At 42.5% G+C, this 72,089-nt stretch overlaps 4 long non-coding RNA genes across 7 annotated transcripts; 2 read left to right on the top strand and 2 right to left on the bottom strand.

The window, feature by feature from the left end:
* Positions 1–20,131: 20,131 nt before the first annotated feature.
* LOC111095947 lies at positions 20,132–71,419 on the bottom strand. The gene is made up of 4 exons (XR_005359717.1): positions 71,246–71,419; positions 33,498–33,602; positions 32,303–32,364; positions 20,132–20,329 (listed from the first exon to the last, which is right to left on the bottom strand). It is a non-coding gene; the product is annotated as an uncharacterized LOC111095947 (long non-coding RNA).
* Positions 47,485–59,056, top strand: LOC111095944. 2 transcript variants are annotated; one of them, XR_005359714.1, is made up of 3 exons: positions 47,485–47,623; positions 51,347–51,569; positions 58,998–59,056. It is a non-coding gene; the product is annotated as an uncharacterized LOC111095944 (long non-coding RNA). The 2 variants fall into 2 exon arrangements; XR_005359715.1 differs by having other exon boundaries at positions 51,347–51,503; positions 58,998–59,055.
* LOC111095946 lies at positions 59,068–65,839 on the top strand. Of its 3 annotated transcripts, XR_005359711.1 has the most exons (5): positions 59,068–59,129; positions 61,418–61,793; positions 62,386–62,476; positions 63,624–63,745; positions 65,545–65,839. It is a non-coding gene; the product is annotated as an uncharacterized LOC111095946 (long non-coding RNA). The 3 variants fall into 3 exon arrangements; XR_005359713.1 differs by lacking the exons at positions 61,418–61,793; positions 62,386–62,476 and having other exon boundaries at positions 59,073–59,129; XR_005359712.1 differs by lacking the exons at positions 59,068–59,129; positions 62,386–62,476 and having other exon boundaries at positions 59,363–61,793.
* LOC119876301 lies at positions 67,054–69,398 on the bottom strand. The gene is made up of 2 exons (XR_005359716.1): positions 69,185–69,398; positions 67,054–67,736 (listed from the first exon to the last, which is right to left on the bottom strand). It is a non-coding gene; the product is annotated as an uncharacterized LOC119876301 (long non-coding RNA).
* Positions 71,420–72,089: the final 670 nt, after the last annotated feature.

Genomic DNA, 72,089 nt, shown 5'->3' with positions numbered 1-72,089 from the left:
TGGCCCTTATATACCTCTCTAGATTCATCCATCAATCATCTCCCATTTGCTTTTATGTTCCAGCTCTGACTCTTACCCTTTTTCCAGAGGTCTGGTGAACTGAAATACCAGGTGGTTTTCTGTTGCATCTGCCACTGGAGTTTTTTCTACTATTGGGATACTGGACCCTCTTGTTCAAATGCTTCTAGAACTCTTAAGTTTTTCTTTACTTTTATTTTGTTTTGATAAAATCTTTGAAATTTGTTACACAACAAAAATAGACTTTTTTCAGGCTTACATATTTAGTTTAGGCAGTTCTATTCGTATCTCTGTTTTTAGTGTTTCAAAAATAAAAAGGGGAAAGATATTTATGTATCTGTGTACCAATATGCTTTGGTTTGTTCCCATAAACATTTATTGATTATTGATTATCTATCAAGATACTGGTAGCACTGAGTCAAGCATTAGTCAAAAGAAGCAAAAAATATTCTGCATCCTCTAAGAGTTCATAGTGAAGGGAAGATGCAGAGAAGTAAGTGAGTACTTCCCTAGAAGAAGTACACTGGGGAGAAGACAAAATGGAGGGGGTAGAGTTAGCACTCCTGACTTCAAGTTCAACTAGGTCACCTGTTCCACTACCCTTCAAGAGAAGAGTTATTATGCAAGGCTTAAGAGCTGGAGTGCTCAAATCAGATGGCCTAGGTCTGAATCCAGCTCCACCACTTACTGTCTGTGGGACTGGGGCAAATTACTTAACCACCCTGTACTTTGGGTCCCTTGTCTCTTTAATATTTAGGTAATAATAACAATACATACCTCATAGGGTTGTTGGGAGAATTAAAGCTGTTGTGTTTAAAGCACTTAGAATAATTCCTGGCATAACATAACTATTAAATAAATGTTAACATTATTGTTTTGCTTATTTTTCACTTTAGCTTTTATGTCACTTTAAAATTTTATCATTACTAATTTGTGTGTGAGACAGAAAGACAAAGAGAGAGAGAGAGAACACTAAGTTGCACTGGAAAAATAATTTATGCATGTTTCCTCAAGTTAGTATGGAGTTAAACTTAGAACCCAGGGTTCCAGATTCCTTTTCCAGGGTTCATCCCTTTATTTTTTTGTATATTTTATTGGGGTTTGATTTGCCAACACATAGCATAACACCTAGTGTTCATGCCGTCAAGTGCCCCCCTCAATGCCCGTCACCCAGTCACCCCATCCCCCCGCCCACCTCCCCTTCCACTACCCCTTGTTCGTTTCCCAGATTTAGGAGTCTCTCATGTTCTGTCTCCCTCTCTGATATTTCCCACTCATTTTCTCTCCTTTCCCCTTTATTCCCTTTCATTATTTCTTATATTCATTCCTTTATATCACATCATGTTATCTCTGCTATTACCATCCCTGGTAATCATGAGAAAGGCCCCTGAATACACTTTTCTTTCATCATCTTTTCAATAAAATGAGATTGGGTAAACAAGGATCCTTGCATGTTTTCCTTTGTTAAGAATATTGAGAGAGCCAAGTGGATCTTAATTGGATGAGTTGATAGTGCAAGTGGGCAGAAAATTGTCTATTCCCTCTAACAGATTATTCCCCTAGATCTTTAAAGAGCTGGTTGTAGTTCAAACGTCCCTTAGCCCAAAGGTCTTCCTTGAGCACTCGAACTAAAGCATCATCCTGCAATCACTCTCTATGTCACTATTTTATTTTATTTTTTCATTACAATTACCACTATCTAAAATTCTTACTTATTTTCTTACATTCTCTCTGCCCTACTATATTTGTAGGAATAGAAAACTTGTATGTCTCGGTATCTGCTTTGTTTTCAGGACTTAGAACAGCTCCTGAGACACAGTAAATGTTCAGTATATATTTGTTGAGTAGGTGAATATATAGGTAGTAGTGAGGAAAGAAAGAAGGATGAAATAGGAGACGGTAGATGGATAAATGCACATACATACAATAAATTAGTAGATATATATATGTATGTATATATCAAAGGATGGATGAATGGATAGTTGAGATCATGAATGGTTATACAGATGGGGAAAGAGATAGATAAAGATAAGAATGAGGGAGAACTTTGTGCATTATAGTACCTGCTCTAGTCCCTTAGACTTACACCTGGAAATGAAGCAGAAATGTTTTCAGGGGTCACTCAAGTGAAACAAAATCTAAAGGAGAAAAGTGGGGCACATAAGGAATCACAGGTCTGAAGAGTATGAATATAGACAGGCTGATTTAGATTGATGAAGAACAAGATGTTAGTTTATAGCTAAACGAAAATTATAGAGAAAGTTTCACCAGAGGTAAAAGAGCCAGGTTTTGCTGTGGAAAAGTTGGGAGAAGAAAAGACAAAAAAGAATCCATTTTGTGCTGCGTGGAAAGCAATAGGCAAGAAGTCAGACTGCCCTACCAGCTGTGTGGCCTTACACACTGCACCCAACCTCTAGGAGCCTGTTTACTCTATTTCCTATATTGTTTTCTATATGGGGAGAGAGGGATGGAAATTATGTGCTTCCAAGGGTTATTGTATAGATATACTAAGATAATGAATAGGATACACTTTGTGAACTGTCAAGTGCTGTGGACACAAGCACTCTCTCCATTATTAAGGGCAGAAGAAGAATGGGAACATTGCTGTTTAACCTCTGTTCTTCCTTTTATGGTTTCAGGATGAATCTCTCATCTTTGTTGCAAGTCTCCAGGGCTTGTCACTGTCCTTGACATGTAGTGGGCACTCAAAAATGTTTGCTTAATAACAAAATGGCATAAAAACAGGAAGAGAGCCCTTTTTCATTAAGGAGGCTCTGCAATGAGACTCCTACTGTTTGAATCCTACTGTGCTGTTTCCTTGTAGTGTGACCTTAGACAAGTAAGTTAACCACTGTGAGACCCAGTATGCTCAGCTGACAAAATATCGTTTTGTTATAAGACTGTTGTGAGGATTAGACTAAATGATTTTATACAAGGGAGCTCCTGAGCACATAGTAGGTGATTTTTAAAAAGTGCCTCTTGTGATAACAATTAAGGAAAATCATTGTGCATCAGAGGTAAAAGGGATGAGAGATGAAATTCGTGTCCCAGTGAGAAGAGGGGGGAATGTGATGGGATTCTTGACAATTCTTTTTTTTTTATTATTCATGAGAGACACAGAAAGGGAGAGAAAGAGACAGAGACAGAGACACAGGCAGAGGGAGACACAGGCTCCATGCAGGGAGCCTGATATGGGACTTGATCCTGGGTCTCCAGGATGGTGTCCTGGGCTGAAGGCAGGCGCCAAACCGCTGAGCCACCTGGGCTGCCCGATAATTCTTGACTTTATCTCCAGCTGCTCCAGGAACATAACTGCTGTAAGTCAATCTCCTGTCTGTTGGGAGTGTGATGTGAGCTTCAGATGAGAAGAGGGCTTGTACTGACAACTGAAAATAAGGAGCCACTTGACCGAATAGAGAGCACAGACCTGAGCTGTCTCTGTTTCTACTACCTGCCTCAGTCTTTTCTTATATATGATATATAATATAAAATATATATTAAAAATATATATTTATATATTCAAATATATTTATATATTTAAATATATTATAATAATATAATAAGTGGGACTAGATAATCTAAAAAGCCCCCCTCTGGATATAAAACCCTATGTCTCAAGAGGAAAAATAATGGCAGGCTGAGGTTAGTGGACTAGAGAGAAAGATGTTTTATTCTCAGGGCAGATGAAACTGTCCTGGTTAACATCATGTTGAGGGGTTAGTTAACATCAGTGAGCTTGCTTTCTCATCTGTAACTGGGAATATTAATGCCTATCTTGTAGGATGGTGCAACGGTCAAATTAGATATGTAAACTATATGTATATATGTATGGGCATGAGTTAGTCTCTTAATAAATACTAAAAATATTTTAATTCCATACGACCCTCTCACTCTCCTTTCCCAGTTGAGCGAGGTCTCTCAGTCTTTCCCTTATGCTACTACCATGACCTACCATGACTAGCTTCTCATGGCCTACTTGCCTGGATATTAGTTGCATTTGTTCATCAATGAAGTGAACAGGGGGGAAAGCCCCTTTCAGCCCCTTCAGCCCACCTGCCACTAGTCTGTCGGAATTATCCTCAAAAGCCTGATCCTCTCATCCCCCTGTTCAAAAGATGTTCATGGCTCTCCATCACCCTGAAATAAGGACAAGCTAGCCTACACTATCTCAGTCATTTTATTTCACCACTACTTGAAACAACCTGTTTCCTGGCTCAACCAAACTCAACTGCAGGCTCCTGTTTTTCCCACCATCCCCATGTCACCTATAACATCCTGCACAGGAAAAGAATTATGTCTGCTTTTGGATACTGAGAGGCACACAGGGATATTTCATCCCAGGGCAGTCCAAGTCAGAATTTGCTGCATCAAAGTGGGGGAATTTCTGCATTATTTGTTTTTCTCATGAAAACAGTACTCCCTCAGTAATGAATTCAGCAGGGTCTCGTCCATCCCCTAGTCTCAGGGGTTCCCCTAACAGAACAATGCTTAATTTCCTCCATTTCTCCTCCTCTAATGGGGGCTGTCAAGTACCCTCCTCCCGGCATCCTGGCAAAGGATGCATAAATCCAACTGGAAGCTTTGCATGACTGTCACATTTTCATTCTAATCAGCAGCCCCTTCCCCCACCTCCTCTTCACCCAAGGGATGAGAGATACTCCAATCCTCCTCGCAAGCTTTCCCCATGCTTAAGAGGACCTCTGGCCTCCCCTCCTTGTCCTTCCCCCATCCCAGGAGGTTGCAGCCCCTCATTATCCAAGAAGGCTCCTGCTCAGAGGTTCATTTCATCTATCAGTTCTGAGCCTCACCTCTGACCTCAGCTTTCCTTGGGATCACAATCTGCCCTTCCTCCCTCCCTTTTCCAGGTCAATTCCATAGATTTTTGCTGCTGCCAAGAGTAGCTTCCAGAGAGCTGACAGGGGTGGGGACAGGAGAGATTGCCTGTCTCAGCTTTGAGTGAGACACTGAGGAGAAATGGGACTTTTAACAACTGCACTCCAGTGATGAGAAAGCGATGGGAACCCACTGCCATCACTCAGACCCTCCTCTGAGCCCTTTGCACTTACCAGGTGAAACGGAAAACATTTTGATTAGGCCTAACTGGATGATAAATATGGGAGTCCAGCCCATACAGACTCTAAATCCATTTCCTGCTACAGATGAATGGGCAGACAGCCTGCAGCCTGATCAAAATTTTCTTGGCTAGTAGCAGAAATGAAGGTTCCTGTGCCATCACCCACTGAACTTGGAATGGCTGTTTATTCAGCTTTTATTAGAGGATTCATCCCTCTGCATAGGTCCCCCATATTGCAGTTCCAACAACAATGTGTATTGGTGTCTGTTAATTCATGGTATTGTAGAATTAGAGCTGAAAAAGGGACTTTGAAGGTCATTTACTGGTAGACTCAACCTGCTCTTGCTTTAAAGCATTGGAATCCTTTGTTTTTGGCAAATAACATCTTACATAGCAGCTCAATACAGGAAATAGATGGAAATGAACTCCTCTGAACAAATAATCTTCTTCAGAAACTTGGAGCTCCAGAGAGTCCTCTGAAATGCAATGATTCATTCTAATCATCAAGCACACACAGGCATCCTTGCTCCCATTTTCAGGCACTAGCTTGATTAGTTACAACAATGAGAAGCTCATTGGTTTACAAAAATGTATTATTCCCTTCCTAGAATCCCTTCCTAATGAGTTATGTGACAGTGGGCAGTCATTTAACCTTGCCAGACCTCAGCATTTTCATGAAGAAGTGAGAAAAAAATAATAGGACTGCCTGTTGGAAGGAAGAGATGAAATACTTATATAACAAGAACTCAGTAGGTACACTCTTAGAACAGACAACAATCTTCAAGTCAAAAGAACCAAATTTAGAGTCAAACAGCAATCCGAACTTGAGTCTGCCACCTATTAACTGACTTTGGGCACTTGCCTAACTTCTCCGTGCTTCAATTTCATTGTCTATTTCATCAAATGATTCACTGGGTTGTTTCAAAAATTAGATATGTGATAGAAAGGCACTTTTTAAAGCATAGGGGATGGTAACGATGTGAAGCTAGCCCCAGCCTCCATGATCTTGGTGGGGGGTCAGAAGTTACCGCACTCAAGCCAAAACATTATTAAACAGCTGGTAAGGATAACCCTCTGAGGTTTAATCAGGTGTCCTGGAGCACAGTAGTTGCATCATTAGGGGGAAGAAAACCACACTAAATGCACAATTTTAGGTGCTTTATGTACAGGACATTATTTAACTCCTGTTTGCTCACAGATCCAGGGAGGCTAACCCCTGACAACTGCAGAGCCACGGCTCCCTTGCCAGAAGGCAAGGTCTAGCCAGTTGGAGGCAATGGAGGGAGACCAAAGGAAGGGAGGAAAAGAGAAGTTACAGCATCTCTCACCCCAGTTCTTAACTCTGGCCAGAGTCTCCAGCAGTAGCTGCATATTCCCTCCAGGCTCCAGTTCCTAACAGTCAGCCCTTCAAACCAGGACCAGAATTCCTGACAGATGACTACCCCAGGCACTCCAAGTCCTGACTGACCATCCCTAGGAATGGGGCAGACTGCAAGGTCCCAGTTCCCAGTGGGCTCCATCTCCAGGGCTCTGGTTATACTGCCTCCAGTCTAGTGGTGTCCCACCCTTTTGAATCCTGGGATTGCCTCATCTTCTCCAGGTTGCTCTGTTGGTTGTTCCAGCCCTTTGCAACCAATTCATATTGCATTCCATTTATTGAGACACCCAATAGGAGTTCTGTTGCATAAAAATTTTGACAAGCACATCCTTAACAACTCTGTGAGCTTATTATTTTTCCCTATTTACCTTTGAATGAACTGAGCCTCAGAGAAGTTAAATAATGCACTCAAGATTAAAAAACAGATTTCAGTTCAGTGGTTGAACTGAATCCAAACTTAGTCTATGAGACTCCCAAGGATGTATATGTTCTTTTTACGAAACCACAATATTAGTTAAGTCATAGGAGGCTAGAAGTCTCTAAATGCTGATAAAATCCATGTCTACAGCTGTAAAAAAAAAAAAAATCTAAGGATGCTCTATTATTTGAGACTTAAGTTTGCTTTTAAAAAAATAGTGATATAGAAAAAAAATTAAAGATTATGTGGGCTCTGGTTTGGGTCTGCCCCTAATTTAGCTATGGGATCTCAGGTAACAGCCCTATCTTCTTGGAGTCCCAGTTTTCCTACCTTTAAAACTAGATCTTTGGACTCAATAATCCAACATTCTGATTCTGTGATTCCACTGATGTGATTTTATAGTGATTTTTGCTTCACCCTTCGGTGAGACTTTATACGTATAGGAATGTTCTTTTGGCCCAGGAACACCTAAATTAAAGTGAATAAATGAAGTATTTGGCATGCCACTCCTGAAAGGTTTTTAGATCCCGAATTAGAATGAACAAAGGAAGACTTGGCAGGATACTTCAGAAATTCAGATTCCATTTTTGACTATCAAAAATGTCATTAGGGAGACTAGAAGATGAGGCTAGTACAGCTCATCTGGAGAAGTTTCATGAAAAAGGTGAGCTAAGAACAAGGCTCCAAGTGAGGGGACTATCACCCTACAGACTTCTCACTTCAAAGGAAGCAACTATACTCCACTTTCAGTCCTAGCCCTACCTAAGTCCTTGGAAATTTACAACATCTCTACTCCAGAGAAATTCGTAAGCCCAGTTTAGTGGAGCATGATATTAGGATGCTGACTGTGCTAGGACCTTGGTATTGTTTGATTATGTGAACTCTGTGGTTGCTCTTTAGCCTAAGTCCCTGCATTTCCCTTAGTTCCATGAAATAGTACCCAGTCTGGTTTCTTTAGTGCCTGAATCACTATTTTGGTGACTGCATCCAAATCACGTTTCCACATCCTATGATACAGGCCAATGGGTCTGAGCCAGGGCCCATTAAGGAAAGTGTTGTTAGTAGCAATTGTTGGTAGTAGCTATTCAAGCCCTGTTCAAAGAGAAATTCTCTAGTTCAATATTTTTTGGACATGACTGCTTCAAGGGAATAGGTATCCTTTTAAGGAAATCAACAATTTAGGCGTAAGCAGCATTCTTGCACAAGCCCTTATGTAATCATGGTTCCTACCTTCATAGAATAAAACACACACACACACACACCAGCTCAGGAAGTTCAAAGAGGGGGTTATAGGCTAAAATAGCTCTTGGAACCTCACTTTCATCTATATCTCTGAGGTCAGGGTCCACACTAGGCAATAGAGACCCCACTAGAAGCAAGAGAATTTTAGATTAACCAGAATACTTGTAACATCAATCACTGTACAAGGCAGGAAGGTCAATTTTGATCTTCTTATGAAGGAGTGGGGGCAGTTGAGATCCTTAAAGGGACTGCTTGAGTCTTCCTGGATGAATATTCTTCTAAAGAGGGTGAGTCTGGATAACTACAGGACTGCTCCTGCAGGTGGGGAAAATGCATAAGGAAGTCAGTAGGGTGAGCATTCAAGCTGAGGGCCAGAGGGAAACTGCCAAATTGCTCTGGACAAATGAGGAGCAAGTCAAAGGACTGGCTCTCCACTCCTCCACTTTGAGGTGCCAGCCTCTCCTTTAAATCCATTAGTGTGAAGGGATGCCACATTGTTGGCCTGCCTAGGGCACCCACTTTTCCCAGACACGTCTGTCTGGCCTGATTCACAGAGTTATTGTAATAGCACATGGAAGGCATAGCCTCTAGTCAACACTCACAGGAAGCACTGATCTCCTCTGTAGAAACCCCCACTTTTCTTCTTCTGCCTAGATACCTCCACTGCCTTCTCTAAATTCACCTGTGCTGAGTCCACAACATAGGGAAATGGCAATACGAGTGTACATGCTGCTGTCTTCCTCAAAGTGCTATACCTGAAATTAAGTCTGTAATCCACCCTTCCAATTAGCAATAACAAGAAATGTTTATTGAAGATTGAAAAATGCCAATAAAGAAACAGAATTAGTCACCAGTTGATGTGCTCTGACCTCTGATATAAACAGACCTCAGGTATGATTCTAACATTTGCAGAGAAATGAACTGCCTCTTAGGGATGAATGAACTTAGACTCAAGAGTTTAAAGATTTGATCAAGGGCAATAGCAATTGGATGCCAGTTCTAATTCTCCACACTCTGCTCTTCTTCCCTCATCCCAGTAGAGTAACAGGAGACTAGCAAGGGGAAAAATGAGCCTAGCCAAGCCCAACACATTTGCACAATTCCAGGAGGTGCCATTCATATTGTAGTCTGCATAAGCCCCATTATACACAATGCTGCAGAACTAGATCTATACCAGGAAACATTTTTCTAAAAGCTTCTTTCTTTATTCATGCCCATTTCACAAATTCTATGTTTTGAAATATACAATGTATCAAATAAACTTAATTTTTAAGGTACAAATCAATTATATTCCCATTGTTTTAGTGATTCAAACACAATAAAACACCTATTGAGGTTTTGATCACCAGGAGATGAAGGAAGTCGCAATTTTGAGTTGATTTCATTCCAGCCAACCACACATAGACTTGACGTTTGAATTAGCACGTGAAACCTTAAAACAGGTAAACATCTGATATAGTAAAAAAAACTAGAGAACTCCACTACTATCTTGTCATTAGTGCCTTCATAGAAGATTCTGCTTTAGAAATCCCCAGACTGCATTATGCCCAAATAACAGGGCCAACCAATTGTTCATTGAGTCTGAAATTAGTGGAGGGGGAACAAAAGAAAACCAGAAGGTAAAGCCTTCGCAGAAAATACCACAAAACACACACGAAAATATTTGCCATATTTAGTTATATTTGTTAATACAGCAGAATAGAATAGTCAGCAAGAAAATGCCAACAATTATACTTTCTTGTTAGTCAAAATGAAGAAGTGAAGGGAACTGGATTTGCAATGCATTTTATCTAAGTGCCAGGGACTGTAAAAGGATAATCACCTTAAGTATTTCTTTCATTTAATGAAAAGGAAATTGAATTTCATTTTGATAAATAAATTGCCACATATCTTGTAAATGATAAAAAAAAAATCAGGATTTGAATTCAGGATCTCCTGGCTTGAAGTCTTTTTGTATTTTCCTTTATTATGCCATTTCATCTCCTTTTCTTCAACAGATTATTACCAAGTTCTTGCTTTGTGTCAGGCATTCATTTTCACTCATTTGGTAAATATTTATTGAGCCTCTAGTATGTCAGACACCCTACCTGTTATCTAGTATTCGGTCTAATGGGAGAGACAAGCAAGCAACTCATTGGAGAATGACAGAAGTGCAGTGGGGACAAACTAATGTAGGGGTACAGAAAAGAAAGCTTTCTTAGGTTTTTTTTCTTTTCTCAATATTGTTATCTCAGTGCTTCCAGGTATATAAGAAAGGACGGTCAAGGCATCAGACCTATTCAAGTTCAGCCAAAGGATAACACTTGAGACACATCAACACAGGCAAAGGTCCTTCTCCTTGTAATATGAGAAAACATGGAGCATGTAAACTTGCCCCATCAAGGGAACGAGTGTAATTGGTGCACTTTCCCTATAGCATTTAAGGTGTTATCTCTATAAATACAGTGCATTTTGCTTTAATAAAAAATGAATTTTCCAGAACAGTGACAGTATTGACCTTACATATTATCCAAATAGAAATTGTAATGAAACAAGTCGAACAGTGAGTAGTTATAATAGATATGCAAATATTGGTCTTTTCTTAAAGGTCTTTCGGCCTACTCACACGTGTCTCTTATGTGTCTGAAAGGGTGAATTCAGTCTGCATTCATAATCTAGGAGGACATAGAGGAGGAGGAAGAAAGAGGGAGGGGGGAACGTTTGTCAAACAATTGTGGAGGGGTAGAGTCCAGAAAGATTGCTCTCCAGTCTGCAGCTTCAAAAACGCATTTTGGGATAACTGTTGTGTGCTCAGTCCACTCATAGGTACTGCCTTATCTGATCCAGATAACAACCTGTGACACCGATATAGTTGTCACTATTTTATGGGTGAGAAGACCAAAGCTAAGAAAAAGTGGGTGACTTGCCAAAATTCATACAACTAGCAAATAGCGTCATTGCAATCTGAGTCCTAATTTTCCCACCCTAAAATAGTTGATTTTTCGACTAACTAGCTATAACAATAAGCTGAATCTAAAAATTCACTTCCTGATTAACTCAATAGATAGTTATTGAGGGTCTCTTGTGTGCCAAGTACTGTCCTAGGTGTTATAAGAAATCACAAAATAACTGAGAAATTATTTCTGATCTAAAGCATTCACAGGTTGATGGAGAGTTGTTCTACAGATCTTAAAGAGACATAAAAATGAAACCAAGGGAAGCAAATGTAAAATGCAACCCTCCCTAATACCAAAAGCCTTTTGCCAAATTCACCAGCTAGCCTCCATCTAGGAAGTGGAACGATTCTGGCTCTGAGTTCCCACACAATGGAAAATGTGAATGAGAAGGGCTCTATGTTTAGTCCTTGATTATTTCTGGATAGAGCATACACCTTGCGGTCTGTCATTGCAAATTTATACCTGGTTTATTGACCAGATTGAAGTCGATGGGATGCAGCCATGGAAGAGTTTATGTTTCTCCTACTCTCCTTTTTTCTCAAGCTCTGGTAAGTCTATCCCTTAACAACAACTCTGACAGATCTCTAGGCTTTCTGATCACTCACATGAATTAAAATGCCCAGTAACCACATTCCAATCCGTTGCTCACTTCTTCTTCTCACTCTCTCCCTAAGTAGGCTTGTGCATGAGGGACTTATGGGTGAAGAGAAGGCTGGTATGTTCCTTGGACACTTCCCTTCCTCACATTCCCTTCCTCCTCTGTAATGGTGGGGTACAGGGAAAGAAGCTATGGTGTAAGTATCTCTTATCAAGGGCCACTTTTCTCTATTCTTGAAAAACTCTGGTTGCCATTAATACTGCATGTGTTGTAAGAAACCAAGTGATGCTTCTATCATAGACCATGCAGTCTTAAGGGCACCGTGCTTAGACAAGTAAGGGTCAGATCATCCATTCCACTATAATAATGAATAGCACATCCTAAAGTGAAATACCAATCTTCCCTTCTTGAAAGTACCCCAGTCTCTGTAATTCCTTTGGAAATCCCCTCACTTGCCTGGAGGGAACATCCATTTAAGAGAGAAGGAAAAAGCCACAGCATCTTCCTAAGTCAGTAACTTCTGACCATGGCCATACTCCTTCTCAGTCTTTTATATATGCAAGTTTTATATAAATAGATGGAGATGGGGAAGAACTGAGATGATGGCTGAGGTTTCCAGAGTCCTCAAATTAGCATCTGCTCTCATTCATTTAGAACTTGATTTCCCTTTGGCCTCAGGTTTGAGTTCTAGTTGCCACTTCTAGGCAACTGGAAAAGTTCTATGCAATAATCTATATGTAAAATAATAGTATTGTCCCACATATTGCCTAAAATCAGCAGGCATCTGCCTGTTTGTATGCAACACTATAGCTGTTATAAGACAGGCAAGTCCTTCTCAAAAGGAGCTACTGACATTCTAGGAGGTATTTCTAGGTATTTTCTAGAAGAGAAATACAAAACATAACCAATAATACAAAAATCAATGACAAGTATGTAGATTATTATCATAGAAAGTAACTGAAACAAATTAGGTTATATGATCAGGAAAGATTGTTCTAAGAAGGTGATATTTTGTGCTGTGCTTTGGGAGAAAGGTAAGTAGGGAAGGTGGCTCAGGACTGGGACCTTTGAAACTCAACAAAGTGCAAAGATAGGTAAAGAAGGAGCCAGAAAAAGAGATGTCCTCCTTCCCCTCCCTCAATCCTTTCCAGTCTCCCTCCTTTCCTTCTACCCATAAACTTTTATGAGACCAATTAGATGTCAGGGACTGTGTTGAACAGTATCTTATGTTCCTCCTTGACTAAAAGTTGCCAAACCTTAATTCAGTCTTTTATTCTGCAGGTAAATTTCCCACTCCCTGCTGCTAAGACCTTTCAGCTGAACTCAAAGCCTCTGTTTACTTGTTTCCAGAAATATCCAGATTAGAAATTTAAGAATATAAACACCTGTTTGAAAAGATCCCCTCAGGAGCCTTAACTATCTCTGTGCAGATGAGGCAGAGGGAGCATGAAAATGTGAGAATAGAAGCTTTGGCTATGCTTGACCTTGGGGATGAGAACAGTTGGAAATTTAGAAGTTGAGCCATCAACCAAATGCAGCCAAGTGTGGAGTACCTCCTACTAATTTCAGAAAAGAGAAGAAAGACTGTTTCCTTCAAAGCCAGGCCTACTCCATCAGAACCAATAATGATTTTGTTTGACAAGGACAAAAAAGAGAAAGAAACACAATAAGAAGGGGGAAAAAAAGTACGACTAACATTTAGTTAAGGGAAAACAACTCAGATTGAACATAACTCCTCCAAAAGCAAACAAGTCTATTAAACCAATGATGTCTCTGAAGCAACTCGGTCCCCCTCTAGCCCAGCTACTAAATTGCATTTTGCTTACTTCTCAACTCAAAGACAGAAAGGAAACAGAAGGTGGGGACACAGCCTCGATTTATGCATGAAGAAAACAGTGATAAAAGAAAGGGCTTTGAAAAGCAATCAGAGCTGCCAGCCTCCCAACTGAGAACTGTTTAAAATAGCACCATCAAACAAGAGCTGCATATATAGGAGTCAAATCCTAAGCTCCCCTTTGGACATGCTTTCCAGAATTCTAGAATAATATGGCTCTGTCTCCTTGTCTTTTTCATTCTTAATCTTTTTTTTTTTAATTTTTTATTTATTTATGATAGCGAGAGAGAGGCAGAGACACAGGCAGAGGGAGAAGCAGGCTCCATGCACCAGGAGCCCGATGTGGGACTCGATCCCGGGTCTCCGGGATCGCGCCCTGGGCCAAAGGCAGGCGCCAAACTGCTGCGCCACCCAGGGATCCCTCCTTGTCTTTTTCTTTGTCTCTCTGTCTCTCCCTCTCTCGCTCTGTTTCTTTCTCTCTTTCTCTGACACACATACACACAAAGACACACATATATGATACTGGAATCTAGGATGGCTCTAAAAGAGGAAAGTGAGCTTAAGATCTATGATTTAGCAAAATGCCAGGTCGAGTAAGGAGAAGACAGGTTGTTTCATTAGCCCATGACTCTGTTCTCTATGTTTAATAATATGAATGCCTTGCCCATGTGAAGGACTTCTCAGAGAGAAAATCGACTTCACACACATGATCCTATGTAAGTCTTCACACCACACCCGTGAAGGAAGTCAGAAATATTACCTGTCCTGTTTTCATACCTAAAGAAACTAAGAGATTCACAAATATAATGAGATATATCTAAATTTACTTTGCAAGTCAGTGAAAAAGGGCATAAGGCAAGAGCTTTGACTTTCAAGTTCAGGGTTCTTTCCACTATACCATACTAACTTTTAGCATTCAGTTGTAGATGTAGAAAGAGACAGCTTCATCCTTAGGACAAGCTGTGCACCCACTTCCCTGATGTTCACTGAATTCTCAGCTGGGGGACATTTCTGCATTCTAGAACATGAAGGACAACAAGTCAATACGTCCATTAATGAGTGTTGATATGTCAGAATTGTTCTAGCTGCCACAAGAGATACAAAGGAATTTAAAATGTGCTGGAATGCTTTAGTAGTCACCGGTGCTCATGTCCAGAGGTATGAGAGAGGAATTCTGTCACATAGGAAGAGGAGGAGAGTAATGATAATATAAATGATAGGAGTACATTTATTTTTTTTTAAGATTTTATTTATTTATTCATGAGAGATACGCATAGAGAAAGAGAGAGAGAGAGAGAAAGGCAGAGACATAGGCAGAGGAGAAGCAGGCTCCATGCTGGGAACCCGACGTGGGACTCAATCCCAGGTCTCCAGGATCATGCCCTGGACCGAAGGTGGTGCTAAACCACGCCACCTAGGCTGCCCTATTAATTCAACTATAGTATTTCTTATGTTCTTGGCCCAACGCTATCACTGAAAAGATGATGATGATGATGATGATGATGATGATGATGATGATGATATGATGATGATGAGGAGGAGGAGGATGATGATGATGATAATGGAAATGATTGTTAATCATGCTGCTATAAGAGCACAGATTTGGGAGTCAAACCAATCTAGGTTCAAATCCCAACTTCATCATTTACTAGTGGAGAGATTTTTGGCAAGGTGACTCATCCATCTTTGACTTTCATTTATACCTATCTTGAATGGAAGTGATATTAACCACTTTGCTTGTCTTTGCATCATGTCAACCAAGTTAGCCACCTACTCTGTGCCAGACTTGATGCAAAATGCTGAGTACACAGACATGAGTAAGACTCTGCTCCCACCATAGAGAAGGTCACGTTCTAGTGAGGAAAACAGAGCATTATCTAATACCTACTATAAACTACCTATGAAAATGGCAGGTATGTACAATGTGCTTGGGGATCACAGAAGATGTGATTAGTTCTTCCTAGATTTGAGGAAAAGCTTTTATTTTTTTTTAATTTTTATTTATTTATGATAGTTACACAGAGAGAGAGAGAGAGAGGCACAGAGACACAGGCAGAGGGAGAAGCAGGCTCCATGCACCGGGAGCCCGATGTGGGATTCGATCCCGGGTCTCCAGGATCGCGCCCTGGGCCAAAGGCAGGCGCCAAACCGCTGCGCCACCCAGGGATCCCGAGGAAAAGCTTTTAGAAGGAGACATTTCAGATGGACCTTGTAAAATTTTTACAGTTGGAAAAGAGAGAATGTGAATGCAAAGGCAGAGGACCTTGAAATAGTGTCTTATTGTTGCAACAGCAAGCTGTGGTTAGGACTACAAAATAATTTTGTGAATGTGATGGCCATAAAGCCATAAAGCACCATCTCTGCACACATAGGAGCACATTACATTCATGTGGATCCACAATCAGCATGAAGCACTGAGGCTACATCTGGTCTTGCAGCTTTTTCATCTTTATAGATGCCTTACTCTGCTTTCCACTACAGTTTCTAGAAAAACATAGCCTCCCTTCCACAGCCATAGGGCTGGACTCCTTCAAGCAAAGAAGACAGAGAACACGGATTTTGTGAAAGGAGTTAGAGGAATTTTGTGAAAGGATGCAGAGACACGCTGCAAGAAGGTGGACTGCTCAAATAGCCCACAGGAGCAATCGAGTACATTGTGGAAAGTCAAACACTATACTGAGAGGACTTCAAACTTAGGAGTAATCACATTAGGAACTATCATGATTTATTTTCTAATTATAAAAATAATACATATTCCTTACAGGAAATTTAAAATATAGCAAAATACAAAGAATACTTAAATCTTATCACTTAAGCAATAACTTTGATATTTTTACTTTTTTTTTTCCTAAAACTGGAATTATTCTAAATAAATTGCTTTGTAATCAGACTTATTTTAACTAGAACTTTTTTGGGAGTGTTCTCCTCTGTCATGAAATTCTTCTGCAGCATGATTTTTTTTTTAATTTTGAAATATTTCAGGTATAAAAAATGATTTAGAACACATAATAAATGCCCATGTACCTATCACCCAACCTAAAAAGTGATATGGTGTAGACACTGTTAAAGCCCTAGTGTCCATCATGATTGCCATGGCAACTAATCTGCAAGGCGGCAGGCCATGCCCCTCTGACAGACTGCAGCCTCGGCCCTCCTGCCTGCATCTTTAATACCAAGACTCTCTTCTTGGGAAGCCCAAGATCAAGATCCACTGAGGTTTAATTTCATGTGAGGGCTCTCTTCTTTACTTGTTTACCTTCTTGCTCTGTCCTCACATGGCAGAGAAAGAGAGTTCTCTGATGTCTGTCTCTTCCTACAAAGACTAATCCCATCAGACTAGAGCACCACCTTTATGATTTCATCTAACCCTATTAACTCTTACAGCCTCATCTCTAAAGACGATAACATGGGGGTTAGAGATTCAACATATGAATTTTGAGGGGACACAAAATTTGGTTCATAACATACAACTTGAAAACTTATGGGGCTGGAAATGTCTTTAAAGATCACTTGGGGGCAGCCCCAGTGGCTCAGTGGTTTAGTGCTGCCGACGGCCCAAGGTGTGATCCTGGAGACCCAAGATCGAGTCCCACATCGGGCTCCCTTCATGGAGCCTGCTTCTCCCTCTGCTAGTGTCTCTGGCCTCTCTCTCTGTATGTGTCTCTCATGAATAAATAAATAAAATCTTAAAAAAAAAAAAAAGATCACTTGGTCCAAATTCCTTATTCACCAATGGAGAAATTAAGGTCCAAGCAATACAAAGATTTTCCAAGGGCCTATCATGACTTATCATGAATACATATAGGTTATTAAGCTAGTGCCTTAATCCAGTAGATTATTCTCTGATAGGCTAAGAAAAGGGGTAACAAGGAGTACGTGAAGCCACAGGGAGACTGTTGGTATGGCCCGGTAATGGGGTCAGAGTAATGATAAAAATTAGACAAGTTTTTTCAGTCAATTTTGGAAACCTCACAGTTTTGTTAGGGGGAAGTTGGTCATCACAGGTTAGCACACAGGCAAGAGGATTTTGGAAGTCTTCCCCTTTTTTTTCATTCTTCTGCAGCCAACCACCAGATAGCAGTTATTTGTTCGCTCCACCGCCCTGAGTATTTGGATATGCAAATCAACTGTGTCCATGCATAATTAAGAAGACACTGTGGAAAGTTTCATTTTCCAGGGGAGAGCCTGCCAGGAAGCTGGAAAGAAAGGTCAGCATAGACCACCACCTCACCTTCTTGTTTCAGACTGCGTGTGGGTTGAGGGTAATAGCATCTGGCTTCCTCCTGCCCTTTTATTCTCTTCTGCTGCTTCACTGGAGAGCCTCAGGGCTAGACCTTGTCTCCTTCATAGGTCTGGGAGGACTCTGGGGCTTCCCACTGAACTGTGCTGGGACAGAGTGTTCTCTGCCTCCAATAAGAGCAGAGGTAGATAGCTATTTTCCTAGAGGCAGAAGTCTGCCCTCTTTCTGGAATCACTTTATGACCCTGGAGGAAGGAGTCATTTCTGAAGTACAAACATGTGGGGCATGTTTTCAAAAGTAGGATCCCTAGGTTATTAAGGTAGTGCCTCCGACCTCCAAACATAACTTTAATACTGTATGATTTTGGCACAGAGATTCAAACCCCTGAGGAGGGAAGCATGGCCTTTCTGGGCCTGGTACCTCTGGGAAGGGATGAAGAGGCTGGGTCTAAGAGCTTGAAACAGGGTTGAAAGCTGAAACCAACTGCTATGGGAACCAACTACTGCTTCCAGGGTAATAAGCTATCACTAGGCTGGCAGCAACGGAAATAGCAAACAAACTGGGAGCAGGAAGTCCTTCTCCCTCTTTCAGTCTTCCAGTCTGGCAGAGACTAACAGAAAGCTAGCTAATAACAGAGAAATATATTTTCATAGTCCCAGTCCCAGTATCTTAAAATGGAGCCAAAAATGACAGGTGTGGAACTAAGAGACCATAATGCCTTAATAACCAGACAGTCCACCCCTTTGGCTACTCAGCATCCATACCCACCTTGCTCCACATATCTGAACTTAATGATATCTCAAACTCAGTCAGTTACTCCTTAATATTCTGTAAAGCAAACACTATGTTAATTGCCAGCATCAATTCTGATATAAAATAAGGGAGAAGAAGGAGAGAGAGAGAAAAAAAAAGACAACAATATGTGAATATAAATATATGTGGGTGTGTTTATGAGTGTGTGTGTGCGTATTTATAACAAACAAGGGAGAAAATCTTCATAAATGCTACCATCCTTGTTTCTTTAAGTGGGCAAAGACCATAGTTGGTATTAAGATATATATATCTGCTTCACTGACACTACTATATATGACAGCAACCAAAGCTGCTGGTTTGATAAAATGTTGGTATGGCTCTTAAAGGCACAGCTAAGACACCTTACAGTGTTAAAGTGCTGTCATCCTAGATGCACTTTATACTTGGAGCCAATAATCATTACGAGGAGCTGCATGCCCCATAGGTGAATACTTGGATCCAATAATAAATGTATAGAGGGAAGGCTTCTAGAGCCATCACTCTCAGTGACACACCTAAGGAACTTGTGCAAAATGTTTGCTCTCTTGGTATTTTGAACCCCTTGTGCCAGTAGATAAGCAGATTTTAAAAAGGAGTTACGATGCTGGTAGCAATGATTGATTATGGTTATCATGAGGAGCTAGGATTGCTGCTACTACCTATCAGGGTCATGGAGGAGTAGATCTGGAACTCAGAAAATTTACTGGGACATCTCTTAGTATTTCTATCACCAGAGATAACAATAAATGAGCAATCACAGAAACACTAGCCTGAGAAAAGTGATAACCAAGGGTTCTGACACCTCAGTGAAGAGAAGCTGGGTTACCCACTGGTGAAGTGATGTAGAGGAGCAGAAGTGATAGCCAAGGATAAGTCAAATTTGAATGTGTAGAGAGGAGGGAGATGATTATCAATATAACCTTAATGACAGCTGTGGTGGCAGAGACTCTATATCCCATTGACTCTTAGGTTGTAGGATTTTCATTCAGTTGTTTGCTTTTAGAATTATAATAGGCCACACTCTTGAAGAATCATCGAGAAGATGCAGTGAACTTGGGCAGAAGTGGACCGAAACAGTCCAAGGGTAGACTATATAGTGCATAGTCCTATTGCCTCACCCTTATCATTTTCACTGAGCCCAGTCCACCATCCAACTGCCAGCATGAAACTCTACTCCATGGTTCTCTTTGGCCACTGAAAATTTCTCTGTCCACATGTGGACAGGAGGAAATATCAGAAAGTTAGCAGCCCTCAAAAGTAGCCCTCAAGCAAGGACTAACAGAAGTTAGTGCATAAATATCATAGCTCCCTTGCACCTTGGGTAAAATAACTCTGAAGTGAGTGTTCAACACTGGATCTCCCAATGGGATATTGTTCCATTTATTCACAAAAGTAATATATTGGATAAAGCCCCTTTACTGGCTTTCTTTCCTTTCTTGCTTCACATTCCCTCTCCTCTACCACTGAGTCCTGTACTGCCTCCCAAATAAAGTATTAGCATCTGCATTTTGGTCTCAGGGTTTACTTCTGGGGAAACCAAAACAAAGACAACACCAAATTTGATTGATTTTAACACCTAGATTTTTAAATTCTGCTGATAGTTCTTTATTTCCCTCAATTCTTCCTAACACTCACACTGGTCTCCTAGTGGCCACAAAACAGTGAACACAAAGTAGGTGTTTAATATATTGTGGGCCTTATATGAGTCATCATACCAGAATTACATCATTTTCTGTCTTGCATGCCTTGGATGATGTCCTTCCTCTTTGACTGTTCTCTGCCAATACCATTTTCTTCATCTAAAAAAAAATAATGAAATAAATAATGAAATAATGAAAATAATACCCACCCACCAAACACAGTTGCTGGGTTCATTACCAAATTTCATATATGATCTTTTAGTACAGAGACTCAATAACATTGTTATTAACAAGTACTACCTTTTAAAGTACCTATTCATTTTTAAAACTCAGCTCAACTATCTGTCTTTTCCAAGCCTTCCCTAAATCCATATTCACAATTACCTCCAAGTCAAAAGTAATATTCCCCTTTTCTCTGCTTTCATTGTAATTAGTGTACAGAACTTCCTTAACATCTTACCTTAGAGTTACTCCTGCATATGTATGCCTCCCTACTAGACTCCCATGGACAAGATTTTATTCATCCCCACAAAAGCATGTATTGGTTGATCATTTTGAGATCACATGTTTTTTCCTTTTCTTTTTGTTCATTCGTTACCCTCACCACACTGCTACAAGCTCCTGAAAAGACCATGTTCCATCCAAAGCCAACATCCTTCCTCTCAGGACAGGAGGATTTTATTAAATCCTCACATGGCAATACTGTGGGGGGGGCGCGGGGGCTGCACTTGGCTGGCTCAGTCAGTAGGGCATACAACTCTTCATCTCAGGGTCATGAGTTCAAGCCCCATGCTGGGTGTAAAGATTATTTAAAAAAAAAAATAAACTTTTAAAAATATAGTAATACTAATAATTTCTATCTGATAGCAGCACTTTATAAGTTGCTTTCACTTCCATTATCCATTTGATCAATCATGTTTTTTTGACCAAATTTTGTCCCCATGTGGCTAGGAAGCAAAGAAGGAAAATAGCCACCCCTGCTACTGTGTGTTGCTCTGAGATGATAATCAAACCTTCCCACTGCTCAATCTTAAACGAATGGAGGAAAAAATCAAGGGAATCAAATGGAGATCAAGATACCAACATTATTGCTTGCAGAACTGCATGATGTATACTGCTTGAGTCAAATGTCAGAATCAGGCTTCCTTCCAGGCTACCCCCTGCCCCTACCACCAGGTATATAGTCCTTGAGATCTAGCTGAGGAAAGGGTCCATGAAACAGATATTCACTCAGTCAACTATGTGGGAAATAGCACCTGTCTTGCACCCAAAAGCCCAATTTATAACATTACTTCCTCCAATCTAGAATTTTTTTCATATCAAGGAACAAAAAAAGAAAGAAGGAAATTCTCCTTCCATAAGGTGGGATGAGTAAGGGATAAAGGGCTGGGATAGAAGAGTTATTCAAGTATTCTTTACTCCAAGAAATGGCGTGGATGTCCCTTAGTGACATGTGAGCCCTAAGAAATAAGTTCTCCTAATACATGTCCTCAGGGATCTCTCAGTTTAGTGGACATTATGTATCCCTTGTGCAAGGGGAAAATATGTAAATAGTTTGCTAAATTTTAGACTCAAGATTAATGAAAATGAGAAGTTCAAGAAAAGATGGTAACTTGCTTTGGAGATGATCAGGGAAATGTATTAAAGTCCATAGAATGCTCACTGTCATTTTTACCGACCACTTCAAATATACAGGGACAGGGGGTCATTGAGTTCTCTCCTCATCTTTCTTTATCATATCAACAGAACTCTGATTCTGTTTCAAGATTCCATGTACCTAGTTAGAACTATTCACATCCCAGACACCCTTATGGCCATAGGTAGCCAGCCACATGACCTTTTCCACACAATTCCATGTAAGCAAAAGTCTATGGGGTAGAGTTTCCAGGGAATTTACTGTGTCTCTGATAGAGACCAAAAGACTCCAATGTCATGTAGTTTTTTGTTTGTTTGTTTGTTTGTTTTATCCTTTACCTTTCTTCCTGCCTGGAATGCAGACCTGATGCTTACAGCCAAGACACCCATCTTGCAAGCAGAAAGACAAAAGTTACATACTGTTGAACAGCATGGGTTTAAATTGCACAGGTCTACTAAATGCAAATTTTTTGCAGCATAGTACTATAAATGTATTTTCTCTTCCTTATGATTTTCTTAATAACATTTCCTTTTCTCCAGCTTACTTTATTATAAGAATGGAGTACAAAATACATAGAACATAAAAATATGTTTAATCAACTGTTTATTATCAGTAAAATATGTTAATCCAATTGTTTATTATCAGTAAGGCTTCTGGTCAACAGGGTTTTGTGGGTTTTTTTTGTTTGTTTTTTGTTTTTTGCCCACTTGATTTTTTTTGTATATATATATTTTTTATTGGAGTTCGATTTACCAACATATAGCATAACACCCAGTGCCCATCCCGTCAAGTGCCCCCCTCAGTGCCCGTCACCCAGTTACCCCAACCTCCCGCCCACCTCCCTTTCCATTTCCCCTTGTTCGTTTCCCAGAGTTAGGTGTCTCTCATGTTTTGTCACCCTCACTGATATTTTTCACTCATTTTGTCTCCTTTCCCCTTTATTCCCTTTCACTATTTTTTATATTCCCCAAATGAATGAGACCATATAATGTTTGTCCTTCTCCGACTGACTTACTTCACTCAACATAATACCCTCCAGTTCCATCCATGTTGAAGCAAATGGTGGATATTTGCAGTGTCTTTTTATTATTATTATTATTTATTCATGAGAGAAACAGAGAGAGAGAGAGAAGCAGAGACACAGGCAGAGGGAGAAACAGGCTCCGTGTGGGGACCGGATCCCGGGTCTACAGCATCACACCCCGGGCGGAAGGCGGCGCTAAACCGCTGAGCCACCTGGGCTGCCCATATTTGTCGTTTCTAATGGCTGAGTAATATTCCATTGTATACATAAACCACATCTTCTTTATCCATTCATCTTTCGATGGACTCCGAGGCTCCTTCCACAGTTTGGCTATTGTGGACGTTGCTGCTATAAACATCGGGGTGCAGGTGTCCTGGCGTTTCCCTGCATCTGTATCTTTGGGGTAAATCCCCAGCAGTACAATTGCTAGGTCGTAGGGCAGAACTATTTTTAACTCTTTGAGGAACCTCCACACTGTTTTCCAGAGTGGCTGCACCAGTTCACATTCCCACCAACAGTGCAAGAGGGTTCCCTTTTCTCCACATCCTCTCCAACATTTGTTGTTTCCTGTCTCGTTAATTTTCACTATTCTCACTAGTGTGAGGTGGTATCTCATTGTGGTTTTGATTTGTATTTCCCTGACGGCAAGTGATGCGGAGCATTTTCTCATGTGCTTGTTGGCCATGTCTATGTCTTCCTCTGTGAGATTTCTGTTCATGTCTTTTGCCCATTTCATCAACAGGGCATTAGAAGTTAATTTGGAGGGGATCATAAGTTGTGCATGTATTTTCAACTCACAGGAGGCCTGGGGGCACCTAACTTCCATGTTGTTCAGGGTCAACTGTACTTAAAATGTCAGAGCAGAAAGCTGGAAGGAGCCTGGGTCCTTGAATATTTGCTAGAGGAGTTTCACTAGTTCTAGATCATCTATCTGACCCCTACTCCCTGAAAATATGACTCTATTTGTTTATGCCTCTGTGGTCAGATTACTATGAAGTACAATCCCAGTTGACAACAAGTGTTAATTATAGCAACAAGAGAAGTGTTAAAATGCATTCTCAAGTTCTTCACTACAATTTTTCCTTCAGAATCATTAAAGAATGTGATGCAATATGACACAGGAGGAAGAGCCAGATATTTTTAAAATGACTTTTACACCTGGAGAAGCCCTAGTGTGGATTCTGCAACTGCTATTAACTAACTGGGTAATCCCAAACAGGATCTTAACTGTAAAATGACAACAGTAATCTCCATTTCACAATGAGTTGTACATGAAAAGGGCATGATGCATACTAAGCAATCAACAAATGTTTATGGTACTTTCGATGGGGGCAGAGGAGACCCGAACAGCATTTCAAGGTTCAGATTTCAACTAGAGGCCATGAGCCCTTAATGAAAACATGAGCTTTCAGGTTGTTTGGTCAACTCTTGTTTTAATGCAGTACTAGAAGACAATAAGAACTGCTTATTAAGCCAGCAAGCCAGAACTTCAACAACTAAATTAGTATCAGCCATTTCAGAGGCAGCATAGCACAGGAGTAAGAGTTCTGGGTTTGGAGCCAGTCTCAAGGGGTTTGTACCCTGGCTCCCCCTCTTTCACCTTACATAACCTGGGATGGATTACTTCATCACTCTGAGGTTCAATTTCTTCCTTGTCTATCTGGTGCATTTACCTCATAGAAGAGCCTCAAATGAGATAACAGATGTGAATCTGCACAGGCTTATTATTATTGTTATTTGTATTCTCCAGTCTGGTAGTAAGTCCAGTGTTGGCAAGGGAGGGAGAAGAGGGCAGGGGAGGGAAGAATGGGTTACAGGTATAAACTGAATTCCAAAGATACAAAATGACTGGTCTGCAGAGAACCACAGAGGAGGTTGTTTAGGTCAATGCCAGCCTTGAAGCAGACCTGACCACTAAGTTTGTGAGGTAGCAGCTGCCTGCCAGGCAGCAGCACTTGGGCAGATGTGGGGGCAGGTGCTAGAGGAGGGATTCAAAGTCCCTCATAGCTCCCTGGCTCTTCTCCGTGGTAGCATTTCCCTGAAGACCCAGCAGGGCTGAAAATACACTTTGCCTCCAACACAGCTCAATATATTTTGGGCTGAGGAGAGATTGGGGGAGGAGAGACCCAAGCTGAGTGCTGCCTGTTGGTAATAAAAGCCTCCAGAATGCAAATAGCTCCTCGAGCACTGGTGGAGGGAATCTGCCTAGGCAGAGACACCCCCTCCCTGGCCAGCAGCTGTCCTCCTCATCTGTGAATCTCTGGCTGCCCTTCTGCTAGCCAGGGCCTCTCGGGGGACTTATTACCAGGATCAAGTCCATCCTGTTCTTAGGGCTGAGGCTTGGTTGCACTAGGGTTTAAATATAGAAGCTATACAAAGGAAGGGAAGGGGAGCAGAGAAGCCAAGAGCTGCTCCATGTAGCAGCTGCTGCTGCTGTGGCCCTCTATCTGCCCAGTTAGACATAACCAGCATTGGAAAGGGAGCAAAGGAAAGAGCACAATCTGGGGGTCAGAGGGACCTAAGATCAAGTTTTATAATCTACTATCTCTGAGACCCTGAACAAATTATGTAACCTCACTGATTTTCAGTTTCCTTGAGCTTTCTGTGAAATAATTTTTAAAAAGCAAAAATAGTGGCTAAAATTTGTAATAATTATACCTAATGTTCACAGTGTAGTTAATATGCGCCAGACTCTGTTCTAAGCATTTCATGTGTAAGACCTCACCCCAATAATTCTATGAGGTAGAGTTTCCCATTTTATAGATGAGGAAACCAAGGTACGTAGAGTGAGCTAAGTCACCCAGGGTCACACTTATGCAGTAAATGCATTAACGAACGAGAAGCGTCTGCATACTGGGATTCACTCAGTAGTAGTTATCCTAGAGAGGTGTGCCTAAATTAATAGAGTAGCTCTTACTACTTTTCTTCAAATGCCGTATAATACATCCATCATCTCACAATAACCCTGGGAGGTGGGCAGTATCAATGCCATTGTACAGATGAATATATCAATCAGAAAAACAGAATCCACTCTAGTATTTCAAACAGAAAAGATTTCTTACAGGAGCCTCATTACATGGGTGATAGAAAAGCTGAAGTGGTAACCCAGATTGCTGCCATTTTCAGACCTTCTGGCTAGACCAAGGACCATGAAGGGAACAGCTGCTGGCTAATCAGAAGCGGGGACCCTTAGGGAAGAGGCTATTTGTGGAGTCAGAGCTATAGAGAGGACTCTATGGGACTACAGGTGGCAGATACCCTAGCTTTCTCCCTTCTCCCCATCTGGTCTTCTACTACCACCATACATGGGCCCGGACTATTTGGAACTTGCCCCAAGAATTGGGGAATGCAGTTTCCTGGAATATAGAGTAGAGGAAGAAGTAGAACAAATAGGCAAATGAGAGCCACAGAGGGGAAAATATGTGACTTATCCAAGGCTATCAGGCTGATGAAGGATAGGTCCAGGATGAGAATTCAAGCCTCCTACCTTTGGCATTCCTCCCAGCCACCTCCCAACCCCTTGACTTGTCCAGTAGAGTTCTCTCTACTTGTTATTCTGCTTATTATACACTATTTTCTAGAGCTTTTCCAAACTTTTCAAGGCTCAACCTTTATCCCTCAACCTTTATCCCTTCTGCAGTTGGCCTGGTCCCTACAACTTCATGTGACCTAAATTCCTTTGACATCTACTCCTTTACTCCTTTTCTGCACCCACTCTTAGTGCCTTCTGTTGATCTGAATAGTAGCACCCCATCCACCCCATATCCGTCAGGGCTCAATAAGGGAAGCTGAAATTCTATGAGTATTATGGAATAAAAGATTTACTGTAGGAAAGCACATTCTATAACTGTGAGAGAATCTAGGAAGTAAGGTCCCCAAAAGTGGGAGTTGGACAATCAAATAAAAGTCACTATCCAACCTTCCTGAAATACGGGAATGAGTGGGGATGTTGGAGCTCATAAAGGAATATGGAGAGCCAGGCACACCTAGCTGCTAGAGAGGGTCTGCAAAGGAAAGCTGATGGAAAAGTCTTTGGAAGACTGTTTAGAAGATGCCACTGCTTCTGGCTGTGGGTCTGGGATTGGTATTGGAGAGCAAGGCAGGCAGGCAGAAGCAGCACAGAGTTGAGGGTAATAAAGGCAAGCTGAAATTTTCTGATGTTTCTGCATTTGAATCGCACCAGGAAATTGCCAAGATAAGCTGGTGTCCTCCTACACCTCCACAGGTACCTACCCCTTGACCCATTTAACCACAGTGACTTTCAGAGCTTGTATCTTCCAAATTACATGCAAATCTCTCTCCTAGTCAACTCTAACAGAATTGTAAAGGGTCACCTTTTCCAGCTCAGCTGGCTGACACAGTATAAAGCCACCTGACTCCCCTATTCCAGACTAATCCTGTCATCTGGATGCCATACCTTCCTCAAGGGACTCATGTTCTCCATTAACCCCTCTCTTTTGTGTTTTCTTTTTTAAAATTTATTTATTTATTTATTTATTTATTTATTTATTTATTTATTTATTTAAGAGTGAGCACACACAAGCAGAGGGAGTGGCAGAGGAAGGGGGAGAAGCAAGGAGGCCCATGTGGGGCTCAATCCCAGGCACCTGAGCCAAAGGCAGACACTTAACCAACTGAGCCACCCAGGCGTCCTCTTTTGGGTCCTTTCAAGTATTTGCTCTCCATTGTTTTCTTCTTTTACCCTACTGTCTAAGAATATGCTTATTCTGTCCCATACTATAAAAAGAAAATTTCCTCTACAACTGCTACCCTCTGAGGAAAGCTGTTATCACCATCTCTTCCCTCATTTCTATGAAAATTAATCTGGTGTTGGGGGGATGAAATACATGCTTGATACTCCTAAAACCTGATCATTTGCTTACTTCTCAACCCCTGCTCCCCGCCATCATTGGACTTCCTGCCTTGCCTCCATTGAAAGCAAGGCTCAGTAGGTAATGATGACCTGGTTTTGTCCCTTCTTTAGGGCTCACCTCCTCTATAGCATTTGACATTGTTAGTGATTCCTTGTGTTTTAGATCTCACTCCTTCCTCAGCTTCTATGACTTTGTTCTGTCTTGGCTTTCCTCCTCCACCCAGGCATTATTCTTCATAAATCTCTCCTCTTTTGCCCATCCGTTAGATGTTAGAATTGGCCAGAATTCCAGCTGTGGTCATCTCACTATACCGAGACGCAGTCAGCCCCAACAGACCCAGGACTTCAAATGACATCTACATGCTAAGTACTTCAAAAGATTTCTTTCTAGTCCCAACTGCTTTCCTGAGCTCTACACAGTTATTTCCAGCTACCAGTTGTCAATACTATAAGGTAATATCCAAAAAGGACTATTTGAGTGAGCAAAGATGGAATGAATAAAAATCAAATAATAATTAGCTGAGGGTTTTCAAGCTCTAGGCATTATGCTAAGAGTTATATATTCACTCTCTCTTTGAATCCTCAAAACTTTTAAGAAGCAGATACATTTTAGGAGCATTTTACTCTTACAAGTATTCAGATAAGAATATTTAGATAATAAGCATATTCAGATAAGAAAACTAAGGCTCAGAGGGATAATAAATGAACCTCAGGTCCAGCCATGATGAAGTAAATGGTATTGGACATGTCTCAAAAAAACTAACCATAGGGTGGGAGAAAATATTTGTAAAACATACTTATCATTAAACTCTTGCATTGGAAATATGAAAAGCATACCTGCAACTCAATAATAAGAATAAAAACAACCTAATGAAAGTGGGCAAAATATTTGAATAGATATAGCACCAAGGAAAAGATTCTCAACATCATTAGTGAAATGCAAATTAAAACTACAATGAGTACTCACCCTACTATGATTAAAAATAAAAAGATTAATAATATCAAGTGTTGGCAGAGATGTAGAAAAACTATAACTCTCGTGCATTACTGGTGCTAGTGGAGAATGAATGGTCCAGCACTTTAGGAAACTATTTGAGAGTTTCTTAGAAAACTAAACGTGCACTTATCATAAGATCTAGTAATCTAAAAAAAAAAAAAAAAAAAGATCTAGTAATCTTACCCCTGAAAATTTTCTCAAGAGAAATGAGAACATATGGAAATAAAACAAGAACTAAACATAAATGCATAGCAAAGTAAGAGTCAATAGCAGAATAAGAGTATTTACAAGTCAAAAAATGTAAACAATCCAAATGCCCATCATCTGATGGTTAAACAAATTGTAGTGTATCCACACAACAGGGACAGAATGCTATCTTAATTAAGTATTGCTAGAATGAAATAAATTTCATTTTATATATAATTTTATAAATAAAATTTCATTTTAATGAAATAAAATGGAAAGAATTGCTGATATATGTAACACCATTAATAAATCACAAAAACATTATGCGAAGTGAAAGCAACCAGATACAAAATAATTCTTAATAATAAGAGCTTCTAGAAAAGGCAAAACTATAGCAGCTGAAATCAAATCGACGGTTGCCTAGCGCTGGCTATGGTAGAGAATTAAGTGCAGGATATGGGCTTAATTTAGGGGCAGGAATGAAAGTATTCTGTATCTTGATTGTGGTGGTAGTCATACTCCTGCACACATCTGTCAAAACTCATTGAGTTATATACACAAAATTGATTAACTTTATTACATATAAATTATACATCATAAGCCTGATTAAAAGGAAACAATATGAGAAGTCCAAAGAAGAGATATGTATAAAATATAGAGGAAGCAGAAAACAGGGGGCATGCCTTAGAATGGGAGGCTTCAGGGAAGGTTGACTCTTGAAGAATAAGTAGGCATGAACCAGGCAGCAAGCAGTTCCTTGTGGCTGATTCTGCAAAAGTGAGAGCCTGTTTGCCTGTCGGCCAAGGATTAGGAGTGCGTCCCACCATTAGACTGTATTTAGAAGGATGGGGAAGATTTGGTTCTCTGTTCTTAAGACTGGAATGGAGGGCACCCCCGGTGGTGCAGCGGTTTAGCACCGCCTGCAGCCCGGGGTCTGATCCTGGAGACCCAGGATTAAGTCCCACGTCGGGCTCCCTGCATGGAGCCCGCTTCTCCCTCTGCCTGTGTCTCTGCCTCTCAGTCTCTCTCTCTCTCTCTCTCTCTCTCTCTCTGAATAAATAAATTAAAAAAAAAAAAGACTGGAATGGAGAATGGGGTTCTGTGGGGCTTATACTGACCGAGGCATAGGGGTATGTAGATATAAAGACCAAAGATAATGTTTGAAAAGCTTTGAGAGATTGCAGAACCCATCTCTCTGCCCATCTCCACCACAGGGACATGCTACTCTGGGCAAGCATTCCCTTTCTCTAGAAGTTTGCCATCTGTGAAATGGGAGGTAGAGGAGCAGACCTGAGGATCTCTGAGGTCCTTCCTTAACATTCCAGCCCAAGTCCAGGCTGCTGCTGTTATGTGCATTCTTCTGCTGGTTTTGTTATGTCCCAGAGGTCAGTGTTCTATTTTTCCTCCCTGTGACTCCCCGCCTTTTCTCTTTATCCCCCTAACATCTGAGGGTCACACACAGGGAGGAGGGAAACAAGGAAAGGATGACAGAGCTGGGCAGGAAGATCTGGAATCTTAACCAGAGCTGGCACCTTGGGAAGGCAGAGAAAGAAAGAAGTCAGCCAGGTACTTCAGGTGTAGAAGCAGTCAGGTCCATTCATTTGACAAACACGTATAGGTTACCCACTGTGTGTGATGCTACATATGTTTATTAAGCACCTCCCATGAGCTTGGTGCTAGGATGCAGCAGTGAGAAAAACATGTGATCCTTGCTGTGGGAGTTTAAGTGCAGGAAGCACTGATCAGATTTGTTGTTGAAAAAGAAAACTGGCTGCCTTGCTCAGAATGGATTTCAGGTATGAGTCTCCCTCATTTACCCATGAGGAAATTTGGGCTTAGCAGGATGAAGATTCTTGCTCCAGCTCAAGACTGATTATTAGCCAACCCCACACGTGTGCTGGCTACAATCTCTCCCCTGTCCATTCTGGAGATTCTTTCTATTAATGATATTCCAGAAGTAGTACCAAAGGGGAGGAGGGCCAGGGAGGGAGGGAGAGGAGGTGATGGAAATGAGGCGCCCCAGGGGTCAGGGTGTGCTGGGCTCACACTTCAGGTCCGCTCCACTGTGATACACTCTGTTTGAGCCTGGTCGAGGGGCCAGCCATTCCCAGGGGCTCCGGTCAAAGGAAACTGCCGGCTGCCACTGCCCAACAAAGACATCTAGTTGCATCTTGTTCCTATCGATTACCCACCAAAGTGTCTCTCATTGTTAGGCATTCCCCAGGGGCAAGCAGGAGAAAAGGAGCCCTTTCTCCTTTTTTTGCTTTTAATGACTTCCAATCCTACCCAGTGATCTCTGCCCTCTTCCTAGAGGCAGGAGAGGGGGAGGGAGAGGGAAAGGAGAGAAAGAAAACATGGAGGTAGTGAGGAGGGGGAGAGGCACAGACAACAAAGCACAGAGATTGAGACAGACAAAGGGAGAGACACAGATGTAAAGAAAAAGGGATATAGAGACAGAGAGAGAAGAAAACCAGCACACAGAGACAAATAGAAGGAGCAGAGAGACTCAAGAGACTGAGGGAGAGATAGAGGAAGGCAAATAGAGGCAGAAAAAGAGTTGAGAAGGAGACAGCAGCAGATCCAGTGAGAGGGAAAGAGAGAGGGGGGATAGAGAGAGAGAGACAGAGACAGAGACAGAGAGACAGAGACAGGGAGAAGAGAGAGAAGTAGAGAGAGAGGGAGGAGGAGAGACAACAGTAGGACAAAGGCCAAAACAAAGCAGCACAGAAACAGAGAAAGTGTAAATGAGAGAAATAGGGAAAGAGAACAGGAGGGAGGGAGGGAGGAGAGGAGGGGCTGAGAGATTGAGCCACCAGCAGCAGCATCCAAGGTTCAGGGGTAGAGAGGAGCCACTGGCGGGGAGCCCCAGACACAGCCCGGCCACAACATGTATGTGAATTGCTGGGCTGGTTGTTTGGCCATCTCACCTGTGAACCTGTGCTAACCCCTGTCAAGAGGAAATCAGAGCTTCTGAGAAGCATACACAAACTGCCTGCAGCCACACCCTTCCCGGCACTCTAGGTCCCAGCAATGGGACCCATGCACACCTTGGACGTGGGAGACAGAAAAGACCTGTGAAGGTCCCATGCCCCGGAATGCAGGCCTTACTTCTCTCACCACCTCTCAGATTTCCCAGAGACATTTCTCTCCCTCCCGCAGCTTCAGGACTCCCCAAGTAACCTCCACAAGCACCAGAGCCCTCTGAGTTTCACACACCTGTGCTCCCACATGCTGGTCCCCGCCTCCCCCCAATACCCCACAGCCTCCCATACAGGCCCCTGGTGCCTTCAACACAGACACAGCTCCTGCCCCCTTCTCTAGCCCGCTCTTTCTCCCAGACCCTTTGGCTCCAGCCCATCATCCCAGCCAGAACTCTGCAAGCCACCGACTCCTTCACTCCATGTCAGATCCTGCACCTTGTCCCATGAAGTCTGTCTCCTGAGGCTTCCTTAGCCTCTCTGTGCCTCCATCTCTGCACCTATAATAGAGAGATAATACTATTCTCTACTGTACTGGGTTGTTAGATAGTTAAATGAGCTAATATATGCAAAGCCCACGAAGCAGTAAGATCCCGGCCTACAGTAAACCCTCAGGAAATATCAGCTAGTGGTTAGTGGTCACAGAAGCTATTAACCATATTTGGGGTCAGGGGCCATTGTGTTACAATATATATATGTATCAAGTCATTTTGTTGTATACCTTCGACTCACACAATGTCAAATATCTATATCTAAATAAAGTGAGAAAAAAAAGGAAAAAAAAAAAAGAAGTCATTCCATTCTTCCCATTCCACTGCATTGGCCTCCATCACCCACCATCAACTCTCACCCATAGCTCTCCCTAGCTGAGCCCTGCCTCTAGGCGTGCAGATGCCATCCCATCCTCCACAGCCACCAGGATGACAGTGCAACAAGACAACTCTGTTCCCACCTTCCCTGCGTAAGAGCATTCTGGGGCTCCACACAGACACAGGATGGGGATCAGGGTCCTTTGTGATTTGGACCTTTCTACATCTCTCCTTGTCATTCCCGCCATACCTTGCCCTCCTAAAGACACATTTGAGCCCACCAGGCTGGTCTCAACCTCCCTGCTATTGTTCTTGCTGCTGCTGCCTCCTGGAAAATCTCTCCTCCTCCCAGCTCCCTACTTGATCCATTTAAGTATCCACATATGCTGAGCACTTTATATATGTTTATAATTTCTACTCTTCCCAAGATAGGCATTGTCACTCTTCTGTATAGAAGGCAGGGAGGCTCCACGGAGTAAGTCACACAGCTGCTGTAAGAGGGGTGGAGCCTTGTTTTAACCCCAGGGCCCTCTGACCTCATGTCTGTACTCACTGTGCCACATTGTCAGCAGGTAGTAAAAAAAGAACAGCCCACACTCATAGAACAAGTACCATGTCTTAGCCACCTGCTAAGCGCCACATGCATTACCTTAGTGAATCCTCCCAATTACCCTATGAAGCAGGTGCTATTTTGTAGAGATAATTACTCTCCTTTTCAATCAAGCAACCAAGGCACAGAGAGGTTGAGTGACTCATACAAGTTACCATGCAGGAAGCAAGGATAGAAAACACAGGCAGGCCAGCTTCCAAGCAGACTTCCTGACCTGCTGTGAAGGGATGATCGGAGAGCAGGTTTCCAGGTCTGTCTCTGCCACTGCTTGCAAAACTGTGCTGAGTCACTCGGTATCTCCAAGCCTCAACCTTCTCACCTGTGAAATAATTCCAAGAGCAGGCTAAAGACCAAGTAGGAAAAGAAAGGTAGTGAGCTGTTTTGTAAAACCAAGAAGAAAGGAGGATGGTCATGTGTTGGTTCACAATTAAGTGCCAGGCACTGGGATTGTGTTTTCATACATTGTCTTAAATAATCACAACCGCGCAGCATTGGCATTATTAGTACCATTTTACAGATGAGGAAAGTAAGGTTGGCATGGAAGACAGACATGCATCTAAATACTTAAAATTTCATTTGCATTCATAAAATGCTTTACAGTACACAAAATGGTATAGATTCCTTTTGATCCTTAATAACCTCGTGAGGCAGGCAGAACAGAGATTCAATATGTTTTTCAGATAAGCACTTTCCTACCTCAGGTCCACAGAGATCCTATGACTTGCTCAGGTTTACACAGCCAGTGATGAAACCAGGGCTTTCTACCTCTTAGGCCAATTTGACCATTTGAGAGTCAGAATGGGTTAAGGTCTATGTGCTTTCAGTGCCAAAGATGAGAAAAGGGTAACTGTCTCCATTTGCAGATGGGGAAACCAAGACTTTTTATGAGTCAAGTAACTTGCCCAGCCTTGTGTAGCTGGTAATGGTCCGTCGGAGAACCAAGCTCTCTTGTAGTCAGGTGCTGGAACCCAAGCTCTAACAATTATTTTTTTAATTTTATTTTTTTATTTGAGAGAGAAAACACAAGCATAGGGAGAGAGCAGAGGGAGAAGCAGATTCCCCACTGAGCAGGGAGCCCTATATGGGACTCGATTCCAGGATCCCGGGATCATGACCAGAGCTGAAGGCAGACTTCACCAACTGAACCACCACCCAGGTTCCCTTGAACCTCAGAGGTAGTTTTAAATGATACATATTGTATGTATGTATGTATATATGTATAATTTATATATGTATATGTATTTGTGTGTGTGTGTGTGTGTGTATATATATATATATATATAGCAAAGCCTTTAAGCTCTTAATTATAATTTTATATTATGAAATAGAGGTATAATTCTTTGATATTCACAATTGAGGAATATTATTCAGATACAGTTGAGAGAATAATAAAATTTTGCTATGCAAAATTAATGTGTAAAATTCAAAATGAAGACAGGCCAGGTAGATTTTTAATTTTGTAACTATGATAAAATAAGGTTGCAAGGCTGCCAGGATTAGGGAGGCAGTGTGATCTCATGGAAAGACTGCTTTTATCAGAAACATGTGCCTTGAAGCCCATCTCTGAAATGTATTATCAGTGTGATGCTGTGGAAGTTATATACCCTCTCTACTCCTCATTCCTCATCATAAATCGCAGCCAGTGATACCACTGATTACTGAATGGCATGATCAGTGGGAGTCAGCACATGTCACTCCTCTGCTCAGAAGCCTCCAAGGCTTCCCATGTCCTGGAAATCCCAGCATGATCTTCCCACTGCCCACCCTGTGCCATTCTATATCTGCCCTCATTCTCTGCTCCACCTCATTCCCTCTTTGAGTCCCCTACAGTGACAATCACTTCCATACTGTCTCTCAAACACTCCATGGGCTGACACCTGCTGTTCCCTCTGCCTGGAAGCCCTTCCCCTTGACATCTTGAAGACTCACCCCTCACCTTCCCCAACTCTTCGCTCAAACATCACCTTCTCTGACCACCCTGTTTAAAACTGCAACCCCTCCCCCCAGCATGTCCTATCTCCCTTGCTGGCTTTTTCTCTGGTACGTGTGGCCTTTAATTGACCAGGTGGTTTCCTTATTTATTTTACTTACTGCCTGGCTTTCCCCACCAGTCTGCAGTCTTTATAAAAGCATGGATTTCTAATCTGTTCAGTTCACTGCCTAGAGTATCTCAGCATCTGAAACAGTGCCTAGCACATAGTAGGCAACTCAAGAGATTCATTCAGTGAGGGAATGAATACATGAAAGCACCTAGAACAAAACCCAGCACAGAGTAGGTACTCAATGATCACTTCCTTCTTTCCTTCCACATCTTCTAAAATAATTGCTTTTCCTCCAGTCTTAGTAAGACAGTAACTGATGTTTTCTTTAAACCCATATAGCATATCCCATATTCAGGCTACCAGTATGACAGGGGTTTTTCTCTCTTCCGTATTTCCATCCTTGCTTTTTTTTTTTTTACTTGTTGCATGGACATAGAAGGTGCTCCATAAATATCTGCCGAATTGACTCACATATCTAAGCCCTAGAAAAGGAAATAAATGTTCTGCCCACAGCTGGCAACACTTGTAATGATCAATTCTTGATGGAGTCTTGATTACACTGAGGAATCCGTATACTGAGAAAGAATGAAGATGAGCATATACTCTGGCATCAGGCATGAGAAAGACCCTGTATTCATATGTTCCTGGAGTGGACATCTGTTGTTTTGGTCTGTCAGCTCCCTTAAAAGAGCTACTACTCCCCACCGCAGTCATATCATTCCAGCAGAGCTGTCAATTTTGGACCAGCTCTGCCTCCTGCCCTCTACTTTGATACCTTAATCAGCCAATTACAGTGTTCCTTTCCTCTGGCCCAGTGAGTGATACTGTGGTTGCCCAATCAAAGTCCTTTGCCCCCAAAAAAATATATATATATTTAACTGGCAGGTAGGGGCCTAGGGTTTTGGGGAGGGGTTTCTACTTTTGTTGTTGTTATTTGGGTTTCTTTTAGCAATGAAATAAAAAAATTTGTACCAATGGCCACAAATAGCCATCTTTTCTGCAGCACAAAGAAAGTCTATCTGCAATGGAAGAAGAAAAACTCAGAGAGAGAGAAATAGAGAGTGTGTGAACAAAAGCAAAACCTCCTGTATCTCAAAACTTAGAACACCTACTGACACACAGAAAGTGCTCAATAAATATTTGTCAAATGGACTATTGAAGAGGAGGAGGAGAGAAAGAGAACTGGTGACTTCATTTGTGTCCAGATTCAAACACTTACTCATTTTGTTCTGCATTTATTTATGGAGTCAGCACCACATGCTACACACTCTGCTGGGAGCTGATACGAAAATAGTGAACAGACTGGCATGTTTCCTGTCCTAAAGGAGCTTATATGCTAGTGGAGAAGGTAAACAACAAACAAAATAATTCAGGCTTACCGTAAGTCAAATTCTTCCATGAGGAAGGCCTTGGAAGACAATGAGACCACTCATGTCCTGGGCCTCTTGGGCACAAGTTCCCCAGTTCACAATTATTGCTTAGCCATGCAACCTGTCTCCAGTTTCCAGTGATGATGTCTATTCCATGTGAGCCCACACTTTGGCCTATGCTGAGACATTCCATCTCTCTCCAGCAGGAACTGGGAATTTTGACCTTAGACACAGACTGGGATTCACTGCGGTTGAGTTGTGTCAAAGTCAAACTTTTAGAACAAACTTTAAGAATTCTCACTGCTGAGGTCCAAAGACTGTCCCTGATCCTTGTCCATTCTGAGGCTTGGCTGGTTGATTCTTTTGGATTCTGTAAACTTCCCCTGAACCCCTAAGTACATTTCCAATTTTGCTTGAGCTAACCAAAATGGGGATCTATTTTTGTAACCAAAAGAGGCTTCACTAAAGCAAAAATTTTTTCTCAACTCTCTGGAGAATTGAGACCAACAGAAACAAAAGAAAGAACATAAAATAGGAAGAAGGCATCATTATTTACTCTCATCTACAGATACAGAATCCTACCCTTGGTAATGTTAACTATTATTTTAGAGGTTTGAGAGTAGAGGGGCTTCATTTTAAACTCAAGTGCTGTCACTGGATGTATGATTTGAGCAAGATGTTTAAACTCTGTGGGTCTCTGTTTCCTCAAGGGTAAAATAGGGAGAGGCGGTTATATCACTTCTGCAGAGTTGTGAGGATGAAATCAGATTGTGGATGTGAACCTCTGAACATAGACTTGGCCTTTGATAGCTGCCCAGATGCTCAGAATCTGCTGTCACTACCCTCATACACTCCATGTATGTTTGCAAATGTGCATTCACATGTACATATGTGCGTGCATGCACGCCACACACACACACAGACAGAGACACACACACACTTCAATGACTTGAATAGGCACAAGTGACTAAACAGGGTTTTGAATCTTGGTTTTCTGACTCCAGAATCTCCACTCCTTTTACTACACCCAAGTTTGTCTACATTATAAAAAAAAAAAAAAAACTTGGACTTATCTAGTCTAGAGAAGACTTAAAAGAACATTTGAAGGGTCATCACAGGGAACAGCAACCAGACTTGGTCTGTGAATTCTCAGAAACAGAACTAGGGCCAACAGGTGATATTACCAGATTTCTGCTTAATATAAAGAACTTTCTCAGGGCCAACACAGGCAGCCTCCCAGAGAGGTGGTGAGATCCCCATCACTGGCACTGAGTGAGTTGGTGGAGTGACCTACTTGGAAGGTATGTCAACAGAATGCATGCATGAGACATAAAGTCCCCCAGGCCTTGAGATTCTAAGAGCCTCTTTGGGTACAAGGTGTACCATTGAGATTGCATAACAAGACACCATGTCTCGGGGATCAAATCTCACAAGCAGTAGGTTCCTGTGGAAAGAACAAGGCTTTACTGGACTGTTCCAAGATGAAGTGGGGAGGTTGGGCCATTTGTTGTATTTGACTTGAGTCCTGGATTCCTCATGCCTCATCTTTCTAATAACTGAGACCAACTGTATGATCATTACATGGTCCCCCAAAGTAGCTGGGGACAAGCATGACCAATGTCCCTTGATAGCCCCGAGGGCCACCTGGATTGATTTGTCTCCTCCACAGGCCTCCTAGAAGAGTACCTGGCCCAAGCAGACTGTCAGAAAGAGACAGCCTCCCTCCTTTTGACCAAGAGCTATAGCTTTGAGTAGGTAACAGTATATTGTGAAAGTTGCAAACCTCTTAGGATCCCTTAGGATCTCAGGGATCTTAAGAATCTGGTTTCAAATTGAATTTTGTCTATGATCCAAGCCAAGTCATTAAAGCTCTCCACTGTTAAGTTCCTCATCTGCAGCACCCAGAGTGGCTGGGTGGATGAAGTGTAAAGAAACACCCTTTAGCACGATGCCTGGAGGATAGTGGATGCCCAGGGAGCAGCTGCCCATCCACCCTGCATCCCCACCCACCCTTCTCCTCATCTGTTTTTGCTTGTTTTTCTCTCTTCCTCCAGTTCCTATTGGGTTGGTGGTCCCAGCTAGACCTAGCAGGCTCGCTTGCCATATTGGTCATCCTAACCACCTATAAAGCCCCATTCACACACTTGGCCACATTTAGTCCTACAGGATCATTTCACACCACTGCCTCTTGCACTTACTGCACTCCTGGTAATACCCACTGCCCTCTACTCTCCAACATGCCAGGCCCTTCCATCATCTCAAGTCTTTATACTTGTTGTTCTCTTTGTTCAGGATACTCTCCCTAACCCCCCTTTCTCCTTGTAGCTGGCTCCTTGTCATCATGGGAGCTCACTCACATGTCACCTCCAAGGGGCCTTCCCTGACCACTCTAGTTAAAGAAGATTCCTCCCAAGTAGTCTTTGTTGCATCATGCTATGTTAAGTCTCTCAGAGCACTAAGCATAATTTATAAATCTATTCTGTGTCTACTTGTTTGTTTATTGTAAGGCACCCTTTCAGAGTATAAACTCCCTGAAAGAAGGGCCATCACTTGCTAATTGCTGTTTTCCAGAGCCTAGCAGAGTGAGCACACTTAGAGGATGGTGAATGAGGGAATGCATGAATGCTGTCATTATTATCCCACTTTATGGATGAGGAAACTGAGGCTCAGGGGAGACTTGCGCCATCTCTCATAGGACTGTGTAGCTCTCTTCTAATCACCCTGTGTCCCTCTTGCTTTGCTCTAGGAGGCTGCTGACTGACCATGACTCTGAGAAAGAATAGATCACATCTCAGGAGAGCATCCCTAGCCCAGAGCCCCAGGAACACAGACAGTACTTTTAGTGCTACCAAGTGCCAGGTACTGTGCCATTCGTCTCAGAAAAGGAAACAGAGGAACAGAGAGGTCAAGTGCCCGTGCAAAGTCATGGCAGAGCAGCTCTGCAGACCCAAGACCATCAAGACCTAAGCCAGTGAACCACTGTGTGGTGCCGCCTCCTCTCTCCAAGCCTGCTCTCTCCTTTGTCCTCTCCCAGCTCTGGCTCCTGTGACCTGCAGGCTAGCGACATACCAGAGGAGACACAGGATTGTCTTTGAGTTAAATGGAGCCAGAAATCTTAGAATCTCTGAAAGCAAAGGAGAACAACCGCTTTGGAGAGGTGCCCACCTGTAATTGGCACAGCCCGGTCGCATCTCCCTCAATTTGTAACAAGGCAGAAATCCCGTTGAAGTCCCTGGAAGGCCGTCCCTGCTTAACGAGGACACGATCCAGCCCTGGGCGGTTCCGGCCGCTTTCAAAGCTGCAGCCCAGAGCCAGTTTTAATGATCACGGAAGGAACTTCTGAGAGAGTTGTAAGAGGAGGACGGGATAATTGCACTAGAAATATACACCACCGACGACAATGGCCCACTGGCCCTGGGCTCTTCAGGAGACGTGGCCTTTGAGGTCAGCTCCTCTAACACCTGCTCTGATTCTCTCTGACTCTCTGCTCCAAGATAATTATGAAAGATAGTATAATCCCCCTCACCACCATCTCACAGATCCCTACCACCCACCACAATGAAGCTGCCGAAGAAAAATGATTCTTAGTGGCCAAGTTTCATGAAAATACAATGGGTTCAGGAGTGGGAAGATTGACCATGCTCCTCACCAGCTGTGTGACCTTCAACAAGTTACTTAACCTCTCTGGACCCATGTTCTCAGCTGGAGCAAAAAAATATCAAATGAGAGCTATCTGATGGTCCATCTAGAATGCCGGTGACAGTGCCTGGCGCAGGGCAGGTGAGCTAATGTTATCACTGCTAGCGGCAGAGCAAGAGAGATGTGACATTTTGACCTAGTGCTATTATATATTTCTGGTCTCCAGAAATTCATTCACGCCTGCCTGCATGACAAAATTATTAATATGTAAATGTTCTTCCTCCTGTCCTCTCCCACCTCCCCCAGCCGCATCTCCTACCAGCTAAAGATGATGTTGTCTTTGTACATTTAACTTCTCCCTGGCTCCACCCCCCCAATGCCCCCCACCCCTGGTGGCCTTTACTCACCATCCCCACCCTCCTGACACACACACACCTCTTTTCTGACTCCAGAAGCATGATAGGGATATGGTCTGCTTTGTTCACAGCCAGATACTGACACCTACTACAATCTCATCACGTACCTATTTGTTAGCATCAATAGATGTTTGTTAAATAAATGAAAGAAAGGTGAATGAATCCCTAACACCAGTGGCTCTCAACCAGGGATAGTTTTGCCCCTTTCTCCAAGGGATATTTGGCCTTGTTTGAAAATATTTTTGGATGTCACATCTGGAAGGGGGCATCTAGTGGGTAGAGGCCAGGGATGCTACTAAGCACAGACAGTACACAGGACAGCCCCTACAGTGAAGAATTACGCAGCCCCAATGTCCATAGTGTCACCGTTGAGAAGCCTGCCCCACCCCAAGTCCAGCCAGAAATCTATCCAACATCCTTGGTAACCACCCTAGGCCAAGACACTGTTATTTTCCACTAGTTATCCTGTCACATCTCCATTTCCACTCTTGTCCACCGAAATCCACTCTGCTCTCCACAGAGCAGCCAAAGTAATGTTTTAAAAATCAAGTCAATTTCCCAAGAAACCTTTGGCTTCTCATTGCCCTGTGAAGAAAATCCAAACTCCTTACTGTGTTTTATGAAACCCTGCATGATCTGGCCTCCACCTGCTTCTCAGTCCTAAATTCTACTATTCGCCTCCTCACTCAGGTCCATCCACACTGATGTTCTTCTCTCTGACTGGTGGTTCTCAAAGTATGGACCCTCAGTCTAGCAGCAGCAGAAGCACCAGAAAGTGGTCATATGTGCAATGTCTCCAGTCCTCCCCTCATACCTACCACCTGATCAGAAACTCCAGGGATAGTCCTCCAGGTGATTCTGATGCATTCTTCAGTCTCAGATCCAATGACCTAACAGAGAGGATTACCCCTACCTCAGGACCTTTGCTCTTGCTCCTCTCTTTATCTAGAATGTTCTTCCCCCATATCTTCATGTGATTAAATCTTTGTCATTCAGGTCTCAATTCAATTGATACTTCCTAACATAAGACTTCCCTGAACATTCTATAAAGAGTTGGCCTCAAACCCAAATGAATATTACATTACTTCATTATGGGCATTACTTTATTAAATTGTAATGGTCATTTATTTCTATTTATTTCTCTCTCTCCCTCACTAAAAGCAGGCTCCATTGGAGAGCAGGAACTTTGTCTTGTTCTTTGCTCCATCTCTAGTGCTCCAAGCAGTGCCTGTCAAAATGTTTATTAAAGGAATGAATAAGTAAGTGGAAGATCTAGTTATGCTGAGCAGAAGAGAAACTCAAAGAGAAACAAAAGAAGCTACCAATGTATTTTTTTTTTGAAGCTACCAGTTTATATTGTAATGAGAAGTGGAGAACAGAGAAACAATATTCAAACTAGGACATTTAAGAATTTTGGTTCTGGAGAGGTGGAAGGAGTAGGGACATGGAGAAAAGGGAGTTTTGAGAAATCTTGCTGCAGATGCTGCAAGACACACACAAAGACTCAGCTCCTGAGTAGCCTCCCACCTGTACCCTGTACGCTGTGGAATGTGGCCCCACACAGAGGTGAGGAAGGGCCTTGGGACTTGAAGGGGTTTATTCATGAACCTCCTGCACTCATTCCACACATCAGAGAAATCTCTCCAAAAGCCAAGTCCTGGGAGGGACAACACAGAAAAGAATTAGACATGAACCCTGTCTTCAAGAAGCTTAAAGTGTAATATGGGGCCAAAACATGCACAGAGGAAATGGTAGGAAAAGAGAAAGCATCTCCTTGGTGCTTTATGTAAAGTATTTCATGTGATACCCACAAAATGTAAGTATCCCCATTCTACAGATGCTCGTAAAAAGAATAACATTCATTGAGCTTCAGGTCAGTTTTAAGCTAAATGCTTTCTAGGAAGTTTCATTGAATTCTCACTGCTCTCCTAGGAAGTATTTATATCATAGTCTCCTTTGCACCGACAAGAAAATTAAGCCTCAGAGAGCCGAAGTGATTTGCACAAGGTGATAGAACACCTCTGCTCAAAAGAAAAAAAAAAAAAAAGCAAAAAAAAAAACTATGGACTCCTATTCCCAATGCATGTCCTGCAGAGACCATTTTCAGCTTTATACAAGGAAGAAATTGCCAAATACTATGGCTATCTGATGATGCAGTGGGTTAGCTTATGAGATAGTGAGCTCTTTTTTGGTATACGCATCCAAACAGAAACTAGACATTAATTTGTCTGGGATAATGTAGTGTTTGCTGTGAATAGAGGGATATTACACCTATGACTTCTAAGCTTCTGGATGTAAGATCCCATGATTCTATTCTTATATACACGGCTTTGGGACAGTCCTTCTCCATAGATCTCATTTTCCTCTCATGAGATTATATGACGATTCAGACTCCTTCCAGACCTTCAAAGGCATTCAAAGGTTCTTGGTTTTAAAAACCAGACATGGAGGCCAGGTTCACTGAACTCTGGCCAGGTTTTTGGCAACCTTCAGGGAGAGTCCTGCCCAGCCAAGGGAGCTGGGAGCTTTGAATCATTCCTTCCTTCCCAATTTTGCCTCCAGCTGCCCACAAGCAAATCCATATTGTGGAAGATTCCAGGCAGCAAAATACAGGTCTGATGACAAAGTGTTTTGGAATCATTCCCACAGCTGGATTGGGAACTTGTACTTCCCCACACACCACCTCCATCCCCACATCACCCCCCAAAAAATTCACTTTATTAGAATTCCAATTATGCTCCAGTGATCTCAAATCCCCAGAATTCCTTTATCCCAGGGCAAGAGTAATTGGATTTTTCTCCTCCTAAGCCTCAGCCGCCCCTCCACTTCATCAGCATGCTGGGCTCTGGGCCTACCCGGCCCTGGGAAGGAATTGAAAAGATGCCATGCAGCTTTATGAAATCATATATAAGATCTTTAAGGATGCTTTCTGCAGTGGAGGGGGAGTTTTTATTTTTCGATAAATCACTTTCAGTCTTCAGATAACAATTTTACAGTCTGTTAAGGGCCTGAGGTAGATTTTATGATTCTGGGGCATTGCTCCTTCATTCTGATATGGCCCTTTCTTCTGTCTTCCTCTGCCCCTACCCTCTTCTTGGAAGATCCAGGAAAGCGGTGGTGGGCAGGAGGAGAGGAATCTGAGCTGATTACTGCCACCACCTTTGTGTGCAACTCCTCTACACATATTGTGCTTTGTATCCTAGAAGTACTTTAACATCACTCATGTTGTTTCATCCTCATGAAGAGGCTGAAAATAGGCTGAACGGATATTCCTGGTCCCATTTTCCAGATAAGAACACTGAGGTTCCCAATATAGACAGGAATCAAACTCACTTCTTCTGATTCCAAGTCCAAGACCCTTTCCGACACAACCTGATGACCTCCTAACTGCCATGTGGCCTCATTTCTATTCCTGAGTTCAGAAGGGGAAGGACTGAACTTCCCAAATGATAGGCCAAGAATCAAAGACTAATTGTCTTTGATGATAGGGAAGAATTGTCCTCCTTCCCAATCCTACAGCCAGGAGAAGATTGAGGTGATAACCTATTAACCAAACATTTGCAATCTTCTTTAATCCACCTTACATGCCACTGCCAGAGTTATTTCTTCCAAGGATGAGTGTGATTGAGTCACTTGATTGCACAAAAGCCTTCAGTTTCTTTTTGCTTTAAGGGAAAATGTACAGAGTTGAAAGGAAACTTGAGAACCGTCTAATCCTACACGCCAAATTATGCAATAATGTGCTCTACTAAACACACCTATATCCCCCAGGCCTCTGCTAGAATAACTCTACTGATAGGGATCTCATCACCCCTTCCTATTCCATTCAGTCTTTCATTTACTTGCCTTCTTTTATCCAAATAACAGATATTTCCTGGACAGGCATGGCATTAATCCTGAATAGGACATACTCAAACTTTTTGCGGATAAGCAAAAAGTTCTGAAGGCAGACTGCCTGGGTTCAAATTCCAGCTCTGTCACTTTGTTGCTACATACCCTGGGTAATTACTTAACTTCTCTTTGGTTCAATTCCCTTGTATGTAAAAGGAGGATAAGCACCTTGTAAGCACTGAATACATGGGAACTAGCAACATAGATATGTAAATAAGCATCCACGATGAAGTATGTAGGCAGAAAGCTGTGGGAGCATCCATTGGGGTGATAGCCTGGGAAGGCTTCCTAAAGGCAGTGACCTCTAAATAACACAGTATAGCCAAGCAGGAGTTGAAGAAGAGAAGGAGAAGAAAAAAGAAGAAAAGGATTTCAGGAAGAGGAAATGGAACTGCAGACACTGTCCTGGAATAGAAAACACAGAGTATTCAAAGAATTATGAGTTCAGCATATCTGGAGCAGAGAGAGCAAGACAGGGATATGAGCTAACCATTTCCTCTTGGGAGAGCTTGATCATGGGAAAATCCTCAATGACTGGATCCCTGGCATAGCACTTAAAAGACTTCTGCAGTTTGGCCTCAATTTACTTTTGCAAATTTATCTCTCAGTTATGTTCTGTTCACATGTCTATCAACAAGAATTACACCTTTCCACATATAGGCCTTTGCTTATGCTTTTTCCCTTCCCAAGAAGTGGGCATTTGGGATCCAGATTTTCTCAAGCTCCCTTCACACCGTCTTATCTTTTACTTATAGAATATTTCTTTCTTATAGGGCACCCATTCCATGTGATTAAGGTGAGCTCACCTTAATCTACCTCTATCTCTAGGCTTGTCCACAAAGAATGACCCACTGTCTGGCCACAGCAGTGGCTTCAGAGATGGGCAATAACCCAGGTGAAACTATCAAGAGTTTTCCCTTGAGTTTTCCACTGGGGTTGCTATTCTCTTGGTGTTGCTCAACTGGGAGGACATGAGTTTGGGGCTGCCAGGCCATCTTGCCTGCCCCTCAAAAGGAATCATTCTAAACTGAGGGTTGCTGGATGGGAAGTGGGTGGGGGATGGAATAACTGGTCGATGGGCATTAAGGAGGGCACATGATGTGATGAAAACCAGGTGTAACATGCAACCAATAAATTATGGAACACTATATCTGGAACTAATGATGTACTACTATATGTTGGCTAATTGAATTTAAATAAAAAAAACTTTTTAGAAAAGAAATGATTCTCATGAATAATGTTGAATAGGGAAACACAGGGTCATAAGATGGCAATAGAGGGAGAGGTAAGTTCATCTGAGCCACTGGATGGACAACTGCCTAGAACCAGCTGCATCACTGGACTTCCAGGTCGTGTGATCCAATAAATTATCTTTTTTCTTAAACTCCTTTGTATTAGGTTTTTGTCACTTCAAACCAAGAAGGGTTCTGACTAATTCACTATCTGGCCCCTTTGTTACCTGTCATACCTTAGCATAGTCACCAACTTTTCCATAATTATCTCATCCAGGAGCAATGTCCATCTTCCTCTCCACCTCACCATGTTCTTTTTACTCATAGACACTCAGATTTGCAGTAACCAATTGGCCTTTATTATATCCTACCTTCCCTGTTAGAATTAGGTACATATATCCTATTTACTAGCACCTGTAGGCAAGTAGCCTTGTATCCCCATGGAGGGAATTACAGTATCCACTACAGAGATGCTCAGTGCATGTTTGTGGAGAAAAGGAAAAGAAATATGAAGGAGGACCACTGACATGGTGATTCAAGCTCCAGGTCTATTCTCTCCTAAATGGGTATCCTTGAAGAAGCCATTTATCTCCTTTAGACTCAGTTTCTACACCTCTTTAATTCACATATAAAATGAGATATTTTAAAGTCATTTCAGGATAGACTAAAAGAATGCATGTTACATATTCATAACTGCCAAAAATTAGAAGCAACCAAGATGTCCTGCAGTAGGTGAATATAAAAACTGTGGTCCATCCAGAGAATGAATATTATCTAATGTTAAAAATAAATGAATTATCAAGCCATGAAAAGACATAGAGGAAACTTAAATACAGATTACTAAGTGAAAAAAGCCAATCTGAAAGGCTGTAGACTGCATGATTCCAATTATATGGCATTCTGAAAAAGGCAAAACTATAGAGACCTTAAAAAGATTAGTGATTCTAAGCAGGTGTGGAGAGTGGAGAGATGAATAGGTGTAACACAGGATTTTCAGGGCAGTGAAAATACTCTGCATGGTATTATAATGATGGATATATGTCGTTAGACATTTGTCCCAACCCATAAATGTACAACACCAAGAATGAACCCTAATATAAATTATGGACTTTAGGTGATTATGATGTGTCAATGTAGGTTCATCCTCAGTAAAACAAAACAAAACAAAACAAAAAAATAGACCATTCTGGTGAGTAATGTTGACAATTGTAGAGGCTATGCATGTGTGGGGGCAAGGGTAATGGGAAATCTCTTTACTCTCCTCTCAATTTCATTGTAAACCTCAAATATCTCTTAGAAAAATAAATAACATCTTAAAAATAATAAAATGTTAAATGCTATTCAAAGATTTTTAAAAAGGAATGCATGTCACATGCTTTGTAAAATGTAGAGGCACACTTAAGAAAGTCAAAACTTCAGTCAAGGAATAAAGTGTTCTGGATTCTGAGTTCAAGACATCTCGGAGACTAATGAATTATGTGACAAGTTGGTTATCTTTTCTGGACCTCTATTTAGTCATTTATATAATGATGTCAGAAAGGAGAGGACTAGGTTAGTTTCAGGAACATTCTACAATTCTATGATGTAATAATGTCATTCCTAACACCTTAACACTTGGCATCTTAAAACTTCCCCAAGGAGGCTAGATACTATTCCAGGAATCTGAAGATGAGCAGGATCCCCTTTTGTCATTACTTCTCATCAGTGTAATATTGTATTGAGGGCTTAAATTTGACAAAAACCAGGAAAGGTAATTACCATTATCTCATTTATTCTTAAAAATTGTGAGATAGAATCTATTCTCTCCTTTCTAAAAACATAGAAACTGAGGCACAGAAATATTAAGTGACTTGCCTGAGCCCCAAAGCTGATAAGAGTTAATGCTGTCATTCAATCCTGGGAAGCCTCTTCCAAAGCCCATGTTCTTAACCATTGTTTTGCACGGTCTCCCTGTGATTGCCATCGTATCACCTGAAAAAGGCTGAGAAGGAAAATTCTGTATCTGCTTCAGGCGGCCCCTGCAGTCTGGGCCATGCTGACAGTCCAGGGTGCCGGGGGCCTACACTGAGCCAGAATGCCATGGTGCTAATGGAAGAAAATGTAATTATAGAGCATAATTACAGTGTATCGCATTCTGTAATTACACTGACAGTATTTAATATAGAACATATTCTGGAGCTAAACGGAATGGAAACACCCCTCAAACAGAACAGTCAGAGCTGCTAAGAACCTGTCTCTTGACATTATGGAATCATAAAACCTCAACATCACGTTTCCCATCTTAGTGGAAAATATATTGTCCACCCATAGTCCACACCTGAACTTGATGCTCTCCAGCCCTTATCCCCACATCCTGCAGACCTTACCTCTCAGAGCTGCCCCAACCACTCCAATTGCACTGCTTCTTTCCTATTTCAGAAACTATCATCTCTCCCCTACTCTATTTTTACAACTTTCCAACTGGTCTCTTGGCCTCCCAAGATACTCTGTGGGTCATCCTCTACACTATAGTTGAAGGAATCATCCCGGGATGCAAATCTGACCATGTTCTATCCTTGCTTAAAATCTTTCAGTGGCTGCTCATTGCTGAATGCAAGCACCTTTGCTCAGCACACTGAACCTTGGCAATCTGGCCTTCGCTCTTTATCCTGACCTCACCTCCTGATGCTTGTTCCATGTCCCCATGTTCCAGGCATTCTGAAGTATCTGTGCAGATTCTGGAATCTCTCATTTCTCTCCACATTTGTGCATGCTGCCCTCTCTACCTGAAATGCTTTCCTTTCACATCTTCCTTAACTCACATGCGTCCTTCAGGAGCAGCTCATATGCCATCATCCCCCAAAAGACTTCCCTGACCCCCAAACTGGGCTGGTTACTACTAATTAGTGCTTCTTCAGCATCTTCTAGCAGAAAATTCACCCCACTGTGTCCTAATTTATTTTCTTCTCAGTCTCCCCATAAAAATTAGGAACACTTAAGGGCAAGGACTCTGTTTTGTTTTCTTTTTTTGTTGTTGTTTTTATTTCTATGTCTCCAATGCCTAGAATGATGCCTGTATAGAGTATTCCGTGTTTCTTATATAAATGGATGGGTGGATGGATGGATGGGTGGATGGATGGATGGATGGATGGACGGAAGGAAGGAAGACATATTCAAAGAATTGTCTACAAGCAGTAAGATTTTATTTTTTTTTTTTTAGTAAGATTTTATTTCTATGACTAGCTATAATTCCACAGAATTATGGAGGGTCACAATTATGGAGGAGACACCTTTTAGACTTTCTTTTCATTTTAAAAAGTAAGGAAAAAAAGAGCACCAAAGAAGTGAGGAAACTTGCCCAAGCCCATACAGCAAGTATATGAAAGTTTAGGAAAGAAAAGAGGTCTTTCAATCCCACGTGAAGCACTGTTACATAATATGGTAAAATATTTACCGATTTATAGGCAAAGATCTAGGCTATGGGAAATGGCTGTCAAAAAATTTTATATGTTAATATCAGAAATAATTTGGGTAAAAATTTTGTCTCAAAGTTGCCCGGGTTGTAATATTTGACATCACAACTTTTATGATTTTCCTCATCTAGGTTCTAATAAAAGAAAAAAGATCCATTTTCCACTTAGGTATGGGCTCTACTAGGCTTTCTCACAGTCACTGGTTGCCCAAGAGGCACAAACATAAGCTAGAGAAAAGGCAAAAATGAAGGGAGTAGCTACAGAAATCACATCTCCAATTCATCTGAAAAGATGAATGTATTCAGGAATTTGTTTATTTAGAATACCAAATACCTGCTTGCGCTTGTGAAACACCCCAGACACCAAAAAATTCAAGAACTAAATTCATGCAACATTGGGCTCTCTCTTCCTCCCATTTATTCATTCATTTCTTCATTCAACAATTATTAATCGAGTACCAACTACATTCTAGGGACTAGAATCCCAGTGGTGACTATAACAGAACTCCCGTACTCATTGAGAGTCCATTTCAAATGCCATGTTGCCATTGATTAAATACCTGCCACTGCAGCCAGATAGCCTGGGTTCCAATATCAACTCTGCCACCAACTTCCTGTTGAATTTGGGCAAGTAGCTTGACGTCTTGGTGTATTAAATGGGGGTACAATTAGATTCCTCCTCATAGTGTTATTGTGAGGACTAAATGAAGCAATATAAGTGCCTAGAACCATGGGTGGCATGTGCTTAGCCTCAATAAACACTAGCTTCTATTTTCTACCTGCATGCCCTCAGAGACAGAATGATAAAGCTAGAAGTCAGAGAGGAGGCAGTCCCATGCTCTTGTTTTACAGACAGGGAAATGTCATCTCAGAGAAGACAAGCAATGTGTTCCAGGTCACAGCATATTGGTGTCAACTTCATTTGTACTCTGATTTAAGGCCATCCCTAATGTGGAGGACTCAGAGACCCTGGGCTAGCACTGCTAGTCACACAGACCTGAATTCAAGCCCTAAACCTAGTTCTTCCCAGTTCTGTTACCCTAGGCAGGTTATTTAATCTCTGAATCTCTGTTTTTCCCATCTGGAGAATGGGCATGATAATGCTACCAATGAGGAGGATAATGATGTTGATGATGATAGTGTTAATTATAGTAACAATTATTCCCCCGCAGTTGGAGGAGTTTACTATAAGTGTGATATGGGTGTAGTAACTGTAAAGGGCTACTCTGTCCAAGACAGTAGCCACTACCTAGCGTCCATGAGCACTTGAAATGTGGCTAATGTGGCTGAGGAAGAAAACCTTAAATTTTAGTTAAATTCAACTTAAATTTAAAAGCTAATACTCAATTCAGTTATTGGAAAGCATCCAAGTATTCACAATTTGGTTGTGTGAATCTATTTTTTTCAACTATTTTATGAAATCTTAATACAGATCAAATGTTTCTGATGAAAAATTAGCATTCAAATTGAAATGTAAAAGTATAAAATACAGGCAGGATTTCAAAGACTTAGTGTAAAAAAGAATATAAAGTATTTCAATTTTTATCCTAGTAACATGTGCAAACGATAATCCTTTGATTATATTAAGTTAAATAAAATTTATTTTTAAGATGAATTTCATCTGTTTCTTTGTACTTTCTTAATGTGGTTACTAGGACAGTTTAAATGTCCTATTAGCTCACATGATATACCTACTGGACAACATGAAGAACGGTCCACACACTTGGCAGGATTATTATCCTTCTTCCTCTCCTTGCCTTCTGGCTGTTCTTAAAAATACTGGTTGGGAAAATGGACCATTTAGGATTCTTTGGTCACAACTAGTAGGAATCAGGCCTGGTTATAGTAACCAAATAAAGAAGGATATGAGAATACTCACAGGCTCTATAGAAAAACTTAAGCAACAGGCCTAGGAAAGACCCAGGGCAGACCTAGGGTGTAGGATGCAAAGATGGTCCCTGCCTCCTGGATGCAGATCTCTAACTCTTTTTAATCATCATATCACAATACTCCACATTCTAGGGAAAAGAAATCCAGTTGCCTGTTTGATTCACTTGTCAACTCCTTGGCTGGGGATGGCTGGGGGATGGAAGAGCACTTGGAATGACAGACCAACTAAGATGGTACTTAGTGCAGAAGGACCAGCCCCTCAGAGGAGATTGGGGCGCTGCTGTGAGAGGTGAGAAAATGGATCCTGGGCAGGCAAGAACCACAGATGCCACTTAGCACAGAGGCCTGCATGCAGGTAAATGCTTAAGAGGTAAATGGGGTAACTGGGTGAGGGGCATTAAGGAGGACACATGGTGTGATGAGCACTGGGTGTTATATGCAACAGATAAATTGTTGAAAACTACACCTGAAACAAACAAAAGAAAGGTAAATGGGAGAATCTCTGCTCTGATACTGAGTCACTGGCACCTTGGATGAGTTACTCTGCCTCTTTAGGCCCCATTTGCTAAGCCAGAAAATGGGAGAAGTGTGTACATGCTGGATTCCCTCCCACTGTGAAACTGTCCCAGTTGCTTCAATCCTGCTTGTCTCTGAGGTGGACCTCACCTGAAGAAACTAACTGAGCTTTGCACCCTGTTGGAAGGGGAAGGAAGACTCAGTTTGGGCTGCAGTCCACCCTCCCATCTGCCTCCAGCCCCCACAGGGCACTGTAATTCTGCCTCTCTCCCTTGTGTGCCTGTGACCCTCTGCCACCTCCTTGCTCTCTTACCCCCTTTTTGTTTTGCAGCAAAATAAAAAATCAAGAGCTGGCATGCTCAGAGAAAACCCTTTAGTCTAATTGATCAGGGATTGCTAATTCAGCAAAACTAGTCTCAGAAAGAGAACTTAATTCTTTGCATGAACTCTCCTGTTAAAAACAAGGAAAAGATGGCTTAGAGCTTTACACAGACCCATTATATCAGCCCCAATTATGCTCTCTGGTCAGCAGCTTCTTCCTTCCACTGTGCAAAAGTGCCGCTTTGGTAAAGAGACCAGTGGCAAGAAGGACCCAGGAGACCTGGGTTTGAGTCTCAGTTATGCATCCATGCATGCATTCATTTATTCAGCACAATGTAGGGAAACAGAAGTGATTAAGACATACTCTTTGTAACCCAGGAGCTCATAATCTACTAGTGTCTACTAGAGATGGGTGAGTGAGCAAATAATCACAAAGCAATACAACAGAGGCAAGATCAAATTGTTTCAAGAGCTAGAGAAGGAGCCAACTAATTCAATCAAGTAAAGTTCTATGTGGAAGGAGATCATTCCAGACAGATGAAATAGTAAATGCAAAGTCATAATGTACATTATCTGCTCGGAGAGTAGAACTACATTTGGCTGAAGCATAAACTGCATGATGGGGTGGTAAGCTCCAAGTTAAGTTACTTCATCTTTCGTGACTCTCTCTTACCATTTGTCCCCAACATTACTACCTCTGAGAATGGTTGGAAAAATGAAATACAATTCTTTGCAAGCATCCTTTGAAAACTGTAGTGAATCATGGATACTGGTGTTATAGTGAGTTCATAGAGTGCCCTAGTGGCCCCATGTAAAGAAGAGGAGCTCGTCAGCCATGCAGAGAGCTTCCTTTGGAAGAAGAGCAGGCGGTGTGCTTTCATCTTTACGAGTTCTGTGTCTCTATGCTTATGCAAATCCAGGAGCCTCTGTATTTCAGCATCTCCTCCATCCTTTCCATGAGCTCCTTGGGTTGGGAGTAAGATCTAACCAGGGCCAAATGCTGGTCTGGTATTTATCAGGTGTGAAACTGTAAGACTCTCTTAGTCTCTCCTAAATTCTATTTCTTCATCTATAAAGTAGGATTAGCAATGTCTATCTCACAAAATTTGTAAGGATTAGATGAAATATTTTATGAGAAAGGTCTTGAAAAACCTAGTCATAAAATACTATGGGAAATAAGCAAATATTTCTAAGGTCATCTTCATCACCACCCATATTTCCCTCTTAGTTGGTAAGAATCTCCCATAAATAAACCACACTCTCATTTCAATATGAAACACACCATACTGGAAGTCAGAAAACCTGGATTCTATTCCTGGATTCTATTCCTGCTTCTGCCTCAGACTCCCTCCCCAGCCCTTTTTCTGCTCCTTTCTCTATGTCTGGAATTACATTTTCCTGGCTTTTTTTAAACTACTGGCTTCCTGGTTAGTGTAGCCATTGAGATGCTCTCATAGAAGACAGGAGGGTGGGAAAGAGGAGAAAGCCAGGTATTTCTTCTCTCAACTTACCTCAGGTGCTGTATCTTACAGATGCTGTATAACCAGCCTAGCCACACATCTCACTGGGTTCCAGTACTTCTAAGATTCCCAGAGTCCTAATGTTCTAGCTCCTACCAGATGGGCCTGGCTTCTGACCTCTGATAACTCCACCTCTTCCTATTGGTCCTTCCACCCTAAGGAAAGTAGCAGCTTTTGACAGTCTCTAGATTGCCTCTCTATCTCAATTGGCTTCTGGGTTCTTTCCCATGAGACTGTTTGCTGTATTGAAAGACATTCCTACAGTGGTTTGACTATCTGGATCCTGACTGAGACCCTGGGTAAGTTATTTCAGCAGTAAAATGAAGCCTCGGGATGATCTCTAAGACATCTTCCACTTTTGACATTCAAGTAATTTTTTTGTCAAAGAATTTCACAATTGAACACACCTGAATCTCCTGAAAGTTTCTTTCTCTCCATCTACAGCCATATCTCTGGCTTCATCAACCTGCTCCAAATCAGAGTTAATATCCAACCTTCCTGCCAATATTAAAAACTTGGCTGTATAACACCAACGTGCTCCCACCGCAGTCTTTTGAGTAAAAGACTTAACTGTATCATTCCCTTTGTTCTGTGTTGGCCCATCTGATCTTTCTCTCATCCTCCTAAGGCTGATGGTAAGCAGCTCAGATAAGTGTGTTTGTAGAATCTATCGAAATGATCTAGCCCATAGCAGGGGCTCACAGAAGGTACTAACTAAAGTTTGGTAAATAAGTACTTGCTACATTATGGTCTGCTTGGCCCTAAATTTTTAGAGTGGCCTACCTTGAATTCTTTTATTAACTACTGTCAGACAAACTGAGTTCAAATCCTGATTCTGCCACTTATTTTTATATGACCTTGGACAACTTTAGTTGATGTCTTTGAGATGTTGCCTATTCTGCAAATTTAGGGAACTAGTATCTTCCCCGGGGGGTTGTTCTAAGGATAGATGGAGTTGAGGGCCACTTTCTTCCCACTTCCTTGAACCCTGAATTCCATGCAGACTCATGCTGACCTTAGCTTCAGCCCTTCCTTGTTTCCATGTCCAGACTTGGCTCCTCTCCTCTGCTGTGATTTGGAACAATAAACTCACCACTCTGGTATACCAAATGTCTTTCTGGTGGCTTCCATCCCACACTCCATTTCTATTGAATTTATTCTAATCTCTGAAAGAAAATCAGAAACCTCTCTCTTTGAAGAGCTACAAACAGAGATGCCAAGATGTTAAGTCTCATTTCTAGACTACATAATCTCCTGGCCACATCTAACATATCTAGTCAGGCCAATCATTCAGATTCCAAAGACAGACATTTCTCTCCACAATTTGCAAGCAAAGCAATAATGCTCTAATTATGTGTCTATTATCGTCATCATCATAATGCACCCACATGGATGGTGGCAGCAAGGCTGGGTTAATATATTCATTAGGAACAGGCACGAGCTACATGACATTAATACTGCTAATAATACCTAATTGAGCTTAATTACAATGTGATGCCTAATATATTGTGATGAATTTATTCTCAAAGTATTTACATATTTGTAGTTAAGTAATTAGCATTCTGCCCATAAATAACTCCTCAAAAGTCCACTCCAGTTCCGCAGAGGGAGAGTGAATGCACCCTCCTGCTTAGAAGGGCCTGGTGAAAAAAAAAAGCTCTTAATTTGTGTGGAAATACATATGTCACGTCTTTCTCAAAGGCAAAGTGAATTGGTTCCACCGGGAAGGCATTTGGGGGAAGATGGTGGCAAGAGAGAGATTTGCTCCTCTCAACTTCAAGAGTCTGACCGAGATTAAGAGCTTTCATGCTGGGGGTTTTTCTGTGCTTGTCAGACCACACAGAGAGCTCTGTGATCTGTCCAAGATGACAGACTTGAAGAGGGACAGTCACAAACTGGGGAGGGTGATCCAGGTGGAGTGAGAGCTCAGAGAGGTACAGCTGAAAGTACTCAGCATGTTTGACTTGCAGCAAAGATTTGCTGAGATATGAGAGCTGTCTTCTCAGATTTGAAGGGCTGTCATGGGGCAGCAGGAATAAATTTAAGTGGACAATAGCATAGATTTTGAAGTCAAGAAGATGTGTTTGAATCACAGCTTGACCGCCCACTATTCACGTGACCTTGGGCCAAATATACAATGTGTCTAGGCCTCTGTTGCCTCTTTGGGTTGTCTTAATTATATCTTCAAAATGGGAGATGATGCCTGAGATCTGATATCCCAGAATCCTCAGCCTGCCTCATCAAACAAACGTTCAATAGCCCAAACACGAGAAGCAGTCATTGCACTGCATATCTCCTCTCACCACTTAAAATCTGGTAACATGGGGCAAGTTATTGGGTCCCTGGAGTCCTCAGATTTCTCACCTATAAGATGAGGATCAATATCACACCTAGTTCATAGGATTGTCAAGAGAATTGAATGAATAAAATAATTCATGTAAAGTGTTTAGAGTACTCAGCGCATAGTAAGCACTTAAGTGTTAGTATTATTACTAAGACCATCTATTTTGCTCAAGTTTCAGCTTCAGAAGAAAAATATCCACCCTACCTAGTTGAGGCAGAAATGGAATTTATTACAGAGATTAAATGTCTAAGAGAGTTGCTGAGTGCTAAGGACAAGCTCAAAATTGAATTTTCAGGAATAAACTCCCAAAATCATGCCACATGCCCCAAGAGAGCTTCTGCCTCTTACACCATACAGAAGCCACCAGCTCCAAATCCACCCTTAGGGCCATGATCAGGAAGTCACTGTAATCAGGACATTACTACTGTGTGGTGGCTATTTCTACTGCTGCTACTGCGGAGCCATGTGGTGCCTATTACAATCTCTACCATCTGCATCACTGCCAGACACCCTGCTTCTTAACACCCATGAAGCTTGTTCGTGGACAGTGAGGCTTCTGCTAATGCTGCTTCAGAAAAATAAATAAATAAGCTTCTGCAACCATGGTTTCCAGAAGTAGCAGAAGCAAGGCTCTCCTCACTTCTAAATCTCATATGAGCCAATCCTGATTGGCTGGACTCCAAAGGCATCTAGAACCCCAACTGCAAGGGAGTCTGGGAAAGGAGTGTTTAAGGACATCGTTCAAAATGCTGCCACACAGGAAAGCACACTATAAGGAGGGTGGAATGGATATTGGGTTTTTTGTTTGTTTGTTCTGCTATATTCCCTATGTTATAGCTTTCCATCTCCATGAGTTATTTACTTTATAACTGGAAGTTTATACCTCTTAATCTCCTTCACCTATTTCACCCATCCCTCACCCACCTCCCCTCTGGACGTTAAGAGTTTTTTCAACTTATCTGTCATTCTACCTCCGCCCTGTTCCAAGGTGAATAGGCAACCTTCTAGGAAAACATACTGTCCACTACTAACCAGGACTTCAATCCCAGAGATCTCTCTGGCTGTCTATATAAAATCTCTTCTGTTCTTTTGTCTTAAGAACCAGATAGGAATTTGGGCAGATAACTGCTCCTTGGGCCTTTTCCTTGACCACATCCCAATCTTAGACCTCTAGGTCTTATCACTTCCACAGTGGGAAGAACCTTGCCAAGTTCGACCCCAAAAGAGAGAGCACTTCTCCCTAAAGCATTGAGCTGATCACCTAAGCATAACATCAGCTCCTCCTTTTGTGATCTGTTTGTGCTCCAAGAGAGGGAAAGAGAAAAGGGAATCTCCCAGTGGAGGCAGACTTAGGTCCATCTTATAACCCCCGCCCCATGCAGGTTATTCTCCATTGGTCAATTACACTCACACAGACCCATTATGCACTATCATTCTGCCACAAGGACAGCATCCCAGAGCTCCCTACCCTTAAGATTCCAGTTGAGCTTGGTCAATGAGGGGCACTGGCTGAAAATGCAAAGCAAGAGGAAAGAAAGGAGGGTATTTCTTCTTCACTTCCTCCATAGTTCAGTCCTGAAGTTCTGGCAGTGTCTGTGTCCCTCTATGACTATAGTTCCTGCCAGGAAACCCTACTTCCTAAACTCCAGTAACATCTTCTTCCCTTTTCACTTGAAATCCTAAGGAAAGTGGTGAATCTGCTGCCCCCAAGTACATCAAGATCACTTGCTGGTTCATTTAACCCTGCCCATACATCTATTCAATTCCATCATTAAATTCTCTTTGGTGAAACACTATTTCCTGTATGGCTCCTGACTAACACTGGCCTTGAGGAAGGACTATCTAAAGCAGAGCATTTACCCTTTTTTCAAGACTTATTTCATTTATATTCCCTTTATTCCACCCACTAGATTCCACATTCCCTCCTAAAGGAGCTCTGATGTGTTCTTGAGTCATATCAGAAGTATTCTCTCTTAGCAGAGAAATGAGAGGTCAGAAGGAAGATGTCTTAGCTTTCCTTGGAAGTTAGAGTGTTCAGGCAACATGTGGTTAGAGGAATAAAGTGAGGGGCTTCTGAGTGGCTCAGTGGTTGAGTGTCTGCCTTCGGCTGAGGTCGTGATCCTGGGATCCTGGATGGAGTCCTGCATAAGTTGCCTCACAGGGAGCCTGCTTCTCCTTCTGCCTGTGTCTCTGCCTCTCTCTGTGTCTCTCAGGAATAAATAAATAAAATATTAAAAAAAAATAAAGTGAGACAACATACGTTGCATCTTTTACAGAGTTCTAACACCTAGTAATATTCAGTAAATGAAGTTCCCTGACCCTTTCATTTTTTCCCTTGTCCCCCAATCCAGAAATCAGACAATCATAGACAGAATGGCACATGATTAAACAATGAACTCTGTAAACAAAGGACCTGAATCTAAAACCTAGCTCTATAGTCTGTGATGATGGGCAATTACCACTCTATGCCTCAATTTCCCATCTAAAAATAATGATGATTAAAAAAAATTTTTTTAATTAAAAAATTTTTAAATAAAAATAATGGTGATAATAGTAATATCTGTATTTAAGATCATTGTAAGGATTAAATGAGTAAATGCATATTAAGAATTTGACACAGAATGGGTGTTCAAAAATTATTGGTATTTTAATTTGAACAATTTGCGTGATAAGACAGAAAGCATTTTAAAACCACAGTCTTTTTTTTTATTGAAGTTCGATTTGTCAACATATAGTATAACATCCAGTGTTCATCCCATCAAGTGCCCTCCTCAGTTCTCGTCACCCAGTTACCCCATCCCCTCACCCACTTCTCCTTCCATTACCCTTTGTTTGTTTCCCAGAGAGGAGTCTCTCATATTTTGTCACCCTCTAATTTTTCCCCACTCAGTTTCCCTCCTTTCCCTTTTGGTTGCTTTCACTATTTCTTATATTCCACATATGAGTGAAACCATATAATGATTGTCCTCCTCCCATTGACTTATTTCACTCAGCATGATACCCTTCAGTTCCATCCATGTCAAAGCAAATGGTGGGTATTCGTCCTTTCTAATGGCTGAGAAATATTCCATTGTGTATATAGAGCACATCTTCTTTATCCATTCGTCTGTTGATGGACACCGAGGTTCCTTCCACAATTTGGCTATTATGGACTTGCTGCTATAAACATTGGGGTGCAGGTGTCTCGTTATTTCACTGCATCTGTATCTTTGAGGTAAGTACCCAGTAGTGCAATTGCTGGGTCATAGAGTAGTTCTATTTTTAACTCTTTGAGGAACCTCCACACTGTTTTCCAGAGTGGTTGTGAAACCACATTCTGGGGAAGGGAAGGGTATTTATCAGGTTTTAATACTCTAGACACAATTTTGCCTTTAATGGAAAAGAAGGGTCCACGTAGTCCAGGAATTAATTATAGAGCAATTCCTAGAAGGGTTTTTTAAATCCTTAACATTCAAAATATGCTAAAAGAATGAGCTAAGAAAATAATAAACCCCCAGCCTGAAAAGAGAATTACATACCTGTGTATATAAGGAGACACAGTGGACACCAGTATCCCTCTCCTCAATACTCTCTCCCCCTCAATAAGGAAAGGGTCAAGGATGACCTGGACTTATACCTCAGTCTACCACTTGGTAGCCACTATCCTACTTAAGTTACATAACTACCAGGAACCCTCAGTTCTCCCATATTTAAAAAAAAAAAAGTGGATTCTATAATATCTTCATCATAGGTTGTCGAGAGGATCAAACAAGAGAACCATTGTGAAGTCTATGAAGACCACCTTACACATTTCTCCCTCACATTCCTTCTGGTAAATAGGCTTTGTGTATGGGCTCACTCCAAGTATAATCCTCAGATGCAAGATCTACTATCTGTTGAGCTCTTCGGGGCTTGACTTTTGCCAACAGTGGAAGGTAGCTACTCCCTATCTCCATGACTTTGGGTTCTGGATCTTCATTTCCTACATATGTTATATTTTGCCTACATCATCAGTGTCCTCAGTCTCAATGGAAGAGGTCTCTAATCTCCCTTTTGGGGGAAATAGATTCTTCTTGATACCATATAGGATCTATGCACAGCCCAAAGACACACCCCTGGTGCATCACAATTGAGCAAATCCTGGAAGCTTTTAATGAAAAATGCTGCTAAACCATAAGAGTAACATTGTGTATGTTTCACCAGGCCCCAGAGAAGGAAGTTAAAAGGAGGGTAAGCAGTCTAAAGTAACTACCCATTATTGGGATTCTCTGTGTTCTGTTGTGCATGCACCCTATCTAGCAATTTCTCAGCATAATGAGATCCTCTAGAAAAATGGGGGCAAGGATGCTCTAAGGCAAACATGCAATCTTTACCATTGGATGTATTTCCCCAATCACATTCCTTTTGTTCACAGAAGCTAGAGAAAAACCTAGAGTAGTTTCTGTTTTCTAGCTGACCCTGACTGACCTAGAGAGGAAAAACGGAGATAAAGAGGCCAGTTGGGAGCTATGGCTTGTGTCTTGAGATAGAAGGATGGGGTTATTATATTAGCAGTGAGGGTGAAGGAGAGAGAATGACAATCAGGAAGGATTTTAGAAATAGGATAGCAGGACATGGTCAGCAGTCTCATACTAAACATGAGGGAAGAAGAAGGGACAGACACAGTAAGTTCCACCTGGGGTTTGAGCGCTGCGCAGATGTTGAGGTCACCCAGTAATCAGAAAACCAGAGCTGACTAGTTTTGGAGGACTCTTAGTTGGTATCTAATAGATAATGAAGTATACAGCTCTGTAATGAATATTTATAATTTTGTATCCCAGACCCTATTCCTGACAGAAACAGCAGCCTCCCTATTTACAGATATTGTTCTAAATAATCAACCTGAATGGAAACTGATATGTTTGTCTGAGATTCTGCTTGCCTGACTAAATTAAGAGATAGGCCCCTGAACCAAGGCAAGCCCATCTGGATTCTTCACCAGGACTTTCTAACCAGGTCAAGAGAGGCTCTTTATTCCATTTTTATTTTTAAAAAAGTTGAGCCTAGAGATATGGGCATCCAGAAAATCATGGAGAACCCAGCCTAAGAGAGTGGTGCCAACCTGAAAGGCAAAGCATAACTAATACAGTAATGATGTCCATCTTGTATGTGGTTGTGAGAGCAAAATGAAAAAAGCCACATGGAAAGTCTAGCACTGTGCATGGCACCTAGCAGTTATTCAATAAGCTCTCCTGACTGAGGGCACAAACTGTGAGCTTTGAATGGCAAAGATAGGAATGAATGATTTCAGCCACAGAGGAGATGGTCTTTGGATTGTGTTTGAAAGATGGGTTGAATACAGTCTGGGAGGACTGAATTTTAGGAACTCTGTGGCTCCAGAAGCACCCAGGCATCAGGGAGAGTGGGCAGTAAGAGCTTCCTGGAGAGAGCTGGGTGTTCACAGCACCCCCGCGCCACACACACACACACACACACACACACACACACAACCACCATCGCAAGCAGCTTTCCTCTTCTCCACAGGAGGGGTTTGAAGAACAAGCCTGCCTGCCACACTCAGGCTGCAACCGTGACCTTGCTGGGCCCTGAGAGTGACAAGAACGAAGCCCATAATTATTAACCTTGCCACTTGTTTCTGTAGTTTATTGTGACAAGACAATGCAATAAGGAGGGAGGTAATCAAAAAGCAATTTTGTAGCAGTAAGCTTAAAGTGACAAACCTTGCTTTTCCTAAATAAATCACCATTATTCCCATATGGCTCAGGACTGACAACTTGGGTTTCCTTAGTAACCGAGTACTTAGCTAAACCTGTGGCCCAGTGTGAGCGGGAGCCAGCCGCATCTGGAGAGGAGAACTAGTTGCCAAGTCTTTTCCAGAGGGCCCCCCCATGCCTTCCAGGTGAGCACGGTCACCATTAGCATTCCGCTTTAACTTTCTCTGTTTGCACTATTCTCTGGAGATCCCTGAGGTCTATGACACGTAGTAATTTGTCATTTTGCAGCATCATTAATTTGGTTTCTGAGAGTCATTTGCTTTGCCAGTGAGTAGGTCTGAGAACCCCAACATTCATATCTCAGCATGGCTTTTGAGGTTTACAAGGCAAGGCTCATGAACTGAATTCTAAAAATGTACAAAAAAATGATTTCTCTATGAATCGTAGTTCTAAAGCAGAAAGCCAAGAGCTAATGCTGGTGATGGAAGTGAAGAAAAAGTAATAAAGACTAGAAAGCAATGGCTCTTGGGAAAAGTTTTGTGGCAAAAATAATATATTCCAGATTGACATTTGCAAATATCTGGATTTATAAGGGTTTCTGAATTATCCTTTGCGAGGGTTAAATATTTACACTGTTTTCTAAGTTTACACCTTCCTTTCTCTCCTCCTCCTTCCTTCTTCCCTTCCTTTTTTCTTTTTTCTCTTCCTACTCTCATCCCTTATTCATACACATTAACTGAGCCCCTACCTAGTCTAAGCCACGGGCTCTGCACACAGGGGCTGCACCCCAGCTCTCAAGTCTGACAGCCTGGCTGGGGAGATAGACATGTGGACAGATGAGTTACACTCCCAGGCCAGAAACTCGGAGGTGAGTATGAATACCCTGGCCTGCAGGCTTTAGGGAAGAGCCTTGAGGGGTGCTATTTGGGCACAGCCCTGAAGGACAAGTGAGGTGTGACATGTGGGACTATATGCCAGTGGCCTGAGGAGAGGAGCCAAGTTGAATGTGGCTTAAACATGGAGTCTGCACAAGCTCAGGATGGGTGGGTTCAGAATAGGAGTAGAAGGGCCTGCACTGGGTGCTCACAACGCTGCCATGCCCAGAATGCCTCCTCCAGGCTGCCCTCACCTGATCCTCCCATTCCCTGGCTCTTCAAGCCTCAGGGTCTCTCCTTCCCTACCCATTTTTTGTAGGGCTTCCCTGGGGACAGGAGAGACCCTCCCACTAACACTTCCTCTAAAGCTTCTCCTACGTTTCTTCATAGCCTTTCACCAAAACACAATTTTAATGTTACATTTATTTTTTAGTTTACTTATTATATCTGTCCTCTGGCCTGGACTCTAAACTAAGTTCCTGGAAATCAGAGGAAGCTTTTTTTGATTCATTACTGTATCCCCTGCAGCTGAAGAAGTGCCTCTTTGCCTACAGCTGATCCTCCACAAATACCATTTGAATGAATGCATGAATGAGTCAAGACTCAGTTTGGAAGAGGAGTATCCCTTTGCCATGTGCATTTCCTAGTGCCTGTGTTTACATCATCACAGGTCTTTTTGATAACACAGAACTGAAAACATTTACTTGCCTGCTCTCCTCCCCCCACAGCTCCCAACCAAGAGCTCCCCCTGAACCTGGCACATGCATAGGTTGAACTGAGACTTTTCCCAATAACAGGACCATTTTCCGGGGGAGTAGGAGGAAGTTAGGAACTTTCTGTGAGTCCCTCCAAACACACCTCACCCCACACATCCCCTCCCACCCAGTGCTCTGTGGCCTCAGCTCCCTTCTGGTTGAGGACATCAGGAAAGAAGGGCTGGCCCCTCCTGCTGGCTGCCAGCTCTGCCTCAGCATCCTGTCTGCCGCACAGGCACTTCTCTTTGCAAGCTGACTCTCATACCCTGAGGCAATTGCCTGTGCTCCTGTGTGTGGATAATGAGGTTGTAGGCTGTGTGAAGAAGCAGAGCTTGAGCAGTCACAAGGGGCCTCCCACATCCCCACCTTTTCTATTCTCACCCAGGGGGCCCACCCGACTGGAAGGTGCAGTAGGTGCAGAATTGCACATTTGGCCGGCACCTCGCATGGGGTGGTCTCAACTCCTCCTAACAAACAGCCCAATGAGAACAAAGCAGGGAGGATAAGGTGAGTCAGGAGCGAAGGGAAGGGGAAGCTTGGATAGGTTGCAATTTTAAATAGAGTGAACAGGGTACTCACAGGGAAGGTGACATTCGAGAAGAGATTTTAAGGAAGTGAGGGTGTCAACCCCATAAACAACTGGTGGAAAAGCATTCTAGGCAAAAGGGAGAGCCAATGCAAAAGCCCCAGGGTGAGAGCTCTCTAGAGTTTTTGAAGAACAGCAAGGAGGTCAGTGAGGTTGGAGGGAGAGTGGGGGTGTAAGCAAGGGTAATAAGAGGTGATTTCAGAGAAAAAGTTGGGGGTGCAGATTATGCAGGCCCCTGAAGGACTCTGGCTTTGACTGCGTGAACAGGGTCCATGGCAGGGTTTTGAGCAGAGGAGTGATAGAATCTGACTTGTATTTCTGAAGGATTGAAGGATCGATCTTGCTGCTGTGTCAGTAATGGACTACAAGGGGGCAAGGAAAGGCAGCAGTAGTGTAGAAGGCTATTGAACTAATCCAAGCAAGGATGACAGCTTGAAGGAGGGTAACAGAAGTGAAGACGGTGAGAAGTAGTAGCCTTCTGGATATGGAGGGTAGAGCCAACAGGACTCCCTGAGGTATTGGAAACAGGCTTTGAGAGAAGGGGAAATACCATGGATGACTCCATGGCCGCAGAAGAAAACAAGAGGAAGGACCAGGGTGCTGAGCGTGGAGAACTAAAGTCTTTTCTCCACCTATACTCACTATATTATGACCCACCAGAACCTCAGAATCACCTGACACTGTTTCATGAGCACTCCTACCTTCCCGAAGCTCTCCTCTCCAGAATAGATATAGGTAATCACAGATGGCCACAAGGACTCTTATCTTTGAGAGTTTGCCCCTGTGGATGGCATTACTCAGGACCCCTTGCTGGGACTTCAGATTGGGTTCATCCAATGGGAGATTGGTGGGCACAAGGACAGAGAAGTCAGAGTTTGTTTTTTTCCTCTGCTTTCTCCTCCACAAAACCTTACGAGTCAATGAGATTGCTCCCTGGGGCCTATTTTCCTTGGTTCTGTCATCCCTTCTGCCTAGAATTCCCTCTGACCTCATCCCTTGTCCTCTATTTTTATCCTGGCCCTCTTCTCCATCAGCCTTTCCCTAAAGGAGGAAAACAGTCTGCTTCTCTGCCACAATTCCTGTGTTTTTGCCTTTAGCCTTGTGTCCTGTCACTGGGTGGAGAGGCTTTGTTATTTATGTCTCAGGCCTAACTCAGTTAATCTGTTCCATAATTTATAAGACAGCTAGCCTTAGCATGTCTGAGCTATTGAACAAATATCAGTGGGAATTTAGATCTGGTCTCTGACGAGCACAGGATCTGCCATCTGTGGCCTGGGCAGGGCCACCATGGGGGGAGAAGATCAGACTGCTACCTCAGCTTCTCAAACTAATATGGTCCTCCACCCCGGAATGGAGCACATCCCCAACTCTAGCAGTTAAACTGAGGTCCTGGCACCCTGCCCAGCCTTCACCTGCCTGGGGGTGAAAAATACACAAACTGTAGAATCCAAATGGCAAGGATTTAAAGCCAGATCTTCATTTTGGTTGTGTGATATCAGGTAAGTCATTTTACTTCTCTAAGCATATAAGTTGGGCCAATAATACCCGCCCAGTCTCCTTCATTGAGAAAATACTATGGATTCTACTGAATGCCATGAATCTCACCAACATTATCTCATGTGGTCCTCACACCCAATCATCTAGTTAGACCTAGGGCACACCCACTGAAGATTTGCAGAAGAGTAGTTAAGTGGAGATAACTTTATTATTTATCTCTTAGGATTCTGAACAGGGGTGAGCAAATGGGAAGCATCCCCCCCGCCCCCTGGAGTGACCGGCTTCACCCAAGACATCCAACTGGAACAACCAAAAGTCCTAGGCACTGTATTCTTAGTCCGTCAGATGTCTTGGCTCCTCAATATCATTCACTATCTCTCCTTCCCATGCCACAAAATAAAGCTTGCTCCTTAATGGTTTCCCTTGGCAAATGAATTATACAAGAGACAAAATTAAAAATGGCAAGCAGTTACTATCAACCCCTTTCAAGTAAAATTCCAGAAACTCAAAAAAAAAAAAAAAAAGGAGGAAATACTAGAAGAGAAGAAAAAGAAACAATTAAAAAGTCTTTAATCATTTGTTGAATAATAAAATGACACCATTATAATATATGACTCTAAAATCACTCCTTGGGGGGTGCCTGAGTGGCTCAGTCAGGTAAGCATCTGCCTTCGGCTCAGGTCATGATCCTGGGGTCCTGGGATCAAGCCCAGCGCTGGGCTCCCTGCTCAGCGGGGAGTCTGTTTCTCCCTCTCCCTCTGCACTTTCCCCCCTGCTTGAATAAATAAATAAATAAATAAATAAATAAATAAATAAATAAATAAATAAAATCTTTTTAAAATAAATAAGTAAGTAAGTAAGTAAAATCACTCCCTGGATACAGAATAGGTAAAGAAAGAGATGCAATGCCAATGATGCCTATAGGTAATTGTTCCTAGGTAAATGGTCCCAGTACCCCCCAGCACCCCAGTCAGAGCACAGGGAGCCTTTAAACAGCTCCCTCTCCTTCACCCACACACTGTACCAGGCACAAACTCTGTCTGTCCACCACCACCTAAACTTTTTGATCTACCACCTGGCTATGTGTTCTCTCCCTGTCTCCAAGACCTTTACACCTGGCCAGCCTCCAGCCCATCCTCAATGCAGTAGCCTCTAAGACTTACTCTTCCATAACACAACTGAGGTCCACTTTCTTCCCTGTTCAGAGCCTCTCTTATCTCTCCGCTGCCTCAAATATTAGTTTTCAAACTTGAATGTGCATAAGAATCCCCTGGAGAGCTTATTAAAAATCTAGATGCTTAGGCATCACCCTAGAGACTTCTCAATCTCTGGGTCTTCAGAGAAGTCTGGAAAACTGCATTTTTAAATAAATGCCCTACCCCTGCTGGGGCAGTCTGAACAGTACATTTTAAGAAAACCTAGAAAGGAAGGAAGGAACTCAGGGAGGGAGGGAGGAAGAAAGGCGGGCAGGCAGACAAGCAGACGAGGCATGAGGACTTAGTTCATGTCCCTCAGAATGGCGTAGTTGATTCGTCACCATCGGGCACCTGCCTGCACGGTCTTCCAAGTTGCCCTCTCTGACCACCCGAGGAAAACAGTGTCTCCTCAGCATGTGCTATCATCTGTACTCTCTGCTTTTTTCCCAGAACAAATCTGACTACCTGACACGTTTTTGATTATCAGCGTGCTTATTTTCTTCTTCCCCCAAAAGAGCAAAAGCTGTGGTGCAAGCAAGGCTTAATATATTTATTTCCTATATTTCTTATTACCTATAAGAATGGCTGACACGTGAAAGGCAATGGCTGTAAACATCTGTGGGAGACACACCATCCAACGAGGCAGAGACGTGGCACCCCCAGCTCCTCTCCTGCACGTTCTTCGAGAAGTGAGCATGGCCCTTGCCAATCATGCGACTCTGAGGGGCCTGTCAGGGCACTGCCCTGTCCTCCCTCCGCAGCTGGGCAAGCACATGACCAAGGCCTGGCCAATCACGTTGGCCCATGTCCACTTGGGCTGCGGTGATGGTTCTACAGGTGGGCTTGTGCTCTCTTGGGTCAGGTGGGGTGTCTTGCGGTAGTGACTAGGATGAGAATTTGGAGCTGCCTGAGCCCACATTCCCTCCACATCTGCAATAGCAGAAAGAAAGGAGGCCCAGAGGAAGAAGCCGAGTTTAGAAAAGAGAAGAGCCCAGCTATGTGGAGGCTGCAGGTCCAAGCCCGGCGGTCTTGTGGGCTGTGGGCAGTGTGGGTCCTGTTCTCCAGTCACACCTCACACCCTTTCCAGCTGCAGAAGGCACTCCCCTGTTTTTGCTTCAGTTCATATGACTTGTTTTTCTGTCTTTGGCAGTTGATGGAGTTTTGCCCCATACGGAAGAACTGATTGGATATGTAATTGGTTACAGTTTGTTTTGAAGTGCTGGGAAGAAAAAATGTAGGGTGCCTTGAAAACAGTTGGCAGGCCTAATCCAGTCTAAAGGGTCAGACTGTCTCCTCGATGAACAGCATTTAGCTGCAGCTCGCAGGATGAGAAAAGTTAGCCAGATTAAGGAAGGGAGAGCGCTGGGAGCATTCAGGTTACCGAAAGCAGGCCAATGTGATGGGCACTGTTGGTCTCCACGCCTGCCCTCATGCCCTGGGATCACTTCTGTTCCTGTGTTTTGTGGCTAGCCACTTACCTTAACACCTGTGATCTTCACAGGCTGGAGGCACCTCACCTGTACCAAGACCCAGAGGTGCCTGGGAGTTTATGTCCTCCTCGGGTGCCCAGTGCCAATAACCAATTGATATGGATGAATTGAAGGTGGAGAAAGTCTACGGCTTCCTGTGGAATCAGGAACAGTTTGAAACTGCACCTGAAATCACACTCTTTCTTGGCTTCCACCACTTCTTCCTGGGTTCCTCTTGGGAATACTCATAGAAGAAACCATCTGTATCTGAATCTTGGACTCAGAGCCGGTTTTGCAGAGAGCCCACTAAGCCAGCCAATGTGGCTAAAGCAGCAGAAGGTGGGATTGAGGGTGGTCGGTAGGGAACAGCGCATTGGACTTCAATGGGTCATGTATAGGACCCTGGTCTAGAGCCCAAGAGCCATGAGATACCACTGAAGGATTTTGAGTAGTAGCAGAACGCTTCCCTACTCTCCCACTCAGTGCTATAGAGCCAAACTTTTCAACATTTCTCAAATAGCTCACTTTTTTTTCCAAGCCCATCTGTCAGTGTTGACCTAGGGTGTTCTTTTCCCTGGAAAGCCCTCTCCTACCTTCTCAGATAACTCTGATGTGTCCATGAGACTTATTTCAAGTACTGCCTCTTGGGGAAGCCTTCCCTGACTTCCACCAGTAACCACTCCTACCCAGCTCTGAACTAGACGCTGCTTCTCTATGCTCCCCCAGCATCCTCTTCCTATTTTTTATCATTCAGCTCTTTTCAACAAACAAATGGTAATTGGGGGAACCTGCTCAAACATTTCTCTATACGTGGGCAAGTGAGCTTAGCAACGTTGACTGTATGTTCTGAGCTTCCTGAGAACAAAAATAGTCTACCTTTTACTCCTTAAAGTCTTATTCAGTGCCTACTAAAAACTAGCATTTGCCTACTTGCTTACCATGTGGTAAAACACTTTCCCAAGCACATCACATGCTATTTTATTTCTGACAGTCCTGTGAGGAAAGTATGTGTTATCCCCATTTTACAAATCCGACAACAGACTGAGGCACAGAGAGACTAAATAGTTCACCCAAGATCATACAGCTAATAAATGACAGAGGATTCAATCCTCAAGGATTCCTAAGAGGAACTTAGGTTCTTAAACAATGTGTTGAAGCCAATATATAGCACACGCTTTAAAGAGGTGGGTATGATTACCAGTTATCAGTATCGTTATAAGACCCTTGCACTTCTAGCCTAATTTTGGTCTCCTCCTGCTCCAGTGGGCATCCTTCCAGTCATGTTGATCCACAGTTCATCTCCTTCCTGCTTTTTCTCACACTCCTTAACAGTCCTTGAAAGCTTTGCTGCTCCAGTGTTACCTCACAATGGAACAATTACTGGGATTGGATGCTCATGTGTCTCTATGTGGTAACATGTGAGATCCTTGTCTCCCTGACAAGATTTTAAGAGCGACTAGATGCCTTGATGAAATTTTGGAATACCCAAGAGGCCCATCAACCACATATATAAATCCTGTCTGCAGCAGGAATGGGAGGAGAAGAGTATTTCCTGGGAAGATTTCCAAGATGCTTCCAGTTGAAATCTGAAGACTGTGAGACACAAACATGGACTTGTGCCCTGGAGTTTACTCTGGGCGCCGCCCCCCCACCCCGCCAACCTTGCTGGCTGCCTCTTCTGGTTTCAAGTTGTGTGCTTATTTATTCAGCACTCACTGGAAGCCTACTATGCACAGGACACCAGGCTAAAAGCTGAGCTCCCAGAAATGTCTGAGGGAAGGTACTGGGCTTCCCAGAGCTAGAAGCCTAGAGGGAAAGTCTGACAAGCAATACACTGGGACAAGTCCTGTGACTGAAGTAGTAGGAGCACAAGAGGAAGGACCCTTGACCTTGGCCCAGATTGGAAGGATCAGGGAAAACCGCTTGGCAGAGGTAAAAATGGAAGGAACTTCAAAGATGAATCTGTGTTTGGGTCTTGACATTACTTCTTATTAAGCTTCATGACTTTGGGAAAATTACTTAGCCTCTCTGAGCTTGGATTATCTTATTTGTATAATGGGAATAATTGTGTGTATACAGTGTGGAATTAATAAGATAATGAGATAAGCATGTGTCAGCTACATAGCTATTTGTTGAATTTTCACTGTGCATCAGGCACTGTTCTTTGCAACTTCAGCCCATTTACCCCTAACAGCTACTCTTTGATATAGAAACTATCATTGACATCATTTTATAAATGAGAAAGTGGAGGCACTGTCTTAGTTTGGATTAACAAACCATTTGCAGATGCTAAGACAAGGATTTGAATGCAAACAGTTAATGAAGAGATGCAAAGGACACAGTACCAGTGAGCAATAACACAGGCATTATTAAGCCAGCCACTGTGGTGGGTGAATAGAGCCTAATCCTGCAGGGAACTCTGGAGAATGGTATAAAACCCATGCCTGGGAACTATCCTGAGCAAGAAGTAAGGAAGCTGGGGCATTTATCCCCCCACATCTGTCAGTTGTTGGTCAAAGGCCATCCCTAGGAGACTCTGGGCCTGCAATGGTCATTGACAGAGCAGACTCTGGGGGCCCAAGGATAGCTCTCCAACAAAGATGCAGATGCTGAACATGGAAAGTTGGGCTGGAAAGGGTGAGGACACTAAGGGGATGTGAAGGGACAGGCCTCAAAAACTGACATTGTTGGCCTAGGCTCCAGAGGTTAAGTAACTTACCCAAGATCACACAGCTATTAAGTGATGGAACTGGGGGTTTGAACCAGGCTATCTGGCTCCAGAGCCCATTCTGTTAACTCTGCACTAAACTGCCTCTCCTACATTGCTGGTCACATGAGGTGTAGCTCCTGTGGTGGTCGTCATTGTCATGATTATTATCCTTTGGTCCCACCTCTAGAGATTAAATGGCAGGGGCAAGTAGGTCATTTGTTTTACCTTGTGTTGTGTTGGAAAGATAGAGTTTGGGAATTGGAGCTCCTTAGTTCAAGCCCTAACTGTGCTCTGCCTAGCTAGACAGATCATTTACCCTCTCTGGCCCTGATTTCCTCATTTATAAAAGAAGTGTCAGATTGGATGATCTCTAAGGAAGTTTCTCTGTCTGACATTCTTTACTTCCTTCAAATGACTTTTCCCCCAAAGTGCAGGGTGCCTTTCCTCTTGGTAAGTCCAGGTCAGTGGGTGTATCCAACTTGACCATCCCCGCCCCTTCAGACAGCAAGCTCCTGATTAACCAGGACTGACGGTAATTTATGTACTTACAAAATCCTCCTTGTTGGGAACAAGAGAAAATTAAATTGCTCACTGGAGTCGGTAACAGATGGTTGGCTCCATCTTCTTCTGACTGGGACCCCCCCCTAAAGAGAGTAATTGAGGGCATCCTGTCACACAAAAGGGGCCGAGGGGGTGAGGGAGGCTGAAGGATGGTTGGGAGTCCTCTCTTTGGCACATAAGTCATTGTGATGTCTCCCCATTTCTCAGTGAAGGAGAAAATCAAATACAACCCAAAAGGAACTAAAGCACTTTGTAAATAGGGCATGCTGGGGTGCCTCCAGCTTTTTTTATTCCACTTCATTTATTTTGGTTTTGTGTACCCCCAAAGCCAAGTTGGAGGTTTCCCAAGCATCTGGCCCAGAAAACTCAAGTTGGCCTGTCCCAAGGGAACCCCAGATGGATCTGGACACTGACTGGGCCATACTCATTCATCACTGCTGGCCCGCTTCCAAAACCTCCAAAATGCTAGTTTTAACCAAGAGCAGACACAAGATTCCTAGTGATTGATCAATTGAGGAAAAGAGGAAGGAGAGGTTGATATCTCTGCTTCAAGCAATGGTTTACACCCAGCAACCCCACTGGTAACACATATGCACACAATCCCACTAAACTTTCTGGTATTCCTTCAGGCCTCTTAACCAAATACTCAGCAGAATAGAAGGTTCCTCCTTTGATGCCAAACTCCAAAGAGGCTTTTTTTTTTTTAAAGAGGATGTCAAAGGAGTACAATTTAGGGCATAAGAACAATAATGTCACACAGACCTGGGTTCTAATCCAAACACTGACAGACTATGTCTTTGGGAAAATCACTTAGCCTCTCTGACCCCACCCT

Source organism: Canis lupus, chromosome 5 (assembly GCF_011100685.1).
Source record: "Canis lupus familiaris isolate Mischka breed German Shepherd chromosome 5, alternate assembly UU_Cfam_GSD_1.0, whole genome shotgun sequence".
NCBI lineage: Eukaryota > Metazoa > Chordata > Mammalia > Carnivora > Canidae > Canis > Canis lupus.
Note: the sequence above shows the minus strand (reverse complement) of the source record. Positions and strands in the feature narration are given on the sequence as shown.